The following is a 72,089-nucleotide window of genomic DNA, read 5'->3' as shown; positions in this document are numbered from 1 at the left end:
ATGGCTTTTTGCTCAAAGTTCTGTATTGATGAAGATTCTGAGGGCTCTATTTATAGAGAGCTGTGAGGCTTCTGGTTATTTCGAATTTCTAAATAACCGTTGGAGGGAAACGGCTACAGGTCGTTTTCACTCAGTATGTCAGCAGTTCTCTTAGCTAATCATGTTTCAGTATCTTCTGTTCTTCGGTCAGTGTGGCAGTATGTTCCTCCATTTAAGGTAATGTCAACTGAACAGCTTCCTGCGTCTTCTGTTCATTACCGCAAGAGGAAATACTTTGTCTGGAAGTTGTCTTGTATTCAGCGGCTGTCTTGTACGTTTTGTCTAGACAGCTCAGCAGCTTCTAACCGAAGTTGTCTATGTGGATCTTCTGGATCCTTCTTAGCTCAGCATGCGTTTCATTACTTCAACGACAGCGTTTTGAAATACACGGGCTGAGTGGTCTTGGGCTTGTTTGACGTGGGCCTTGATTTCCATATAGGGCTTGGGCCTTATGATCTTTTATGTCTTATAATAAATTATCAACTCAACATTGAACAAACACATTAGTAACACTAAATCAAAGCATTTAAACTTAGTGTGTTGTAGAATATTTAATTGCACTTAATTAATTTTGTCAAATCAAAATCCTGTGGAAAGGTGTTTCAACAAACTCCCCCATTTTGATGTTGGCAAAACTAATCAGCAAGGAACTCAGCGTTGAGCTCCCCCATGATAGTTGACCTTTTTAAGTAATTGAACTCCCCCGTCAGGGCTGAGCTACTGACTTAGTTTTATTCTAAACATTCTAAGGTTTAATTGAATAAGTCTAAGATCAGTTTTCAGGTATAGGTCAGCTTATGGGACATATTCTATTTTTACTCAGTTTTAGCAGAAGATTTTCTCTGTTAGAGAGCGCTGAGTAATCAATTTGTTCAATGTTCATTTTAGACAAGGTCAAACATACGCAGCATGCATTCAGCAGGTAATACTTAGCATTTGAAAGATGAATAACGCGAGTTAAGATATAGAAATGCAAAGTATTCAGATTTAGGAAAATAGGCATATTGAATTACTAAATTACTAGAGAGATTAGAGAAATAAAGACACATACTAATGAAGACAGGCATACATTTAACTTCTAAACATTCTTTTAATCTATCCTTTTTTCTATTCTTTTCTTTTAGTTCCTCCTTGATTTCCATTTTTCTCCCCCGTTTTGCCAGCATCAGCAGTAGGCAAATGGGTTGCAGGATAAATGGACTTGGTTAGCTCTTGCAGCAGATGAAGTTGACCCTCGAGAGAGTTCAGGTGATGGACCATAGTCAGCATTAATTCAATCACTTTGGTCATTTGAACTTGGTTCGGTTGTTGCGCCTCAACCGAGGAGAGGTGGTTGATCATGTCTTTGAGGCTATGAATTTCACTCAGGATTTGTTGAGTAATAGGTGGAGTAGAGGACTGAGCTTGAGTGGAGTTGTTTTGGTTTGGTGGTGAAGGATGAACTTGTTCCTTAAGTAGAGTGTGGGCTGAGGCAATGACACGCCGTCCTGATTCAGTAGCACATAGATGTGCGAATTTTGTAGGAGTGGGCTCGCACTGAGTGCCTTGAGTGGCAACAGGACTATGGGGTGCATTAGCTTCAGGTGCTGAGTTGCGCTGGTATTGAGTTGGAGGTGGAATTTGAGCTCCTTTTGGACTAGCAGGGTTTTTGGCTTGTTTCTCATTGTGAGGAACAGAGGCTTGTTTTTGTGAAGAATCCTCTTGAGTGATGTTGGGCTCAAGGACAGTTTCTTTGACAGTTTCTTCTTCTTTATCACTGTCTTCTACTGTTCTCATTTTCTTTTAAGCTGACTCAGCTATGTCCTGATCAGCTTTCTTTTTGTTTCTTTGTATTAGCCTCACTTTTCGTGGAACAGAATGAATATCTTTCTTCTCCTTTTCAGCTTTGGCAATGTCAGATGGCACATTAGAAGTGTAGTCAGTTTCTAGTTCTGTATCCCCATCAGATTGAGCGTTGTCAGCAGACTGGTTCAGATTCGTTGGATTTTCCATTTCTTCCATTTCTTCAATAGGTTGCTCATTCTCAGTCTCACTATCTTCATCGTACCCTTTCAAGGGTTGACTATGTGATAAACCATTCAGTAAACCTGCAGTGATAACACTTCCTGATGAACTTATTTCTCCTACAGTCTCTATATTCTTGTCCTGTATTATCTTTGTGATGAGGGAGCCCAACCGGAGCTTCCTTCCACTTCGTTGAAGAGCTCCAACTAGAAAGACAGGAAGATTGAATGGCGTGCTGGTCAGCATATGCCAGATGAAGCATTGCTCAAAGTTGGAAGCTGATGAGGGTGAACTGAGTTTAGGAAAGATGAAGTTGGTCAGTATGTGGTGGACCATCTTTTGATTTTTTCCCATGCAGGTGCTGGGTACTTCCCCTTTGTAACCCTTGGGTTTACAAAACCCCTTCATCTTTTCTGCGACGGCTTTTGGTATTTGTTCCTTTGTTGTCCTGAACTAGATGCCTGTGTTTGGTATATCTAGCAGTGTTGCAAGATAATCAGGAGTGATCACTATCTTTTGACCTTTGACAGTGGTCTCAAGGTAGTCGGAGTCGTCTGCATCAACTTGCAGGTTTGAGTAGAATTCTCTTACTAACATGGGATAGGTTAGTCCGGACAGCGAGAAGAGGCCTTTCCATTTGTTCCTTTTAATCCATTCACAGAATGGTTTTTCAGAAGAGACAAAATCAGACGAAAAATAGCGACTCCTCAGTACTTCTAAACTTTTAACCCACGAGTGTACCTTGATCATCCTTCTCACCATGCTGGTTGAAGGACCAGCCTGGTTAGTGAGAGCTGGAGTGATGGTACATTTGCTGGAGGACATGTTTGATGAAATTTTTGACGTTCCTAGAGGGATTTTCTGGGATTTAAGTTCTTAAGGAATTTTCTGAAGCTTTTGAAAATTTTAATAAGCGTAGAGAACAGGTTGTGAGGAAATGTCCACTATTTATGGATTTTGCAATTTAGGGTTGGCGTTAATTTTAAGTCGGTTTTGCCCTTGGGTTGTCCAATCGGCAGAAATCCCTGGCATTTATGACACTTTATGACATTTTCGGCGCATACATCATCCAGGTGTCATTACGCGTGCATTAGCATTAATTGCTAATTATTACTTTTACTCATCGTTTGTTGTGACAAACGTTTCGTATTCTGAGTAGTCAGTTTTGTTCAACGGATAGTTATTTGAGATTAGTTACTCGGCATGAGATAACGTACTCAGTGTGCATTAAATACTGGGTATGTGATTTAAAACAAAGCCTTTAATCACTCAGCATGATATCACTCAGCATGCATTAATCACATTTATGCTAAGGAATTTACGACAATGGATTAAACATACCAATGGCTTCTCTCAGTGTGTTGAATTGTTCTCGTGCTAGAGGCTTTGTGAAGATATCAGCAAGCTGCTCATCTGTTGGTACATAGGTCAGCTTGAGTTCTTCCTTGAGTACATGATCTCTGATGAAGTGATGTCTTATGCTGACATGCTTCATCCTGCTGTGCTGGATTGGGTTCTTTGAGAGGTCAATTGCACTCTTGTTGTCGCATTTGACTTCAATGGTCTTTGTTTGAACACCATAATCGTCAAGCTGTTGCTTAATCTATAGGACTTGAGCAACACAGCTTCCAGCAGTAATGTACTCAGCTTCAGTGGTAGACAGTGCTACTGACGCCTGTTTCTTGCTGAACCAAGATACAAGACAGCTTCCTAGGAAATGGCATCCTCCAGAGGTGCTTTTTCTTTCCAGCTTGTCTCGTCCATAGTCAGCGTCAGTGTATCCAATGAGTGTGAAATCATGAGTGTTTGGATACCACAAGCCTGCATTCACTGAGCTTTGCAAATATCTAAGGATCCTTTTTACAGCTATGTAATGGGATTCCTTAGGGTTAGCTTGATATCTAGCACAGTAACATACTGAGAACTGAATGTCAGGTCTACTTGCTGTTAAGTAAAGTAAAGAGCCAATCATACCTTGGTACAAGTTGCTGTCTACTGACTTACCATTCTCATCAGCACATAGGACAGTGTCAGTGCCCATAGGAGTAGATATTGGTTTACAATGTTCTAGTTCATATTTCTTCAATATCTCATTGGCATATTTAGTTTGACTGATGAAGATGCCATTCTTTCCTTGTTTGATTTGAAGTCCAAGAAAGAAGTTGAGTTCTCCCATCATTGACATCTCGAACTCAGTCTGCATCTGCTTACTAAATTCCTTGCACATAGATTCATTAGTGGCACCAAATATAATGTCATCTACATATATTTGAGCCAGCAGGGTATCTTTACCCTTCCTCTTAATGAATAAGGTTGTATCAGCTTGACCCCTGGCGTAATTTCTAGTCAGTAAGAAGTGGGTCAGCCTCTCATACCAAGCACGTGGTGCTTGTTTGAGGCCATACAGAGCCTTTTTGAGTTTATAAACATGGTTTGGGAACTTAGGATCCTCAAACCCTGGAGGCTGATTAACATAGACTTCCTCGTTTATAACTCCATTAAGGAATGCACTCTTAACATCCATTTGAAATAATTTAAAGTTCATGTAAGATGCATATGCACATAAAATCCTAATTGCTTCTAGCCTTGCCACTAGGGCAAAGGTCTCACCGTAGTCAATACCTTCTTGTTGACTGTAGCCCTGAGCTACAAGTCTTGCTTTGTTTCTGACCACGTTTCCTTGTTCATCCAGCTTGTTCCTGAAGACCCATCTTGTTCCAATGGTCTTCTGGCTCCTTGGATGTGGTACTAGTTCCCATACATCATTCCTCCTGAATTGGTCGAGTTCCTCTTGCATGGCATTCATCCAGAATTCGTCATGCTCAGCTTCAGCAAAGTTCCTCGGCTCTTGTACTGAGACGAAGGCTACATTGCTGAGGTACTTCCTGAGTTGACTTCTTGTCATCACTGTATTTCCAACTGAGTCAAGAATTGCATTTTCTGAATGCCCTCTTGGGACTCTTATCTCCTTAGGTAGATTCATGTCTTGTTCTATCTGTGTTTCAACATTCTCTGCAGAAGTAGATGGGTTAGTGAAAACAATTTTAGGTACACTCTTGCTCTTGGTCAGCCGTTTAGTGAAGGACTCAGTAACTGGTTCTTGATCAGCGGGTACTGAGCTTGGTTCATCTTCCGTCAGCGGCAGGTATCTTCCTGCAGGGTTAGTTTCATCGAATTGCACATGTATAGATTCTTCTAGAACTTGAGTTCTCTTATTAAAAACTCTGTATGCTTTGCTATTTGTTGAGTAGCCTAGAAAGATAGCCTCATCAGCTTTTGGATCAAACTTAGCTAAGCTATCTTTGGTATTTAAAATGAAACATCTACAGCCAAAGGCACGAAAGTATCCAATATTAGGCTTTCGTCCTTTCCAAAGTTCATAGGGGGTTTTCTTAAGTATAGGTCTAACTAAAGCCCTATTAAGAATGTAGCATGCTGTGTTAACAGCTTCTCCCCAAAAATACTTTGGAAGCCTATGCTCATCCAGTATTGTCCTGGCAATCTCAACCAACGTTCTGTTCTTCCTTTCAACAACCCCATTTTGCTGAGGTGTTCTAGGAGCAGAGAAGTTATGGTCAATGCCGCTGGCTTCACAGAATTCGACAAACTTTTGGTTTTTGAATTCTCCACCATTATCGCTACGGATGTGAGCTAATTTTAGGTCTTTTTCATTTTCTATTTTTCTAACCAAATTTGAAAATATCTCAAAGGTCTCATCCTTGCTGGTCAGCAGGATAACCCACGTGTACCGAGAGAAATCATCTACAATGACCAAGGAAAACCTTCTTCCACCCAGACTCAGCGGCTGGACTGGACCAAAGAGATCCAAGTGTAGCACTTCTAACGGACGCTTAGTTGAGACAATGTTTTTACTGTGAAAAGATTGTTTGGTTTGTTTTCCAGCTTGGCAAGCATGACATAGTTGATCTTTTTGAAATTTAAGTTCAGGCAGTCCCTCAACTAATTGCTTTCTTGCTAATTTGGCCAGGAGGTCCATGCTTACATGACCAAGTCTCCTGTGCCATAGCCAGGAATCTTCTTCCTTAGTAACTAAGCATACAGTTTTTGAAAACTTTTTCTCTAAGTTCAACATAAAGACATTATCTATGCGAGGGGCAGTTAAAATCAACTCATTTGTTTTTCCCTCGTAGATTTTACATCCAGTATCATCAAATATAACTTTTCTCCTATTGTCACATAGCTGAGCTACGCTGAGTAAGTTATACTTGAGTCCACTGACTAGGGAGACAGATTCAATAATAGGATTACCTCCAATGGTGCCTGACCCTACTATCTTACCCTTTTTGTTGTCTCCAAAACTTACGCTTCCTCCTCGTTTACGCTCAAATGTGATGAATTGAGTTTCATCACCAGTCATGTGTCTTGAGCATGCGCTGTCAATATACCACATCTTTGACTTTTCAGCACACCTCAGGCTCACCTGCCTTTTGATCAGTTTCTTTTAGGTACCCAATTCTTTTTGGGTCCTGGCTTGTTAGGTTCAACAGGTAAAGCATCATGTTTTATCTTATGGCGACATACTTGTGAAGTATGGCCATTTTTCCCACAGAAGTCACAACTGATCTTCTGTTTGGGTTGTCTTACTGACTTGTCAGCACCCCAGTGCTGAGCATGCCAGCACACCTTAGTGGTGTGACACTTCTTTCCGCAGAAGTCATATTGGACTTTCCGATGGGGATTCAAACTCTGCTGAGTACCTCGGTGCTGAGTCCTCAGCGGAGTGGTTCTTTTAATTGGAACCTTTAATTGATTCTGGATGACTGTGACGTCCTTTCTCAGTTTCTTAGAAACTGACTGAACTTCAGAGACACACTCATATATGATTTTCATATTATCATGCAAGGTTGAGTTGTCCTGTAGAAGGAATCTGAGATCACTTAGTTTGACCTCTTCCACTTCGTCACAGCGCCTGCTGATTGTTTTAATCTTCTTATTACACTTTTTGACAAGTGTATAGAGATCACTCAGGGCATTACCCATTTCATTTCTGAGTTGAGAAAGTCAGATTACCTCATTAGATTGCTCTTCATTGTTTGACTCATCAGAATGGTCAGTATGCTCAGAAATGCATGGCTCAGCAAGTTCGTCAGCCATAAAGCATATCTTGCTGACTCTGTGGCTTCAGCTTCAGTTGATGAAGACTCATCACTATCACTCCACGTTGCCACCATTGCCTTCTTGCCATTCTTCTTATCTCTCCTCAGCATTGGGCAGCTTGACTTGATGTGGCCAGTTTGATGGCACTCAAAGCATGTGATGGGCTTTGAGGTGTCCTTTTTGTATTTGCTGTCACTTGAGTCAGCTTTATACTTATCAAACTTCTTGTAAGGCTTCTTGGAGTATTTGTCATTTCTTTTGAACAGCCTTTTCATTTTTCTTGTGAACATGGCCATCTCCTCATCGTTCGTTGAGCCATCATCAGTTGAGTCAGCTTTCATGACAAGTGACTTCTGCTTCTTGTCTTCGGATTTTTCTTTCACCTCAAAGTTCTTCATGGATATCTCATGGGTCAGCAGCGAGCCAATGAGTTCATCATACTTGTAGGTGGTTAAATCCTGAGCTTCCTCAACAGCTGTCTTCTTGGCTTGCCAGTCCTTAGAAACACTTCTGAGTATCTTTTTGACTTGTTCTTCCTCAGTGAAGATTTTCCCAAGTCTCCTGAGCTCATTTATGATGTTGGTGAATCTTGCATTCATTTCAAAAATGCCCTCATCATTGTTCATTTCGAACAGCTCGTACAATCTCATCTGCTGGTTCACCTTGGACTCCTTCACCTTGTTGGTTCCTTCGTAGGTGACCTCCAGCTTCTTCCAGATCTCTTGTGCTGACTCACAACATGAGATTTTATTATATTCTGCAGCATCCAGCGCACAGTGAAGCATATTTATAGCCGAAGCATTATTTTGTAGCTTCTTGAGATCATCCTCTGTCCATTCAGCCTCATCTTTCAAAACTTGTTGGCCAAACACAGTTTTCTCAGGTACAAACGGTCCTTTGACTATTGCTAGCCAGGCACTCATGTTTGTAGCCTGAATGAAATTTTTCATCCTATTCTTCCAAAAGGTATAGTTTGACCCGAAGAATAGGGGAGGCCTAGTAACGGACAGCCCCTCAGGTAATATCTGAGTTGTTTGGTTTCCAGGGAGAAACCGAGTGCTGTTTTCGCCCATGGTAGGGATCAGCTCAAGGTTGTTAAACCTTTAGCAGTGAGCTTTTAGGCTCTGATACCACTTGTTGGTCCCTTATATGATTGCAAGTATAGTTCCAAGGGGGGGGGGGGGTTAGGAACTATTTTAACTTTTTAAACTTTAGGGCATAATTCTTTTCTTTGGGAAAAGATCAATAACAGCTGTGCTGAGTGATCAGCAAGATACTGGCTTAGTCAACTGGTGACTAGGTCAGTTTCTTAGCTTGAGTCAGTAAATAGCACTTAGAGTCTATTCCTGAACTCAGACTTTTACAGCACACAACTCAGCTTGACCTCTATTACTTGGTCAGTTTTAGGTTGTATTAAGCAAGCAATATAAATAGGAGGTAAAGGTTTAGAAATACGTTACTCAGCAGATTTATCCAGGTTCGGCTTCTTCTAAGCCTACTCCTGTCCTCGGGACTCCGAGATTTTGAATTCTCTACTGAGCTCTTTAAAGGTAGAGCACCAAACCTTTTACAAATCAGAAGCTGAGTATAACAAGAGTACCTTCCTCTATACCTCTACTCACTTCTATTCTAATTCACTAAGTACTAAAAACCGAGTACTCAGCTTCTCCTTTCTATTTCTAGAAATGATAAAGATTTGTCCTAAACAACAATTGCTAGAACACCTTAGATGATTGAGGATCAATCACTCTAGATTTTTACACAGATATGAAATTATAGTGTAAGATTTGCTTTGCTTTTCTTGGTGCAGAACTTTTGCTTGCGTTTGATCAGCGTAATGGCTTTTTGCTCAAAGTTCTGTATTGATGAAGATTCTGAGGGCTCTATTTATAGAGAGCTGTGAGGCTTCTGGTTATTTCGAATTTCTAAATAACCATTGGAGGGAAACGGCTACAGGTCGTTTTCACTCAGTCTGTCAGCAGTTCTCTTAGCCAATCATGTTTCAGTATCTTCTGTTCTTCGGTCAGTGTGGCAGTATGTTCCTCCATTTAAGGTAATGTCAACTGAACAGCTTCCTGCGTCTTCTGTTCATTATCGCAAGAGGAAATACTTTGTCTGGAAGTTGTCTTGTATTCAGCGGCTATCTTGTACGTTTTGTCTAGACAGCTCAGCAGCTTCTAACCGAAGTTGTCTATGTGGATCTTCTGGATCCTTCTTAGCTCAGCATGTGTTTCATTACTTCAACGACAGCGTTTTGAAATACACGGGCTGAGTGGTCTTGGGCTTGTTTGACTTGGGCCTTGATTTCCACATAGGGCTTGGGCCTTATGATCTTTTATGTCTTATAATAAATTATCAACTCAACATTGAACAAACACATTAGTAACACTAAATCAAAGCATTTAAACTTAGTGTGTTGTAGAATATTTAATTGCACTTAATTAATTTTGTCAAATCAAAATCCTGTGGAAAGGTGTTTCAACAACCTTTGCCCCAGTGGCAAGGCTAGAAGCAATTAGGATTTTATGTGCATATGTGATGCGCCTAAGCTGAACGCTCAAAAACTATGATGCGTCTCTACGAAGACTCACTAAGGGATAAGTGTACCCCGTCGTTATCAAGTAATAAATTTCTAGTTTAAGTCCAGGTTATCGTCCACAGGATTTATTTCTGCAAGTACCGAGCTACTCGATCTCGGATGTTATCTAGGCTTAGGGGGGTTTGAGTTGGTTTGTTTATATTAAACTACTCCTAAGTTGAATTATACTAATCCTAGCTAATTTATCAAGTGCTAACTAAGTTATTCTACGCCTAACTAAGTTACTCTACCCCTAATTGATCTTTCATTAATGAATTTATCCGAAGGTTCATGGTATGAACGATAATAATAAAGATAGATAATTAGGTCTAATGAATGAAAACCTAATCTTAGTCACTTGTATTCAAGGCGATTAACCCTACTTACCCTCCTGAAGTTCTTAGCGCGTGATTCCCTAAGGCCGAAACTAGGTCTAAAGCTCAGTAAATTGGCGCTTAATCAACTAAGAGGTCGTCAATCTCCTAGGCTCTGACGAGGTCAGATTCAGCTCGCAATATGTGCCTACTAGATTTTGGGGCTTTTGAATGAGTTAAACCAATTGAATAAAGCGTAAGACAGAGATTAGACAAACAATCATAGAACAAAATAAGAGCTAAATTATCATTAAAGGCGAAGATAAATTGTCACAGGATACAATAAGACAAGTTCGGCAACTGTATCAAAGAGTACAAACGAAGAAAGATGAAAGAAGATACAAAAATCCCTTTCAGGGAACCTGTTTACTCTGCAGCCGGTGACTTGATCTTAAGGACGGACCTCGATGATTCCTCGAGAAAAGCTTTGAAGGAGCTTCAATGGAAGTCGAAGGAGATGGAGGAGATGGAGAGGAATTACAAGGGGGAAGCTAAGATAAATTACAAAAACGAAAGATATCTAATTACAATTGGGAAAATCTATTTATACTTGTCGTTTTGGCCCATTTTTCTAACCTATTTCGTATCTGTATGCAGGTAGGAAGTCGTGGGATCCGTCGTGACATCGTGGGGGCGGAATTGGTCTTTTTGACCAATTCCCGCAGGTCTGCTCGCCGAGCAGAATGGCCTGCTCGGCGAGCAGGCCAAGCCTGCTCGGCGAGCAGGCCTCTGAGGGCCTGCTCGGTGAGCAAGCCTATAGAGGCCAGCTCGCCGCGAGCTGGCCGCACCAGCTCGCCGCGAGCTGGCCGCACCAGCTCGCCCGTGCATGCCCCTGAGGGCCTGCTCGGCGAGCTGGCCTAAAATAGGCCCGTTCGTCGAGCATTCTTGCCCAATGCGCCTCGCGCGTTTTCTCGATGCCGAGCACTTGTCTTTTTGCCCGAACTTACTCCTGCGTATGCACAAAAACTCCGGAAAACATTAGTCCAAAGGCCAAATTGACCCGTCAATCGCTCATTTTGAGCAAACGCTCCGTTTAGTGCTACTTTTGATGAGTCAATTTAGCCATAAAAGATTACGGAATTATAACATGCATACCATTTTGGCCAAATTTGCCTAATTGGATCATAAAATTAGCCTAAACGACGAAAAGTGAATAAAGCATTCCCAATTTCTAACTAACTCACGCAAAAGCATTAAAATGCGAGAATTGCTCGCTTATTAACTAAATAACTCTAAAAACCATCCTAAAACCGTACCCAAAGATAGGGGTTTTTGACCCCTATCAAACCTCCTCGCACTTAAAACTTTACTTGTCCCCAAGTAAACTAAAAAAAACTAAACCCGCAATCGCAAGCAAGCTATAAAACCTCCCGGTTTGACTAGGTGCTTGACACAATTTCGAGCATCTGTAATAACATGCATTCGGAAATACGAAGTAGAGACACGATGTCCAAAAGCCGCATTTCAATTATCAAAGGTTATAGATTTAAGCAAAGGGATACATGTTTAATTAAACGAGCTTGAGGGGATCGCTAAGTACAACACCTCACCATAGGTAGTTCACTCATTTCACACAATTTTTGGTGGTTAAAGTGTTTACTCTCGGCTTATGTTCTTGCTTAGGATTACATTGATTTTGCACGTTCATCCGAGTTCCTCTACTATGCTATATGACTCCGATAATATCAAAAACAGCCTCGAATTGGGGTTGTAATGCGGTTAGAGGGTTAAAGGTACAACAAGGGTTAATAGCTCTAGCGCTACAAAGACAAAGTTTAAATGGCTTTAGCAAAAATGAAGTGACTGAGCTTTTTATTCATCCCTTATTTTATTTTTTTATTTTTGGGATGTTTTCTTGAGACGTTTTTTATTTTTAAGAACTGGGGAATGAAGTTCTTCCCTTTTGTTCGTCTCTTTTCTTTTCTTTTTCTGTTTTTCTCTTTTTCTTTTTGGGATAGTGATACTCATTCACTTCTTAGCCTTTTGGCTTGCTACTGTAATGCCATAAACAAAGATAAAGCGCTAGAAGAAAACAAAGGCTCAAGTTGAGCTTTACAAAAACTTGGGTTAGGTAACAAACTAAGTGATAGTTTGCAAAAATAAGGGTTAGAACGAAAGAAAAATCTATAAACTACAAAAATGTAGGTTCAAAGGGGCTTCCTAGAGTGGATGAAAAAGAGAAAATAAGGTAAAGAAAAGGGTTAATTCTAATGAGGCTGATTTCATCGTTTATCATCTCAAATCATCGCATGTAGGTTCAACACAGTATTAGGTGCAAATTCTGTAATCTTCCACAAGTCAAAGCATTCACACAAAAATATCAAGGAAAAGAGCTTTTTGATGTTCGCTCTTAGGCTCAAATTCAGCTCACAATTCTTTGGGTTCAATTTTTGTGTTTACTAGTTTTCCCCAAACTCAGGTTTAACATCACATGCCTTCAATTCTTAAGTTATCTACCTAAGTAATGATTTTAGCATTTCTTCAAAAGTAGGGTCTAAATGCAAACTTTAGCTCATGCTCTTACAGATACAGGGATTGTGTCCTACACCTAAACTAGTTGTCATGCAATCTTAGATTCGGTTCTCAGCCCTTAAAGACAAATAACGAAGTTTAGATTCCAAGGAGGTTCACGGTTTTAGGTCCTAAACATGCAAAACATAAACAAAAACCCAAAAACGCAAAACTACACTAGACACGACGCAACAAAAATTTAAAAATTTATACAAAATTTTTTAGTAAGTTTGTCTACCCCTCCTCCTCACACAAAAATATGCAATAAGTTCCATCATTGCATTAAAAACCATAAAGAACAAGTGTAAAAGAGTTAGGGTGGAGAAGACAACTTACTGATCGGCCGGGGGAGGTGGCCACTGCATGTTGTAGCGCTCACAGTAGTTCGCCGCTACATATTCAAGGCCCGTGAGCCTCCGGTCCATATTCTGCTCAAAGTTAGTGAACCTTTGGTCCATTTGTTGGACAGTGTTGAATGTCCGGAGGTTCATGTCTCGCATTTCTGCCATCATGGTGTTGATGGCTTGGAATTGGGCCTCCGTCCCCGGTGCTTGGTATTCCGTTTGGTCTTCTGCAGCTTCTGCAGCTTCTTCATCCTCCCTCTGTTGTGGTGGGTTTCTTGCCCGTTTCTTTGCCCTCCCACTTGAGCTTGCTTCTCCAGATGGGTCTCTGTTCAAAACTGCATTGAAAGTAGATTTTCCCAGGAACGCGGAGGTAATCACGGTGGGGTGGAAACCATCTTCCTTGATTTCCAAATCCTTGAATTGGTTGTCAAGGAAGGCGGTAACCAGATGTCCAAGGCCAATGGACCCGCGTTTTTTACTTGTTTGGCTTGAAAAGCCTTCCAAGATGGCCTTGATGTTATCAACGGGTCTCTGATTGGCCACACACCATAGTATGAGCAATTCTATCGTTGAGACTTTATTGCTCTCAGATTTTCCTAGCAAGTTGTGAGCAACAAATTTATGGACAAGGTTTAACAGTGGGTCCTGAAGCTGAATGGGGCTAGCGGTGCGGGAGCAAAATTCTGACACGCCTGTCAATTGCTCCCAGGCCTTATCTTTTGTCATGGGTGCTTCAAATTTAGACACCGCCTCTGGATGGTTATAGACTCCCATCAAGGCTGCAAGCATAGTGTCACGGACACGATAAGGCACACCATTTAGCCTAAAAGAGTATTTGCCACACCCCACAGGTAGCTCTTTTTTCAGGGTGGACAGAAATTCTACAGTAAAGTTATAGTATACGAGGGTCTTTCTCGTGGTCAGTCTATGCCAACCTTGGAATTTCAGGACTTCGTTGAAGTCCTTTTCTAGACCCTTAGAGGCGAGATACCTCTGATCGATAATGACGGAAGGGGCAAGTTCTTGCCTAGAGAACCATTGGTACATTAGCCCCTCCCGCTCATCTATTAATCCAAAGGGAGGTTGATACTTAGCTTGTAGTGCATCGTTGAATTCGACGTCCGAGTCGGCCTCGTTGTCAACTGTCACCTTGGTTTTTGACCCGTCACCCGCTACTTTAGCTTTACCTTTCCTTCCCATCGTTCCTGAGAGATAAACCAAAACGTACTAGTTAGAACATATTTACAAATTGAACATAAACCCCCAAATAAACCATTCATAGGCATAAACTATAGTTTAGGAACCTAGGGACTAAAAGCATAAGCATTTGGTCCCTAAGTGTTTTACTCTCAATTCACAAATTCATACAAAATTGAAGATGCCCAATGGCCAAAACATGGTAAGGATGCAATTCATAACTCTATTGGCACATTTTTGACTATAAATTGAATAGTTAAAATTTTGAGCTAAAATGGAGATTTCCCCTAAATTGAGCAAATTGTCCAAATATTCACAAATTAAGAGTAGAAATCACATCCAAACCATAAATTAATCATAATGTCAACATATATTGAAATGAAATCAAGAATCAAAAGCAAATAAGAGACTAATTTGAGAAAAGGGAGAAAACCCAAAACCTAGGTTTACTCAAATCTCAAAAATTAATATCCTAAACAAAAATCTAAGCCTAGAGATATGTTAGAAATCAAAAATAGGTAAAGATTCATACCTTATTTGTTGAATCCGAGTTGGTATGGTGGATTTGGGGGATTGGGTTCTTGAAGGGAAAAGGAGAAGGAAGGGAAGAAAGAAAGAATGGAAATAAGGGAAAGAAGGGAAGAGAGAAGAGAAGAAGGAAGTGGGGAAGGGGATGATGAGTCATCCCCCCACTTTCTTTATTCTTTTTCTTTCTTTTTCTTTTCTTTCTTTTTCTCTCTTTTCTTCTTTTTTTTTGGTTCGGGATTACTAAAATCCCGAACAGCCCGTGCCGGTCGAGCTGCCTGGCTCGGCCGACCAGCCCCGGCGAGCTAGGCAGTGCCTAACTCGCCCGGGTTGGGAGAAACTCGGGGTTTTTTTTTAAACAGAGAGAGTATGGGGTGCAAAACTTGATAATTCGGTAAAACGAAACAAATACGAATTAAAGGAAAATAACAACCAAATTCAGCAAAAATAGAAGAAAGGAAATTGCAAAAAGAAAATAATTGATCAAGTTTTGAATTTAAACCGAGGAGAACTCGATTTCTCCCCCTTACTCAATCCTTTCTCAGGATCTTTGGATTCTTCTCCGTTGTGCTTGGGAGAGAACCCTGAGGCCTTTCCTGCCTGTCCCTATTGATCTGAGCTACCTGATTGCTCAAATCCTTGCAGAAGGCTTCATTGTTAGCAAGCCTAGCCGAGATCTCCTTTAGGAGGGTTACCACCTCGTCAGATTCCTTGGAAGGTTGCATTGGCCCTTGGTTGTTCTGCTAGTACGGGGGCATGCCAAGCCCCTATTCTCTATGCTCCTGGACAAAGCCGGTGGGAGGTCGGAGCACGTTCTGATTCGAATTCCCGTATGATAGGTTCGGGTGCTGAGGCCTCCTATAGTTGTTGTTGTTGTTGTAGGAGTTGTAGTTGTTGTGGGGATTGTAGTTGTTGTAGTTCTGGTTGTACCTTGGTTGTCCCCCAACATAATTAGCCGATTCCATCCCGTCTCCAGCGAAAGGACTATTTGCTTGACAATCCTTTCCGTGGTGGTTGCCGCCACAATGCACACAAGTGGGGGCCTGACCAAAATTGGCCAGCAGGACGTCCATCTTCCTACTGAGCTCCGCAACAACTAGGCTTTGCTCCTATTCTTCTACATCAAACACCCGCTGCCTTGAGGGGCCAGCGAGTTTCTCCTCTTGCCACTACACACTCTTCCTTGCCAGCTTATTGATCATGTCATATGCCTCTGTCGCGGTCTTCCTAAACAAATCTCCACCCGCGGCGGAGTCCACAGTAGCTCTGTTGGTTGGCGTCAAACCGTGATAGAAAACGCTCACCAACTGATGCTTGGGAATGTCATGATGAGGACACATACGCAGCATCTTCCTGAATCGGGTCCAAGCCGCGTGAAGCGCTTCATGCTCAGGTTGGTGGAACGAGGTGATCTCACCCCTCAGCATCACTGTCTTCGAAGGAGGAAAGTAATATGACAGGAACTCCTTCTCTAACCCCGCCCACGTGGTGATTGACCCAGGCTCCAGTGTTCTCAGCCATTCCAAAGCTTGCCCGGTAACGAGAATGGGAATAGCTTCAATCTGACAGCATCCTGGGGAACCCCATTGGTTCTTACAGTGTCTGCACACATCAAAAACCGATCCAGATGATCATTCGGGCTCTCGTGCACTTCCCCTCCAAACAGTCCAGTTTGTTGAATTAGGTGGATGATTTCAGACTTGATCTCATAGGAGTTGGCTGAAATGTTTGGAGCGACGATCCCGGCTAAGTGCTGGTGTCTGTGCGGTGCTAAGATTTTGCTCATCGAGCGAGTGTCAGGCCTTGGTCCCACGTTCTCATCATCCTCTCGATCGCCCATCTTAATCGGCTCGGTGATCTCTTCTAGCTTGATGGCCCTGTTTTGCCTAATCCTGCGAAGAGTACGTTCAAGTTCAAGGTTAAGAGGGGCACACGAAATTTCCGCTGATCAAGTATGCATGCGCTGAAAAGAAACGAAACATGTATAAACAAATAAGGAAAAAGAAGGTTCACGATCTACACAGCTACATAATACAGTTTTATCATACAGTGTTACATGATCTTACTTCAATATTCTCCACGTTTTTGGCGAAATAACCAATACAAATTCTTGCAAGACAGCATGCCACGTTCGTGTGAAATATAAGCAGAGATTACAAGGGTATAATCTATTATATTCATGTATAAACGCAAGTGTGAACAAGTATAAACAAATATAGATGATATAAACAAATGATAACAATATACAAATGAATGCCTAAATTAACAATTCGACCTTTGGTTCAATATTGCAGAAGAAATAAATCCCCGGCAACGGCGCCAAAAACTTGATGCGCCTAAGCTGAACGCTCAAAAACTATGATGCGTCTCTGCGAAGACTCACTAAGGGATAAGTGTACCCCGTCGTTATCAAGTAATAAATTTCTGGTTTAAGTCCAGGTTATCGTCCACAGGATTTATTTCTGCAAGTACCGAGCTACTCGATCTCGGATGTTATCTAGGCTTAGGGGGGTTTGAGTTGGTTTGTTTATATTAAACTACTCCTAAGTTGAATTATACTAATCCTAGCTAATTTATCCAGTGCTAACTAAGTTATTCTACGCCTAACTAAGTTACTCTACCCCTAATTGATCTTTCATTAATGAATTTATCCGAAGGAACATGGTATGAACGATAATAATAAAGATAGATAATTAGGTCTAATGAATGAAAACCTAATCTTAGTCACTTGTATTCAAGGCGATTAACCCTACTTACCCTCCTGAAGTTCTTAGCGCGTGATTCCCTAAGGCCGAAACTAGGTCTAAGGCTCAGTAAATTGGCGCTTAATCAACTAAGAGGCCGTCAATCTCCTAGGCTCTGACGAGGTCAGATTCAGCTCGCAATATGTGCCTACTAGATTTTGGGGCTTTTGAATGAGTTAAACCAATTGAATAAAGCGTAAGACAGAGATTAGACAAACAATCATAGAACAAAACAAGAGCTAAATTATCATTAAAGGCGAAGATAAATTGTCACATGATACAATAAGACAAGTTCGGCAACTGTATCAAAGAGTACAAATGAAGAAAGATGAAAGAAGATACAAAAATCCCTTTCAGGGAACCTGTTTACTCTGCAGCAGGCGACTTGATCTTAAGGACGGACCTTGATGATTCCTCGAGAAAAGCTTTGAAGGAGCTTCAATGGAAGTCGAAGGAGATGGAGGAGATGGAGAGGAATTACAAGGGGGAAGCTAAGATAAATTACAAAAACGAAAGATATCTAATTACAATTGGGAAAATCTATTTATACTTGTCGTTTTGGCCCATTTTTCTAACCTATTTCGTATCTGTATGCAGGTAGGAAGTCGTGGGGTCCGTCGTGACATCGTGGGGGCGGAATTGGTCTTTTTGACCAATTCCCGCAGGTCTGCTCGCCGAGCAGAATGGCCTGCTCGGCGAGCAGGCCTATAGAGGCCGGCTCGCCGCGAGCTGGTCGTGCCAGCTCGCCCGTGCAGGCCCCTGAGGGCCTGCTCGGCAAGCTGGCACAGTCAGCTCGGCGAGCCGGCCTAAAATAGGCCCGTTCGTCGAGCATTCTTGCCCAATGCGCCCCGCACGTTTTCTCGATGCCGAGCACTTGTCTTTTCGCCCGAACTTACTCCTGCGTATGCACAAAAACTCCGGAAAACATTAGTCCAAAGGCCAAATTGACCCGTCAATCGCTCATTTTGAGCAAACGCTCCGTTTAGTGCGACTTTTGATGAGTCAATTTAGCCATAAAAGATTATGAAATTATAACATGCATACCATTTCGGCCAAATTTGCCTAATTTGATCATAAAATTAGCCTAAACGACGAAAAGTGAATAAAGCATTCCCAATTTCTAATTAACTCACGCAAAAGCATTAAAATGCGAGAATTGCTCGCTTATTAACTAAATAACTCTAAAAACCATCCTAAAACCGTACCCAAAGATAGGGGTTTTTGACCCCTATCAATATGCATCGTATATGAATTTCAAATTATTTCAAATGGATGTTAAGAGTGCATTTCTTAATGGAGTTATAAACGAGGAAGTCTATGTTAATCAGCCTCCAGGGTTTGAGGATCCTAAGTTCCCAAACCACGTTTATAAACTCAAAAAGGCCCTGTATGGTCTCAAACAAGCACCACGTGCTTGGTATGAGAGGCTGACCAACTTCTGACTAGAAACTATGTCAGAGGTCAAGCTGATACAACCTTATTCATTAAGAGAAAGGGTAAAGACACCCTGCTGGCTCAAATATATGTAGATGACATTATATTTGGTGCTACTAATGAATCTATGTGCAAGGAATTTAGTAAGCAAATACAGACTGAGTTCGAAATGTCAATGATGGGAGAACTTAACTTCTTCCTTGGACTTCAAATCAAACAAGGAAAGAATGGCATCTTCATCAGTCAAACTAAATATGCCAAGGAGCTATTGAAGAAATATGAACTAGAACATTGCAAGCCAATATCCACTCCTATAGGCACTGATACTGTCCTCTGCGCTGACGAGAATGGTAAGTTAGTAGACAGCAAGTTGTACCGAGGTATGATTGGCTCTTTACTTTACTTAACAGTGAATAGGCCGGACATTCAGTTCTCAGTATGTTATTGTGCTAGATATCAGGCTAACCCTAAGGAATCCCATTACACAGCTGTAAAAGGATCCTTAGATATTTGCAAAGCTCAGTAAATGCAGGCTTATGGTATCCAAATACTCATGATTTTACACTCATCGGATACACTGACGCTGACTATGGACGGGACAAGCTGGAAAGAAAAATAACCTCTGGAGGATGCCATTTCCTAGGAAGCTGTCTTGTATCTTGGTTCAGCAAGAAGCAGGCGTCAGTAGCATTGTCCACCACTGAAGCTGAGTACATTGCTGCTGGAAGCTGTGTTGCTCAAGTCCTATGGATTAAGCAACAGCTTGAAGATTATGGTGTTCAAACAAAGACAATTGAAGTCAAATGCGACAATAAAAGTGCAATTGACCTCTCAAAGAACCCAATCCAGCACAGCAGGATGAAGCATGTCAGCATAAGACATCACTTCATCAGAGATCATGTACTCAAGGAAGAGATCAAGCTGACCTATGTACCAACAGATGAGCAGCTTGCTGATATCTTCACAAAGCCTCTAGCACGAGAGCAATTCAACACACTGAGAGAAGCCATTGGTATGTTTAATCCACTGTCATAAATTCCTAAGTATAAATGTGATAAATGCATGATGAGTGATAACGTGCTAAGAGTTTAATTTCAAATCACATGCTCACTAAGTGTACCTGGACACTGATTAAATTAGGTCTAGACTGAACTTAGACAAACATCCAAAATTCAACTCTGTCCACTCAGTACATCAAATGCTTGATATTCCGAATACTGAGTAATTGATCCGTTAGCATTAAATGCAAAGCACACGTATAGCCGAGGATGATGTATTCGCCGTAATGTGTCATAAATGCCAGGATCATTGTCGGTACATGATCCCAAGGCAAAACTGACACATGGATCTGTTAAGATCCACACCGTTCATTTCGTCTATAAATTATGGGTAATTCCCCATCTTTTCCTCTTTACGCTTAACAAATTCCAAAGGCAAGAAATTACCTTGAAATTTTTTTTCTCTCAAATCCCTCTAATTCCTCCATCTTCAAGAATGACTAAGCTTTCCTTCAACGTCTCCGGTGCCGGTCACCAAAAACCCAGCACCGATGAACCCTCACAAAGCAAGGGCAAAACCGGACAATCCTCTGGACAGCAGAAACCTGTGAAGATCAGGACCTATTCCAAAGTTTTCGACAACATAAGCGAATGGAAGGTTGAGTCCTCAAGATGGGTTTCTGAACACTTTGTACAACACGAACAACCTTTTGCTGAGTGGATCTCTAAGAATGAATGGACCGGAGTGTTCTCTATCAGAGATGAGACCTATCCTGACCTAGTTAAGGAATTTTACCGCAACCTCAAGGTTGCCAGTGACTCTGTTGACTATCTGAGCACTGAGGTAAAAGGGTAAACCATTTTCATCAACCCCCTATACATAGGAAATCTCCTCGATCTCAAAACTGAGGGAGTAAGACTGAGGAAGTCAGGAGTGAAGGAAATTAGGGCTAAGGTAAAGCAGCGGAAATATAAAATTTTAGCCTATTTCCTTTTTAACCATAGAATCTGTTAACCGTTATTTCATATAAAGAGGGATAAGAAGAATTACCTTTCGATGAACAATCTACCGTTGTTAAAGAAGTTCCCACAAATCTTCTCCGAGATTCCAACCACAAAGTTTTAACACGGTGAGGTTAAAACAAAATCAACTCTTATGAGATGCAACCAAAATAGATTGCCTCTAATTAACCAACACAAGATCAAGGAGAAAGGGGGATGAATTAGATTAATCAATCGATGGAATGCCGAAAGAATTATTGTTCACGAACTTGGGAACATAATTCTTTTTCTCTCTCTAACTTAGCAATTTCGAAAATCACATGTAGGGGGAGAGAATGGCTTAGTCGAAATTCACACTAGGGAGGGGGTATATATATTAGCTTGTATCTAATCCCTAGTTAGATAGGAATAGGTTACTTAATAGGAATCCAATTCGGAAAAGGATTCCTAATTATTATCTCACTATATATCTAATATATTTAGGATAATAATAAATAACCTAATTGGATAATAATAGGAGAATATTAATCTAATTAAAACTCCTAATTTAATTATCTCTTAATTAATTTAATTCATAATCCTAATCAAATTAGGATTAATTGAATAAAATCAATTCCTTACCAACATATATAAATTTCGGCCACCTCCCTATATTTGGGCCTTACTGGGCTCAATTGGGCTTCCATCTATTAATCACATCCATCTCTCTTTTTGGTTCCAAGTCTTATGTGTGATCCATTAGGTCCTTACTACTTCTAGCCGTATGCAACTATTAAATTAATTTCTTCAAGAATTATATTTAATCCTTGCATAACGGAATGATGTACAGAACATGTTATTGGCAAGTCCGTAATCATTCCCCCAGAGTCCGTTAAGAAGACAGGTTGATTCTGTCGTTAACCCTTCCGTATTAGTTACAGTATAATTCGATCCTTTATCAACTATATCCTTGAACTGAATGTTATGACTGTGGGTGATGTCAAGTCACATATAGCGAGACGTTCATTTTACTTGTCTAGGCCGAGTCAACTCAAATAGATAGGTTAAGTGAAATCTGTATTTCTACTCTTAAGCTATCACCTTGCAAGGATTTAGAGTTGAGTCTTCCACAAGCGATCCATGGATATATCTCACATTAATCGGGAGTGATAAATGCTCAATCCAATGTATAACTACCCTGACATTACCTCTTGTGACACCCAACCTTTGCAGTTCACACCCCAGAGTCATCTCTGTTAAGGATCGTGGGACCACGCGATCAAAGTCTCACATTCAGTAATTCAGGATGACCAATTAACATTCCTTTGAGTCTGAGGATTAGTTATACCTATTAATACCAATGAGATGAACAGGTGACAAGGATGAATCTACCCATCCTGTTATCTCAAGTCGGATCCCCAATCCTAATGACAACGTTTCACCGGATCTATGTAACTGTCCAGATATCTATATATGTTAAGCTTGTGAGATCAGCTTTCTGTCGGACAGAAGACATTGTTACATACAAGTCTCAACAGCGATATGTCAATCCTAAACACATCACTTGAGTTGGGATAGTTTTAAGTTTATTAGTTTATTATAAAGTTTTGTCTCACTTCATGCTTGTATGAACACTTTATAATCACTTTAAACAAACTTACGGATTTCCTTTTATCAGACTGTATTTAGTGCTTAAAAGGGATTGCCTTTATATAGTTATAAAACATATATCTCATTAAATCAAATGATATAAAGAACAATTCATTTACAATAAGTTCGTATCCTGCAACAATTGACTATAGGACACAAAACCCCAACATACTCCCACTTGGACTAAAGCCAATTGTTTCTAAAACTTATCCTAGTAGAAGTTAAATGACGATCATGTACTTTCAGGGCTAATGGCTTTGTCAACGGATCTGCAACGTTGTCCTCGGTAGGTACTCTTTCTATTCTCACATCTCCTCTAGCCACAATCTCTCTTATGATGTGGTATCGCTTTAGGCAGTGCTTGGATGCATTATGAGACCGTGGTTCCTTTGCTTGCGCAATGGCTCCATTGTTATCACAGTACAGAGTAATGGGATTGACAATGTCAGGCACCACACCTAGTTCTGTAATGAACTTTCTAATCCAAACTGCTTCCTTTGCTGCTTCCGCAGCAGCGATGTACTCTGACTCGGCCGCAGAGAAAGCTACGCTTCCCTGCTTGGAACTCTTCCAACTGACCGCGCCCCCATTTAGGATAAACAGGTATCCTGATTGGGATTTAAAATCATTCTCATCTGTGAGATGACTAGCGTCTGAAAATCCTTGTATTTTCAGATCTCCTTCTCCGTACACTAGAAACATATCTTTAGTTCTTCTCAAGTACTTAAGAATGTTTTTTTATGGCAGTCCAATGCTCGTCTCCCGGATTCCCTTGGTAACGACTCGTTACAGATAACGCGAACGCTACATCGGGTCTAGTGCATAGCATAGCATACATAATCGAACCGATCGCGCTGGCGTACGGGACTACAGCCATGCGTCGTTTGTCATCATCAGTTTTAGGACATTGATGATTGTTTAACTTTACTCCATGTACCATGGGTAAGTTACCTCGTTTCGATTCAAGCATGCTAAACCGATTTAGCACCTTTTCAATGTATGTAGCCTGTGAAGACCAAGCAGTCTATGCGATCTATCTCTGTAGATCTTTATACCAAGTATATAGGCTGCTTCACCAAGGTCTTTCATTTAGGAAAGCTATTTTCACATCCATTTGCCAAATCTCATAATCAAAATGAGCGGAAATTGCAAGCATGATTCTGATTGATTTGGACATAGCAACGGGAGAGAAGGTTTCGTCATAATCAACACCTTGTTTTTGACGATATCCTTTCGCTACCAACCTAGCCTTGTAGGTGCTAACCTTTCCATCCATGTCAGTCTTCTTTTTGAAGATCCATCTGCACCCAATGGGTTTTATCCCTTCGGGTGGATCAACCAAAGTCCAAACTTGGTTAGTATACATGGAATCCATTTCAGAATCCATGGCCTCAAGCAATGCTTCAGAATCTGGACTAGTAAGAGCCTCTTCGTAGTTTTCGGGTTCGTCGTCTAACACGGGAACCTCATCATCTCCCACTAGAAAACCATATCTAACTGGGAGTTCACGAACTCTTTGTGATCTACGAATAGGTGCCACTGGAGTCTCATCTAATGGGACTTCTCCGGGTACCTCAACCGCTTCAGTTGTTTCAGTCGGTGTCTCTTCCTCTTGAACTTCGTCGAGTTCAATCATGCTTCCCTTTTGTGTTTATTCGAGAAACTCTTTCTCTAAGAAGGTTGCATGTTTGGATACGATTACTTTCTGATCATCTGGATGATAGAAGTAATATCCCATAGTTTCCTTAGGGTATCCAATGAAGAAACATTTATCAGATTTAGAATCTAATTTGTCGGACGCAACGCGTTTGACATATGCTGAACAACCCCATATTCTCATGAAAGAGAACACATGTTTCCTACCAACGAACAATTCATACGGTGTGGAACTAGCGGATTTAGTTGGTACTCGATTTAGGGTGAAGAGGGCAGTTTCTAAGGCATAGCCCCAGAACGTCTTTGGAAGTAAGGCCATGCTCATCATGGATCGCACCATATCTAATAGGGTACGGTTTCTCCTCTCGGATACACCATTGTGTTGTGGTGTATAGGGAGGTGTCCATTGTGAGCATATCCCACATTCGGTTAGATAATTCAGAAACTCATCAGAAAGATATTCGCCACCTCGATCAGATCGAAGTGTCTTTATTTTCTTTCCTAATTGATTTTCCACTTCATTCTTGAAACATTTGAACTTGTCAAAAGCTTCTGATTTGTGCCTCATCAAGTAGATATAACCATAGCGAGTATGATCATCTATGAAGCTAATGAAGTATCTGAATCCTCCTCTTGCTTGAACTGACATAGGACCACATACATCCGAATGAATGAGTCCTAGAGTGTCTGATACACGCTCACCTTTATTGCTAAAGGGTGTCTTTGTCATTTTACCTTTTAAACATGATTCGCATGTTTCCAATGATTCAGAATCGATTGGATCTATAAGCCCATCTGAATGTAGCTTTAGCATGCGTCTCTTGTTTATATGGCCTAAACGACAATGCCACAAGTAAGTTGAATTATCTAGCTTATGTCTTTTGGTATCAATTGCAAAAACAGGAGTTTTATCATCTAACACATAAATCCCATTTTGTGATATTCCTGAAAAATAAAAGATCGAATCTTTATAAAAATTGCAACTATTGTTCTTTATTGAAATGTGAAAACCGTCGTCAACGAGACGGCTAATAGAAATAATGTTACGAGACATCTCAGGAACGTATAAACAATTCCTTAATTCTATTACAAGCCCAGAGGGCAAAAGTAAAACATAATCTCCAATTGCGAGGGCGGCAACTCTTGCTCCATTTCCCACTCGCAAGTTTATGCTTCCTTTCTTTAGTTCCTTAGTCTGTTTTAGCTCCTGCATATTTGTACAAATATGAGATCCACATCCAGTATCAAGTACCCAAGATTCAGACAAAGAAATTGTATTTATTTCAATATAGAACATACCAGATGTAGAAGCACCGCCTTTTCCCTTCTTGAGGGTGGCTAGATACTCCTTGTAGTTTCTCTTCCAATGCCCGTCTTTACCACAGAAGTGGCATTCTCCTTTGGGCTTCTTAACTTCCTTCCCCTTGGACACATGTTTCTTACCTTTCTTGGGATGTTTAGGATTGGGAAACTTCCCTTTCCTTTTCTTCGATCCCTCGATTACAAGAGCCGGTATGGCCTTGTCTTTCTTCATATTGGGCTCAACTGATTTGAGCATGTTTGCAAGCTCTTCAAGAGAGGTTTGCAAGTCATTCATTTGGTAGTTCATGGTGAACTGTGAATAACTTTCTGGGAGGGACTCAAGAACCAAGTCGATACTTAATTCGTTGTCCATCACAAATCCAATACTAGAAAGTTTGGTAATGTAGCCTATCATCTTGACACAATGTGTCATGACAGATGTGCCCTCTTGCATCCTGCAACGATATAACAATTTTGATATCTCGTAGCGTTCGCACCTGGTTTGTTTCCCAAACAATTCCTTTAGGTGCATGATGATGGAATAGGCATTCATCTCCTCATGTTGCCTTTGTAATTCCGATGTCATCGATGCAAGTATGATGCAAGCGGCATGATCATCATCATCCTTGTGCTTCTGATAAGCATCAATTTCCTCGATGGGAGCATCATCTTCAGGGACAGGGGGTATCGATGTATCAAGTACATACCCAATTTTCTCGAACTTCAAAACAATTTTGAGGTTACGAAACCAGTCGGTGAAGTTTGAACCATTCAATTTGTTATCGGTAAGAATGTTTTGCAGATTGGTTTTAGTCATGATTTTAAGAGTGTGTGTTTAAACAAAACCTGAGAGTGAGAAAGAGTAAACGTATGTCATTCATTTGTTCTAAAGTATTACAATCTAAAATTATAGGCCTTTAATTTATTTCAGATTGCTCCCACTATTTTTCCAAATTAATAACCCTCCATATTAATTCGAAGAATTTCACAAATCCTTTAGCGAGCTAGGATCCTAACTCCTGAGATTTCGCCTTGAGTTTACTCAACAAACTAGTCTCATTCATTAGGTAGATTCATGTAATCAATCACATCTCTAATGTGATTCCTAGGTTATTGGGTTACTAACCACATTAGTAACTAATATGTTATTCATATTAATCCCAACCATCTTGCCCATTAGTTTATGACAACATGAGTTTACTCATCAATTATCATAATCTAATTTAAGTATTACCCCATATTCATGAAAAATGATTTTCGATAATTCAGGTGTTACCATAAGACTCCGAGCTTGAGTTTACTCAACAACCCAAAGGCCCCCAGTACTGCCGGCTGAATTATAATATTAGGGAGGGGCAATCGATTTTAATAACTTATTTACTTAACTTTTAATGAGGAATTTTTATTTAAGTCTCATAATCTAACTTAGTCTTGATTTCCTTTAGCATACATCAGACATACATTCACATATACATTGGCGTTATGGACATATCATCTAAATTATTCCGTCGAGCCAGAGACGGAATAAAAGGCCAAACCTAAGGAAATACTAACTATTACATATTTCTCTTTAGGTCCTCCGTCTTCTCCATGGCGCCTTGAAATTACATATTAATTTCTATACTACTACAAGAAAACTTCAATTGAATTGAAGGGAATCAGATGAGAGGAGAAATTACAATAGATAGTAGAAAGGCAGAACGCGCAGGCCCTATTTCAAAAATACCAAAAGACTAAAAGAGGGTCCAAATATGTCCATAACTCCAAACATGCATAGACTCAATTAAATAAATTTAATTGGTTGATTACATAACCAGCTTATGTAATATTTAGGTTAATCACATTAACTCGTCAAATTAACATTCATCCATTTTACTTCTAATCGTTTTGTATCTTTATATTAACCCTTAGATTAATATAACCATATAAAACGTTGATTATGCTCGTCCCATTTATTTTGATTTTAATTCATTCAACATTTTGATTCACATATTGGTAAAACAAACATTTAAACGAATTATTCATTCGATAATCAAAACAGAAAACTATTAATTTCTGAAACACATATATATATATATATATATATATATTTAATACAAACGATTTTAAACACATTTAAAATCAAGTGGGTATCGGGTCGGGCCCGAGGGCGGGCTGCTGCCGATTGGCAGCAGCCCTTAGGCCACGCGGGGCGCCACCGCAGTGGCGCCCTGCGTCACACGCGGACGCTGCCGCGAGACAGCGGCCAGTCGCGCCGTGAGGCGCGACTCGGGCTGCTGTCATATTTTTTTAAAACGATTTCCGTTTTATCATTTAGAATTAATAAAACTAATTTTATCAACCTAACTATAAAACTAATAGATTTTGTTATAATGATTATCAATCGAAATAACTAGGAACATAAGCATAATCAGTTTTAATTAACAATTAATCAAAACTTTATTTATCCTTAGAATTAATCAATCAATTCTATTTGTCAATTAATTCTAACCATAAATATTTTATTCAATCCTATTGAAACTTCTATATTTTCATATATGAAATAACGGATTTAACGATGGCTCTGATACCAATGAAGGAAATTAGGGCTAAGGTAAAGCAGCGGAAATATAAAATTTTAGCCTATTTCCTTTTTAACCACAGAATCCGTTAACCGTTATTTCATATAAAGAGGGATAAGAAGAATTACCTTTCGATGAACAATCTACCGTTGTTAAAGAAGCGCCCACAAATCTTCTCCGAGATTCCAACCACAAAGTTTTAACACGGTGAGGTTAAAACAAAATCAACCCTTATGAGATGCAACCAAAATAGATTGCCTCTAATTAACCAACACAAGATCAAGGAGAAAGAGGGATGAATTAGATTAATCAATCGATGGAATGCCGAAAGAATTATTGTTCACGAACTTGGGAACGGAATTCTTTTTCTCTCTCTAACTTAACAATTTCGAAAATCACATGTAGGGGGAGGGAATGGCTTAGTCGAAATTCACACTAGGAAGGGGGTATATATATTAGCTTGTATCTAAACCCTAGTTAGATAGGAATAGGTTACTTAATAGGAATCCAATTCGGAAAAGGATTCCTAATTATTATCTCACTATATATCTAATATATTTAGGATAATAATAAATAACCTAATTGGATAATAATAGGAGAATATTAATCTAATTAAAACTCCTAATTTAATTATCTCTTAATTAATTTAATTCATAATCCTAATCAAATTAGGATTAATTGAATAAAATCAATTCCTTACCAACATATATAAATTTCGGCCACCTCCCTATATTTGGGCCTTACTGGGCTCAATTGGGCTTCTATCTATTAATCACATCCATCTCTCTTTTTGGTTCCAAGTCTTATGTGTGATCCATTAGGTCCTTACTACTTCTAGCCGTATGCAACTATTAAATTAATTTCTTCAAGAATTATATTTAATCCTTGCATAACGGAATGATGTACAGAACATGTTATTGGCAAGTCCGTAATCATTCCCCCAGAGTCCGTTAAGAAGACAGGTTGATTCTGTCGTTAACCCTTCCGTATTAGTTACAGTATAATTCGATCCTTTATCAACTATATCCTTGAACTGAATCTTATGACTATGGGTGATGTCAAGTCACATATAGCGAGACGTTCATTTTACTTGTCTAGGCCGAGTCAACTCAAATAGATAGGTTAAGTGAAATCTGTATTTCTACTCTTAAGCTATCACCTTGCAAGGATTTAGAGTTGAGTCTTCCACAAGCGATCCATGGATATATCTCACATTAATCGGGAGTGATAAATGCTCAATCCAATGTATAACTACCCTGACATTACCTCTTGTGACACCCAACCTTTGCAGTTCACACCCCAGAGTCATCTCTGTTAAGGATCGTGGGACCACGCGATCAAAGTCTCACATTCAGTAATTCAGGATGACCAATTAACATTCCTTTGAGTCTGAGGATTAGTTATACCTATTAATACCAATGAGATGAACAGGTGACAAGGATGAATCTACCCATCCTGTTATCTCAAGTCGGATCCCCAATCCTAATGAACAACGTTTCACCGGATCTATGTAACTGTCCATATATCTATATATGTGAAGCTTGTGAGATCAGCTTTCTGTCGGACAGAAGACATTGTTACATACAAGTCTCAACAGCGATATGTAAATCCTAAACACATCGCTTGACTTGGGGTAGTTTTAAGTTTATTAGTTTATTATAAAGTTTTGTCTCACTTCATGCTTGTATGAACACTTTATAATCACTTTAAACAAACTTACGGATTTCCTTTTATCAGACTGTATTTAGTGCTTAAAAGGGATTGCCTTTATATAGTTATAAAACATATATCTCATTAAATCAAATGATATAAAGAACAATTCATTTACAATAAGTTCGTATCCTGCAACAATTGACTATAGGATACAAAACCCCAACAAGGAGATCAAGATAAGGTGAAGTATGTCTAGAGCTTCTGCAAACCTGAGGGCTACTCAGGAGAAGTCTCAGCATCCTCAATGGGTCAGCACCAAAAGATGGCTCACTATCTGCTGACCAACTTCATCTACCCTAATATTAGTTGCACAACATCAGCAACCAACTTTGAACAGTGCTTCATATGGCACATGTTGACCTACACCCCCATCAACCTGCCAGTTTTCCTAGTTGTTGGATTCCTACGCAGCACGAACACTCTAAGGCTTGGGTCACTCATCACTCGTATCCTTCTTGACCACAAGATTGACCTCGAAGGAGAGGAATCCTTCAAAGGATCAGAGATCACAGCAGCTTCACTGAGGGCACTGAAATTTGGGCAGCCCTTGAAGAAAGGAAAAGCTGCTGCTGCTGCTGGGAAGGATGGCCAAGCTGAGGAAATAGTTGTTGAGCCTAAAAGAAGGAGAAGAACTAAGGCTCCAGCTTCTCGAAAGAGAAAGACCACTGAGTCACCATCCACTGAGTCTCCTGCAAAGAGGCAGAGATCAGCTGGGAAGTCAGTCGAAAAGAGAAGCAGGCAAGATGAGCCTGATACTGAGGACGCTACAGAGCTGCCTCAGAAGAAGCCAAAGACATCAACACTGGTACCGTTGGATGTCATGCCCACCGATTTTATTGTACCAGGAAGTTCTCACTTCACACAGTGTCAGGGAACTGGTGCTGAGGAACCTGGAATCCAGTTAGATGACCAATTTATCTCCCAAGTTGAAGAAGAACTTGATGGAGACAGTACTAAGGAGGATGAAGAAGGAGAAGAAGAAGAAGCCAGTGATCAGAATAACGCTGAGGATTCAGCGAAATCTGACAGCGAAGTTGAAGCTGACACTAAGCCAGCTGGTGATGCTGTGCAGACTGACACTGAGTTAGTTGCTGGAGTTGAGCAACTCGAGCAAGTTGTCCAAACTGATCAGACCCATACTGAGGACAATGAACCTCTTCCCACTCACTCTGATGATCCTCCTACTGGCACTCCACCTCGCAGAAGAAGAAAATTGGTTAAGGCCAGTGAGAAGCTGGTCAGTGAACCTCACATCGATCCACCATCTATTCCTGAACTCTTCCTCACAAAGCCAACCAAGGATCCTTCTGCTGTCAAATTGACATTTTTCAAACGGCAATCCACTTCCACATCCTCAGCGCCGTTAGAAAAACAAGCCTCTGTTTCTTCTCAACCGGAACATGCCGACTACCATACATCAACCACCTCAACCAGTCAGGTTGAACCGATCACTGCTCATGCTATCTCTTCAAGCATGGTGCTGACTCCTCATCATTCCGACGTCAGCACAGACAGTATTCGGGTAAATACTTCCACAGTCAATCTATCTGCTGATCAACCAACAATTCCTTCTACTCAAGTGCAGATTAAGCCATCTCATCCAGTCACTGACCAGGGTACTTCTTTTACTCCATCTTCTTCTGGTCATACTGACATACATCGGGATGCCACTGAGTCCGGTAAAAAGCTTATCGACTCAGTGCAAGCTCTAATTCAAGACCTTCAACATCCCATTTCACCTGACGCTGGACCATCAATCCCCGAGACAACTCAGTTCTCTCAGGTCTCTCTTATTCTCAACGAAGTAAAGAGACACACGGACCTGCTGAATGCTGTCTTATCTTTCCAGGCCCAGCAAGCTAAGCAGGATTCCATTGCCAAATTGGCAGAAATACAGCTATCCACAATTCAACATCTGAACTCTATCCATCAGCAAGTTCAGAAGTTATCTGCTGTGAACACTAACTACGCCACTTCCTCAGAACTCAAAACGCTCTTTGCACAGCTTCATACTGAGCAATTGAAGACCAATGAGCAGATGGTGTCCTATAGTCAGTGCTCAGTTGAGCAAATCAGCGAAGCCGTCAGAATACTTAACTTAAACAAGCAAGAAATGGAGACTGACGCGTTGAAGCAGAATGAATTACTGACCCTTACACAACAATCCTTCAATCACATTCGTCACAATAATCTCCAACGTCATTACTATGACTCAGCTCTATTAAAGACATTCCACCAAGTCTACGCTGGTCTCTCTGAAGCTCTGATCTGGCAAGTTAAAGCTCAAGCGTTCAGCATCAATATGCTCAGTGCCGCTGAACTTGGCATACCAGTCCAAGTATCAGCTGATGGAGTTGCCATATTTGATGGTGTCAATGCAAGTGCTAACAAGCTAAAAGAAATTTCAAAAGAACTGACTCGCGCTGTCTTAACTGACGCGTTTAAGCTTCCTGGCGTTGACAAAATGGGGGAGAAAGGTCAAGCTGCCAGAGAACGCCCGTATGAGCGAAGTCAAAGTCAGTCACAGAGCAAGAAAAAGAAATAGATAGACTAGCACATTTATTATGTCACAACTTTGTAATCTATATTCTTGCTGACTTACTTCAATATATATCGTACTTAACTTTCTGATACTGAGTAATGATATATGATTCTAAGTTTTTAAGTACTGAGTTATTATGTATCTTCATCAACAATGATTAATACTTATAATATTTATTGACTAAATATGCTGATAACATGTTTGACATCAACCTATGATCTTATAAAACATTCTAATAAATAAACATTGAACAATTAATTACTCAGTGCTTTGTAACCATACAAATCTTCCGCTGAAACTGAGTAAGATAGAATATGTGATATAGCTGACCTATACCTAAAAACTGACCTTAGACTTACTCACTTAGCTTCTTGAATGTTTCAAGAAAAACTAAGTCAGTGCTGCAACCCTTGCGGGGGAGCTTGCTGAATGATATTAGGTCAACTATCATGGGGGAGCTCATATTGAGTTCCTTGCTGAATAGTTTTGCCAACATCAAAATGGGGGAGTTTGTTGAAACACCTTTCCACATAATTTTGATTTGACAAAATTGTTTAAGTATAAAAATACATATTCTAAAGACACTAAGTTTAAATGCTTTGATTTAATTCTACTAATATGTTTGTTCAATGTTGAGTTAAAATATTATAAGACATAAAGATCAAGAGGCCTAAGCCCATTTTGAAGGCCAAGGCCCAAGTCAAACAACTCAGTGCACTCGGCCTGCATATGTCAAGACGTTGCCGTTTTGTTCAAAACGCAACTCAGTATTCAGAAGGATCTAGAAGATCTTCGGGAACAACTTCAAGACGAAGCTGCTGAGGAGTCTCGACAATGTGTACAAGACAGCAGCTGGCAAAGGAAAACTTCCAGACAAAGTGTTTCCTCTTTTAGTAAAGTTCAGACGATAAAAGGCGAGACCATCTGCTGAGCTGACCAAAGACAGAAGATACACAATTGTGATTGGCCAAGAGTTCTGCACAAGTCAGGATGACAACGACACATAGCCGTTTCCCTCCAACGGTTATTTCGAAATTCGAAATAGCCACAGACCCAGATGTCTCTATAAATAGTGCCATCACAAGCTTCATCAACACAGAACTTTTACCAAGCCATTACACTGACCAAATTTCTACAAAGTTCTGCAAGCAAAAGAAGCAAAGCAAAGCTCTTACACTACAAGTTTATCATCTGTGTAAAAGTCTAGAGTGATAGAAAAATCATCTAAAGTGTCTTAGCACATTTTTGTATTAGGACAAAATACTTATCATTTCTAAAGATAGAAAGGAGAGGCTGAGTACTCGGTATTAGTACTCAGTGGAGAGATTAGGATTGAGTAGAAGTATAGAGGAGGGTACTCTTGTCATACTCAATTGCTGATATTGTAAAAGGTTTGAGGCTCTACCTTTAAAGAGCTCAGTAGAGAATTTGAAATCTCGGAGTCCCGGGGACAGGAGTAGGCTTAGAAGAAGCCGAACCTGGATAAATCTACTGAGTGAAGTTTTCCTAAACCTTTAACTCCGTATTTGTATTACTTGCTTAAATAATTGAAAAACTGACCAAGTAAAGAGGTCAAACTGAGTTAAGTGCATCAAACGTAAGAGCTCATGGATAGTCTCCTAGTGCTATCTCCTGACTCAAGTCAAGAAACTGACCTAGTCACCTGTTGACTAAGCCAGTATCTTGCTGATCACTCAGCACTGCTGTTAAAATCTTTTTCTCTAGAAAAAGAAGTCTGCCTAAATTGCGAAAAAGTTTAAATAGTTCCTAACCCCCCCCCCTTGGAACTATACTTGCAACTTAATAAGGGACCAACAAGTGGTATCAGAGCCTAAAAGCTCACTGCTAAAGGTTTAACAACCTTGAGCTGATCCCTAGCATGGGCGAAAACAGCACTCGGTTTCCCCCTGGAAACCAGACAACTCAGATATTACCTGAGGGGCTGTCCATTACTAGGCCTCCCCTATTCTTCGGGTCAAACTATACCTTTTGGAAGAATAGGATGAAGAACTTCATTCAGGCTACGAACATGAGTGCCTGGCTATCTATAGTCCAAGGACCTTTTGTACCTGTGAAAGTTGTGGCTGGCCAAATAGTTTTAAAAGCTGAGGTCGAATGGACAGAGGATGATCTCAAGAAGCTACAAAATCATGCTTCGGCTATAAACATGCTTCACTGTGCGCTGGATGCTGCAGAATACAATAAAATCTCAGGTTGTGAGTCAGCACAAGAGATCTGGAAGAAGCTGGAGGCCACCTACGAAGGAACCAACAAGGTGAAGGAGTCCAAGGTGAACCAGCATATGAGATTGTACGAGCTGTTCGAAATGAACAATGATGAGGGCATTTCTGAAATTAATGCAAGATTCACCAACATCATAAATGAGCTCAAGAGACTTGGAAAAATCTTCACTGAGGAAGAACAAGTCAAAAAGATACTCAGAAGTGTTTCTAAGGACTGGCAAGCCAAGAAGACAGCTGTTGAGGAAGCTCAGGATTTAACCACCTACAAATACGACGAACTCATTGGCTCACTGCTGACCCATGAGATATCAATGAAGAATTTCGAGGTGAAGGAAAAATCCGAAGACAAGAAGCAGAAGTCACTTGTCATGAAAGCTGACTCAACTAATGATGGCTCAACTGACGATGAGGAGATGGCCATGTTCACAAGAAAAATGAAAAGGCTGTTCAAAAGAAATGACAGATATTCCAAAAAGCCTTATAGGAAGTTTGATAAGTATAAGGTTGACTCAAGCGACATCAAATACAAAAAGGACAGCTCAAAGCCCATTACATGCTTTGAGTGCCATCAAACAGGCCACATCAAGTCAAGCTGCCCAACGCTGAGGAAAGACAAAAAGAATGGCAAGAAGGGCAATGGTGGCAACATGGAGTGACAGTGATGATTCTTCATCAACTGAAGCTGAGGCCACAGAGTCAGCGAAGATATGTTTCATGGCTGATGAACTTGCTGAGCCGTGCGTCTCTGAGCATGCTGACCCATCCATCGCATCTGATGATGAAGAACAAGCAAATGAGGTAATTTCTCTTCCCCAGCTCAGAAACGATATGGTTAATGCCCTGAGTGATATCTACGCACTTGTCAAGAAATGTAACAAGAAAGTTAGAGCACTCAGCAGGCGCTGTGACGAAGTAGAAGAGATCAAACTGAGTGACCTCAGACACCTTCTTCAGGACAATTCAACTCTGCATGAAAATATGAAAATCATACATGAGTCTATCTCTGAAGTCCAGTCAGTTTCAATCAAACTGAGAAAGGACGTCACAACCATCCAGAACAAATTAAAAGTTCCAATCAAAAATAATTTTCCTCTGAGAACTCAGTACCAAGGTACTCAGCAGAGACGTAATCCCCAGAAAAGAGTCCAATGTGACTTTTGTGGGAAGTTAGGACACACCACTAAGGTGTGCTAGCACGCTCAGCACTGGGGTGCTGACAAGTCAGTAAAAAATCCTAAGCAGAAGGTCAGTTGTGACTTCTGTGGAAAAAATGGCCATACCTTACAAGTATGTCACCATAAGATGAAATATGATGCTTTATCTGTAGAACCTAACAAGTCAGGACCCAAAAAGAATTGGGTACCTAAAAGAAACTGATCACAATGCAGGTAAGCCTGAGGTGTGCTGAGAAGTCAAAGATGTGGTATATTGACAGTGCATGCTCAAGGCACATGACTGGTGATGAAACTCAATTCATCACATTTGAGCGTAAACGAGGAGGAAGCGTAAGTTTTGGAGACAACAAAAAGGGTAAGATAGTAGGGTCAGGCACCATTGGAGGTAATCCTACTATTGAATCTGTCTCCTAGTCAGCGGACTCAAATATAACTTACTCAGCGTAGCTCAGCTATGTGACAATGGGAGAAAAGTTATATTTGATGATACTGGATGTAAAATATACGAGGGAAAAGCAAATGAGTTGATTTTAACTGCCCCTCGGATAGATAATGTCTTTATGCTGAACTTAGAGAAAAAAATTTCAAAAACTGTATGCTTAGTTTCTAAGGAAGAAAATTCCTGGCTATGGCACAGGAGACTTGGTCATGTAAGCATGGACCTCCTGACCAAATTAGCAAGAAAGCAATTGGTTGAGGGACTGCCAGAACTTAAATTTCAAAAAGATCAATTATGTCATGCTTGCCAAGCTAGAAAACAAACCAAACAATCTTTTCATAGTAAAAACATTGTCTCAACTAAGCGTCCGTTAGAAATGCTACACTTGGATCTCTTCGGTCCAGTCCAGCCGCTGAGTCTGGGTGGAAGAAGATTTTCCTTGGTCATTGTAGATGATTTCTCTCGGTACACATGGGTTATCCTGCTGACCAGTAAGGATGAGACCTTTGAGACATTTTCAAATTTGGTTAGAAAAATTGAAAATGAGAAAGACCTAAAATTAGCTCACATCCGTAGTGATAATGGTGGAGAATTCAAGAACCAAAAGTTTGTTGAATTCTGTGAAGCCAGCGGCATTGACCATAACTTCTCTGCTCCTAGAACACCTCAGCAAAATGGGGTTGTTGAAAGGAAGAACAGAACTTTGGTTGAAATTTCCAGGACAATACTGGATGAGCATAGGCTTCCAAAATACTTTTGGGGAGAAGTTGTTAACACAGCATGTTACATTCTTAATAGGGCTTTAGTTAGACCTATACTTAAGAAAACCCCCTATGAACTTTGGAAAGGACGAAAGCCTAATATTGGATACTTTCGTGCCTTTGGCTGTAGATGTTTCATTTTAAATACCAAAGATAGTGTAGACACCGAGTCGGAGGACCTATGACGAAAACCTGAAACGAGACGGTCGAAGCGATTGATTCCGGAAGTTTTGAAAAATATATAAAGAATAATAAGCGGAGGAAAATTAACGGCACGGCGCGGGCGCGCAACGGCATCCCGCACGCGGACGACGATGGTCGAACGCCCGCTCGACGACTCGAGACGTGCGCGCGGCGTCCGTCGGACGCACCGCGAGTGGCACGCTCTCGATGTCCGAGCGATGCCTGGGACCGCTGGCGGTGCGCGCCCTCGTGGGCCGTTGGGCGCACGTGCCTGGCAGCACGGGGCGCGCGTTCGGCGGCCGCGACGTGCGAGCGTCTGGCAGCGCGGAACGCGTGCTCGGCGGCCACGGAGTGCACGCGTCCGACGGCGCAGGGCACGCCCCGAGGGTCGTCGGGCGGGCGTCCAATCACGTCGGGCGAACGCCCAATACGTCGGGCGAACGCCCGACGAGGATTGGGCGCGGGCGCCCAACCTCGCGTTGGGCGCTCGCCCAACGCCGTTGGGCGATCGCCCAACGCCGTTGGGCGATCGCCCAACATGGTTGGGCGGCCGCCCAACAAGGTTGGGCGGTAGCCCAACGCTTGGTTGGGCGACCGCCCAACCACAATGGGCGACGCCCAAATTTTTTTGGGCGTCGCCCATTGTTCCGGGATCCGTGGGCCTATAAAAGGCACGGATCCCAAGGTGAAAGGGGGGCTTTTTGGAGGGATTTTTGGATAAACTTTCTCACTCTAAACATTTTTAGAGAGAGAGTAAATTTTTTTTTTGAGCAAAATATTTTTTTTTCTCAAAAATTCCAAATTTCCTAGGTTCAATTTTTACTAAATTTTCATTAAAAACGGGAGCTCGCGGTTCGTGGAATCAATCGGCTTCGACTGTCAGATACCGAATTAAAGGTATTATCCGAGGACTAGACTCTTTATTTTATTTAATTTATTCTCTCCTTCTATTTATTTTTTTATGCTATAGTTTTTATTCATTTAGTCATTTATTTATTTTGTCACATTTTATTTAATTAGTGTATTTATTTAATTTTCGTTTCGTGTTAAATAAAATTCGGTTTTGTTTTAAAATAAAAACCTCGTTTTGATATCCCAATACGAACCGTGATCCGATAAAAAGGTAGTTCGGGTGTCGAAAACGTTGTAATTATAAGTTTTTTAATTTAAAATATATTTCCAAATAACGTTTTAAAATAAAAACATTGTTTTAGGAACTTCCGTTTTCGACTATGATCCATTTTTGGTAGTTCGGAAGTCCAAAACGATTGAATTAGATTTAATTTAAAGCTTTTGAATAAATCTGGAAAATATTGGAGTGCTGCTGTAATTTGTCAATTCTGTCACTAAATGCTGTTTACCGACGGATTTTCCGTCGGTAAATCTGCCAAAATGTAAAAAATGCCATTTCGGTCCCCTTTTCTTAACTTTTAGACTTTTAATCCTTAGTATATATACATATAATTATGTGATACATGTTTTTCAACTTATTTTAGAACTTTAGTATATATATTTATTTTAGAATATTTGTATATCTCTTTTTATTCTATTTTGTAATATAAGTATAAATATATATATATATATATATATGTATTTCCTTTTTTTATTAACTTAGGTTATATTTAAATATTAGTTACTTGATATTTTGAGAAATAATGAATAGACATTAGCATATGGTATTTTTGATATTTAAACTATATTAATTATGCATATATATGTATAGTTTTTTGGAATATTTGGGTTATTTTAGTGATTATTGAATTAAATTATTTTTAGATAAGTATTACTTTCTTAGTTATAGGATTTACTCATTATTTTCACATTTCAAAGTATAAGGTATATTGTGTTTATTATCTTCATATACATATAGTGATTTTTGGTTAAAATCTTATTTTCTTATCTTCCTTTTTGATTTAAATGTATACATATATATATATGGTCTAAAACCATTTTCTTTATTCTTTTGGCCCATTCATGGGCCCATGTTTCAAAAGGGCTTCATTTGAGTGTAAATGCTAATTTATTGTAATTATAATAGTTAGAGGGTCCATTAAATAAGTGGGGAAAGTAAATCACAAAAAAGAGAGTTTTCAATTAAATTATTTAAGCTAATGAATTTTCTTAAGATTTCTAATGTAGATAAATAGAGTCATTTTTGTTTATATTTCAAATCGTCTTCAAAGCACCACGTTTTAAAAACCTTAATCCGTTCCAAAGGCGGATTAAAGGATCATTGTAATTAAAATCATTTTCTTCATGAATAATAGAGACTTTGAGTCGTTTCCTTAAAGGATTTGTACAAAATAAAATTGACTTGTATGTTTAACCACGTTTTCTTATTAAAAGGCTTTTACCTTAACGTTTTCAAATACTCGAGTCGTTCCAACGGCGATTCGGGTAAACTTCATCAAACGGGGTTTTAAAACGCACCTAAATCGTTCCAACGACGATTAAGGTGCGAACCATGTAAATAAATCCGTTTTGGGGAATGAGTTAGTGTAGAATCAACACATAACATAACGTTTAAATACGGTTGTAAATAAATCACTTCTTCCTTCCCCCTCTCTGTGTATGAATGAACATAAATGGGTGATTCTTTACTGATGTGGCTTTTCAATAATATATGCTCAAAACGGTTTCTAAAAAGAGAAAGAAAAGGGTTTCAAATGAATTTTAAACTTAAAGAAGTATACGATTAGTCCGTTATCGCCTAACATGCTGAGTAGGAGGCCGGTGGTTCATGACCGGGCGATGTCGGGGTGCCTAGTAGCCTTTCTCCGGAAAGGAGCTAGCCTTCTCGGCTCGTACCTAAGTTTCCCGAACCCACACCGGTCTCCCGCAAGGGATCGGTGTTCATTTTCCCATTCGTGGGTGGCGACTCTTCCATATCTCCGAGCTCCGGTCCTGCCGAGCAGCTTGATTCCACGATTGGTTGCTTTCGGCGCCAATCACCGCTTACTTCGCCATGAGGTTGTCCACCCCCCGGTCCACCCGGGAGATTAGGCCGCGGCACCTCGTCTAACAAGTGGCGACTCTGCTGGGGAAGCGAGAAATTTGATTCCGAAAGGCGTGTATTAAGCCCTTAACGGGGACGGATCGTTTTACTTCTTTTCGTATGCATTCATGTGCATTATTGCAAACCCTTTGGGTAATTTCCGCGAAACCTCTAGCGAGAGTCCATTCGTCGCTCGAAAGAGGCTAGGGTAAGTTCCCCCTTACAGTAAGGCGCCAGAGGGTCCCCATCCATTCGTTAGGGGCGAATCTGTGCGGTCCTGTGAGGTCCCGCGGTCAGCCGTGTCAGCATATAGTAGCCTTAGAAGTTTCCATAGGATTACCCGTTACTATTTTTGATGTGATAAATGAATCAGTTCGTGTTTTCAAACCGCCATGATACGTATCTAATCCTAAAGTATGTAAAGAAAATGGGACGATGTGTTAATATATACTTATGAATCCACATACTAATTACCCTAAAAAACATCGAAACGATTTGAACTAAAGACGACTTAGTCATCTCATATGAATGAACATGTGCGACCCGCCTTGTCCCTTTCGATGTCCCGACGAAGGCACGTGTTCAGGAAATGCGTTATGACGTGAGCACGTATTAGTATGAATCGGTTCGGTGTTAAGGATAATTACATTTCGATACAAAAGACTATATTAACAATAGCCGTTATTCACATTCTTTAAATAAATTGGGATAAAACGAGATCAAGACGAAACGAAAACGAAGAACATTTCTGTCCTGAACGACCCTGTCATAACGCGAAAAGTTTCGCACAAGTAGCCCGTCCCTTCCGAATGAAAGACGAGCTTTTACGTTATGCCTCGTGTCGTTCTTAAGAGAAATGGATGTGTCCGTACAGATGACTAAGAAAATAAAGAAGAGAAAAATGAACTAAACAACCAAAATCATTCCGAATCTACGATATATATCAATACCGAGAGTAGTTAAAGAAAATAAACCAATGTCGTTGAATACGTGCCTCGGACGAGTGTATACCCCGTTTAAAATCTCAAAGCCGAATTAAGCCAAACCATATAATTGCGCCATATGGACGAGACTGCGGATTTTGACTAACGACTCGATCATTTCGACCGTTACTAAAACTGCAAGAAATATGGCCCGATGTACGTGTTTGCTTAAATCGTGCCTAAAGGAAAGAGAACAGTGATGTCCTCGCTTTGAATAAGCATGCGATTCAACAAAACGTTGATTTTCTATAACCACACTAAGATGATATATCCCGTGGATTGGGAAGAACAACGAACGGTTGCTAGCCGAAAGGTTACCGTGCGCTCAAAATAAGACTCGCCATCTTTTTCACGTAGTTAAAATGAGCAAACGGATCCTCGACGCTAAGAACAAACGTGTTACGCGATGAGTCCGTTCCCTAAAATAAAATCCAAAAGTGATTCCATCACTAAATAAACATGTGGTTACGTCTCTCGATAGATCCAAAAGATCCCGCTGTAATCCAAAATCGAGACACGAACCCACGCGAACAAAAGGGAACGAGTCATCGACAATAACGAACGATTGAACTAGAAGAATAACTCGAACCACATCTAAAAAAACTGAGATGCGCTCAAAGGGAGTCAAAACCCGAATTAATGCGTCTCGCGAAAGGACAAAAGACGAGTTATTCCGAAAAGACAATCCAACTTGGTCGATTTCTTAGTCACTGAATGTTGATACGTCAAAACGAATTGTATTGTCTGATGGATGATTTACTTTCCCGCAATAATCGACGGCATCACACGTCCCCTGGACCGCAATGTGAGCCCCAAACCAAAATCCTAGGGAAGAGACCTGGACCAACGAGTGTGTGGAGGAATAAGGGTGGAAGAGAGATGTTGTGATACGTGTAATTAGAACTAACGTTTGTTCTTCTTATCTTATAATCGTAAATAAATAAACGCACACACCACGAATCATGCATATAAAATCATGCATACATACTAATGGATACTGTTCGCGCAGACGTCATCATTAAGCGGTTGTGGTTTCGCGAGAGTAATCGGCTTGTCAGACAGTTTGATTAGTTGCGAGTAGACAGTTCTGAATCAGTAGTTGTGGCTTCTGAATCACCTTCATCTGGGTATACTCAGTCTTCCGTCAGTATGTCTGCAACCGACGAGAAGGTGGCTGAATTGGAGAATTCTGTGAATAATATCAACGACCAGCTGGCCGCGATCTTGGCCCAGCTAGCTGAGTTAGCACTGAAGGACAATAAGAGTGGTAGTAAGCATGCTGAGAACGAGATGAACGATGGCCCTCGCTTTGGGAATGAGGAGGATTATCAGGATTATGTCCGAAAACAGTTAGAGAAGGAGAAAGCGAAGGAAGAGGAGTGGAAGCAACATATCACACAGGAAGTGCAAGACTTGCACGGAGGAAGCTCCGGAAGTCAGGATTTCTATAACCTGAAGAACTGTTTGTCGGCAACAGCGTTGCCTCTGAAATTCCGGCTCCCTGACATGAAAAAGTTCGATGGAACTGGAGATCCCACCGCTCACATGAATCAGTATGTTGCAGTGATGAAGCACACGATCCTGACTGAGGATCAAGTCTTGGGGCTGTTTAACACCTACCTGGAGGGGGCTGCCCTCACGTGGTTCCATGCACTGCCAATGGTGACAAAGAAGGATTGGAAGGAGTTAGCGAAGTCATTCATCGCTCAGTATAGTTTTAACACCATGTTGGAAGTCACTTTGAAAGAGTTAGAGAGCACTAAGCAGCAGGCTGGGGAATCCCTTTCAGATTTCGTGAAAAGATGGAGGGCTAAGGCCGCGGTCATGAAACAGAAGCTGCTTGAGCAAGATCAGATCGAATGGTGATTGGTAATACGTTGCCGTATATTAAGAATGAGTTGAGATATATGCCGTTCACGGATTTCAATCAGATGTATAGTTGTGCCTTGACTGTTGAAGGCGATGGAGAGCCGAAGAAAGCTTATACCAAGTGGACGAAGTCTGGATATGGTGCCGGAGGGCCTAGCGCGAGTACAGAATCCGCAGCAGTGAAAGTGGTTGATCTTAATGCTATTGAAAAGAGGCGGTTCGCCAAGTTTGATCAAACCTATGCTAAAGTTTTCGAGCGTCTGCAGAAGAAGGGATTGTTGAAAGCCCTTACCCCGTATAACAAAGCTCAACCTACTCCGCAGATTCAGGCTAGAGGGTATTGTGAGTTCCACATCAGTTATGGACATACGATTGAGAATTGCGAGAGGCTGAAACACGAAATCCAAGATTTGATTGAGGAGAAGAAGATAGTTGATCCTTCATCAGCAAACCCTTTCGTTAGGCGCAATCCATTTCCTAATCATAGGGTGAGCGTGATCGGAGCTAGTTTGACGGAAACTGTGGTGATGGAATCTTTTGAGGAAGATGTAGAGGAGTTGTTGGACTCCGTCGAAAGAAGCAATGTGGGAAATGGTTTGTATGTGTCCTTCTTGGGTGAGGAACAAGCGGACGAACCAATGGAGGAAGGATCAGATGGTGGAGCACCATATGACGAGGATAGTGCCTAAGAGACCGGAGAGGGGTCGTCTCGGACTATCGTGCCAAATTTGGGTTTGTTTAGTGGAGGAAGGGATCCCGAGGTGCACTTGCATGGATATATGCACAACATGTTTATTGAATCCTTCGGAGTAGATGAGATTGCTCAGTGGTTTCATCATTCGCTGGTAGGCAAGCCTTTGGAATGGTTCCACTCATTACCCGACTCTTGCAAGCATGATTGGGATCAATTATCAGATTTATTCTTAGAAAAGTACCAAAGAGCCGAGGACAGGGCCGCAGAGCGCTTCGCAATGCAGATTGGACCTATCAAGCGTCCGCTACCGAGGGTTAGCAAGTATAACGACAATAAGGACCCTATGGAGCACCTTCACTTTTACTTGTCGGCTATGGCAGCCTTGGATTTTAAAGAGGAAGAGATCACTAGCTTGTTTTGTAATTCGTTGATGGGTGAACCATTGATGTGGTATATGTCACTTCCGATGTATGTTAAGACCGATTGGGCGGCAATGATGAAAAGATTTATCAAGGAGTATACAGTATGGATGCTGGCAGAGCAAACCCCTGACTCCCCGTCTTACCAAACACCTGATGCGGTGTTAGCAATGCCTAGGTATGGTGGATACCAAGATCCTGTGGAGCATACGAGGATATTTCGCAATCATATGTATGACGCCGGATTTCCGCAGTGTGAGTTGCATGAACATTTTCCAGAAACCTTGATGGGTGAAGCCTTATTGTGGCATCAGGGTCTATTAGAGGAGGAGATGGGTCATTGGATACTGCTCCGAAATGCCTTTGTGGCAAGATATGAAATGTACATTCCATGGACGGGATCCCTGGATGATCTGGACAGGATTAGGCAATTCCTCGAGGAACATTTTGTGGATTATGCTAGAAGGTGGAGGCACCGTTATGAGCAGTGTAATGAGACAATGAGCGATAAGGTGCAGCTTATGTGCATACAACGAGGTGCTATTCCGTTGGCCGCAAGGAGGATGAGTCGGGTGTCCCTCCGTGACTATGATGAGTTGATAGGTTGGGCTTTGTACGGATCAGCGAATCCCTTTTTCCTGAATCCGAGTGTTCCTCACGTCATGGATTTAATGGTCGTAGACATTTGGGCGAGTTCCTCGGACGAGGAGGATGCCAATCGAAGGGTTCCTATTAACATTTGGGACGAATCGGATGATGAGCCGGAAATTGCGGTAATGACGAGATCAGGTCGTGTGGCCGAGGGAAAGGCACCAATGGTAGAGACTGAGATTGGAGAAGGGTCGGCTCCTAAGCCCGATGACCAAGTTCTTGAACAGTTGAAGAAGACGCAAGCTAAGTCTACGGTCTGGGAAGTTTTATGCCATTCTAAGTACCATCGTGAGAACCTGATGAAGGAGTTGCAGAATTTGGTTATTTCCACCGATACTGAGCCGGCAGCGCTAGTAGGGGCAATTATGGCCCGAAAGAAGACTGAGATCACATTTACTGACGAGGATCTCCCAGAAGAGGGGAAGGCTCATAATAAGCCATTGTATATCCGAGCGGAAATTAACGGGAAGAAGACTAGCTGTGTGATGGTCGATGATGGATCGACCATTAATGTTTGTCCGTTGAAACTCTTGTCGAAGTTGGGAGTGGAGAAAGGAGACCTGACAGCCTCTGAAACTGTGATTAGAGCATATGATGACAGCCGTAGGCACATTGAAGGAGTCTTCAAGGCCAAGTTGAAAGTGGGGCCGCACGAGGAAGAAACTGAGTTCACGGTGTTGGATATCCCGGTAACTTTTGCTGTGCTGTTGGGACGCCCTTGGTTCCATAAGTTAGGAGGTGTGCCCTCCATGCTCCACCAAATGATTAAGTTCCCCTTCGGGGAGGAGATAGTAACAATTAGAGCTGAGAAATTGAGCTCGGTGGCAGCACTGGGAATTGAGCCTCAACTTTTCTCCGGATTCCAAGTCTCAGGGATTTACGAGTCGAGCATGACCACTGATGTGGTGAAAATGATGAAGGGAAGTTTCATTCCGGGAATGGGTTTAGGAGCATACCATCAGGGGCTGCCAGAGTTTCCGGACTTTAAGAGTCAGAAAACCCGGAGAGGTTTGGGATATGAGCCGGGGAGTCCGTCCAATGCGAGTACTGAAGGAAAAGTAGGCTTGAGGAAGTATTTTGTGAGCGAGGGGCATGGGAAGGCATATTCAGGAACCCCCGAGGCATGGACTAGCACGGAAGGGAAGATTCTGCCAGGGTTCGAAATCTTCAATGATGTTGCCGACTGGGGCAAAGGAAAGGCGAGCTGCTTTGTCGAGGAGATCATGATGCTGGATTTAAATGCCGAGGAGCAGGTCATCACCATCGAAGCGACTGCGGGAGCGGTGGACGAGCCCAGTACCTCCAAGGTTCATGAGGAGCCCGAGAACTCTGATGATGAAAATTGTATTACTGCTTTGTTTGAATCAGATGATGTAATCACCCATGCTATCAATGAAATGAATTCTACTTGCTTGATGTCGATCATGATCATTCCATGCATTCTCATTCATATAACATGCCTACATTTGAAATCAATACGATAGAAATGTCAACTTTCAATCTTGGTACGGATGAAAATCCTAAACTTATACAAATTGCTCAAGAATTAACTATTGAAGAGAGAAAAAAATTTGAGAGAATAATTAAAAAATACGAAATTGTATTCGCTTGGACATACGAAGACATGCCTGGAATTGATCAATCAATCGTAACTCACCGTATTCCAACATATCCCGAGGCGAGGCCCGTAAAGCAGAAGCTCCAACGTATGAGACCCGAATGGGCAGATAAGATCAGAGAGGAGGTGAAGAAGCAGTTAGAAGCAGGATTCATCGAAGTGATCGACTATCCCCCTTGGGTCGCAAATGTGGTGCCAATTGCGAAAAAGGACGGCAAAGTGAGGATGTGCGTCGATTACAGAGATCTTAACAAGGCATGCCCCAAGGATGAGTTTGCATTGCCTCATATTGACATATTGATCGACAGTGCAGCGTCAAGCGTCTTACACACGAATGTGGATGGTTTCATGGGCTACATGCAAGGTCAGATGGCCGAAAAGCACAAAGCAAAAACCTCGTTCACAACTGAGTGGGGGACATACTGTTACAGGGTAATGCCGTTTGGTTTGAAAAACGCCGGGGCAACTTACCAGAGAATGGCCACATCACTGTTCCATGATATGATACACAAGGAGGTAGCAGTCTACGTGGATGATATGATGGTCAAATCAGAGACAAGAGAAGGGCATTTTGCCGCGCTCGAGAAGTTTTTGGCCCGAATTGCAGAATTCAAGCTAAGGTTAAACCCGAAGAAGTGCTTTTTCGGCGTTTCGTCAGGGAAAATCTTAGGCTATGTAATCGGAAATAAGGGAATCGAGGTAGATCCTGATAAAGTAAAGGCTATACAAGAGATGCCGGCGCCGAGAAATGAGAAGGAAGTGAGAGGGTTTCTGGGGCAGGTTCAGTATATCAGTCGGTTCATAGCAAGACTCACCGCAATCTGCGAGCCAATCTTTATGTTGCTAAGGAAAGACCAACCCGCTGTTTGGAATGATAAGTGTCAGCAAGCTTTGGAGAGCGTCCGGAGCTATTTGTCTAATCCGCCAGTGCTGAGACCGCCTAAACTAGGAAAGCCGCTTCTCCTCTATGTAGCGATTGAGGAGCGATCTATTGGGGCAATGTTGGCTCAAGAGGGAGACACCGGTGTGGAGCACGCGGTGTATTATTTAAGTAAGAAGTTCCTGGAGTACGAGCTCAAGTACAACATGATCGAAAAGACATGTGTGGCAGTGGTGTGGTTGACAAAGAAACTGCGGCACTATTTCCAATCGTATAAAGTGATCATTATTTCTCGGATGGACCCCGTGAAGTATCTATACCGAACTCCATCCTTGACGGGGAAGTTAGCCGGATGGTTGTTGCTTTTATCTGAGTTTGACATTGAATATGTGACGAAGAAGGTTATCAAAGGAAGGGCCGTGGCAGAGTTTCTGGCTAACCAACCCCTGAATGCAGAAGAGGAAGAAGTAAGCTATGACTTCCCCGATGAGCACTTGAACGCAATCGAAGTTATACCGTGGAAAATGTTCTTCGACGGAGCAGTTAATTCGAATGGAGCCGGAGTAGGAGTACTACTTACCTCACCGGAAGGAGAAAGGATCCCGATGGCCAAGAAGTTATCCTTCCCTCTCACTAATAATATGGCCGAATATGAAGCGTGCATTTATGGTTTAGAGTCATTAGCGACACTGGGAGCATCATATGTCGAAATTTGGGGTGACTCCAAGTTGATCATCGAACAGGCACAAGGAAACTGGGAAGTGAGAGAAGAAAGGCTACGTCCATATCTAGATCAGCTAGAAGGGTTGGCACAAAGATTCAAGGAATGTCGTTTCTATCATATTCCTCGAGCACAGAACCAGGCGGCGGATGCCTTGGCTACTTTGGTGTCAGTTTGGGACAACCCCCGGAACCTTGCTTCGAAGCCGTTGGTATTGAGAAGATCTCACAAACCATGTTACGAGGACGTAATGCTGTTAGGGACAGATGAAAAACCATGGTATTTCGATATCGTGAACTTCATGAAAGATGGGACATATCCGGCAGAGTCAGAACCTAGGGATCAAGCTGTGATTAGAAGGCTAGCTCGTCGGTTCGTCATCCACAACGACTTGCTTTACAAAAGGCACGTTGATGGATTACAACTCAGATGCTTGGATACGGGGGAAGCCCGCGAGGCGATGGAATCAGTACATTCGGGAATTTGTGGAGCCCATATGGGAGGAGCAGTACTAGCTAAGAAAATTATCAGACAAGGCTTCTATTGGCTCACCATGGAAAAAGATTGTAACGAGTATGCAAAGGAATGCCATGATTGTCAAATCCACGGCGATTGCAGTCATCTTCCGGCCATGGAACTACATGTGCTAGCACCTATTTGGCCATTCGCTGCTTGGGGCATTGACATCATCGGCGAAGTAAGGCCTAACGCTTCAAATGGACATAAGTTTATTGCTGTCGCCATCGATTATTTCACCAAGTGGGTAGAAGCAGAGTCGTTTAGCAAACTGGGATCCAAGCAGATGAGAAAGTTCCTTGAAAAACACTTGATCACCAGGTTCGGAGTGCCTCATCACATGATCACGGATAACGGAGTCCAGTTTCAGGGGGAAGTAAGGAATCTTTTCCGAGAATATGGCATTGAACATCACAGGTCTTCTCCGTACCGTCCACAAGCTAATGGGGCAGTAGAAGCAGCTAATAAGAACCTTAAAAGGATTCTCGTAAAGACGGTGGAATCACATCGGAACTGGCATGAGCACCTCCCACTCGCGTTGTGGGCTTATCGCATGACAGTCAGAACCTCGACTGGGGCAACGCCATTCTCCTTGGTATACGGAACAGAAGCAGTCCTGCCGATTGAGATTGAAAAGCGATCGTTGAGAATCGCAGTGGAAGCAGAAATCCCCGAGACGGAATGGGTGAAGAGGCGATGTGAGCAGTTGGCTTTAGTTGATGAGAAAAGGATGGAAGCCCTTTACCATGTACAGTTATATCAAAGAAGGATGGCTCGGGCTTTCAATAAAAAATTCAAGACCAGCCCTATCAAAGAAGGAGATTTGGTGCTGAAACAGATCCGTGTGACGCACACCGACCCGAGGGGGAAGTTCAGGCCTAACTGGGAAGGACCATTCGTCGTAAAGAAGATACTAAGCAAAGGAGCGGTGAAGTTAACCACAATGGACGGCATGGAATTCTCCGAACCTACCAACCTGGATAGGCTTAAGAAATACTTTTCGTAAAAAAAAAAAGAAAAATAAAGAAAAATTCCCGATGGGTTGAAAACCCGTAAAGGGCGACCCATGCAACAATAAGGGAAATCCCAATGGGTGAAAACCCGAAAGGGCACTCATTTAAAAATTCCGGGATAGTAAAAGGGGAGGAGAAAAATCGCCGGGATCCGAAAACCGAAAGGCGGGTCCTGGTAACAATAGTTATAACTTGAGCAATTACAAAAACAATGTATAAGAGACTAAGTATTTCTGTTGGTTGTAAATAAATAAAGGCATGAATATATTTGACGAGAATGATTGGAATCATTATAATCTACCGAATGCATGGTAATATGAATCACGGGTTATACATTTCCTATCCTACTTTTCACAAAAAGCCTACCTACTATCCACCCCACTCCCTATACATCAGCTATACATCGAGGAAACTCTAATAAAAGCTACAAAGAAATAATGAAAGCTACAAGGCAATACATAACGAGCCTAATACGGAGGGAAGTCCCAATAGTTCTCAAAATCTCTCAGGTGTGATGCCCGCTCCGCAGATAGTGCCTCCTCGGCAGCACGCGCTCTCTCATTAGAAACTCACGCTCTCTCATCAGAAACTCGTGCTCTCTCATCAGCAGCTCGTGCTCTCTCCTCTGCAGCAAGGCGTCTGATCGACTCATCGCGCACCCTCTCCTCAACGGCAAGGCGACCCTCAGTCTCCCATCGCATCATCCCCGACCAGTGGTCGTTCCTCTCTTGATACACATGACCAACTCGGGCATCAGCTTCCCGCACTAGCTCGCTCTGTCTCCGCTCGTGGGCATGCAGATCACTCTACAGAAAAAGAAAAAAGAACAGATAAAAGGCAGCATAGGCAAAAACATAAATCATACATACATGCATGCATTTCACTACACTAAAGTACAGTAATGATACATACCAGGTGATCGGTGCAGCGCAAGCTGAGGCGGTCTCGGAGATAACCAGACAGCCCCACGTAATCCGTACAAGTCTCTCTCGTGGTCAGAGAAGCGTCCGAGGGATCAAACGGGACCCTCGAGGAGAAGATAGGAGGAGCCGCCTCAAATCCCGCATAAGGGGCCCCGGACTCATCATAGCGGATCGTAGCGTAATCCCTCCCGTAGCCGGGTATAGGCACGCCTGTGGACGACCTCTCCGATCGAGCTGCACTAGAGGACTCGCCGACAAAATAGGGCTGCTCGCACACCGGTGTTTGAGCCCGCGTACCGTCGAAAAAATCAGATAGGTGGGCACTCCGCCAGGATCCCTCCTGCAAAAAAGAAAAAAAAAACACACAATAAAACCTCCGAGCATATCATGAATAAAATGAAAAGAGGGTGGAATCACTTACCGGAACCTCCGCCTGACCAAAGACGGCCTCGACCGCTTCTCTCGAAAACACGTCCGCCACCGGATCTACCTCCATCGCTGCCGCCGGGGCATCCCTCGCGCTCAGTAAAGTGGACAAATAAGGCTCGCGGCCCCTGGTGTGAATCCAGACCACTCTACCGACAAAATGACGGGTCAGATCTCGACGAATGGTCGATAATGGCAGAGTCCGCACAGCAAACATAGAAACGGGAATCTCCCCCGGCGTCCAGTGAACATCACTCACTCCGGTGATGCCTCGATCTCCCAAATACCACGCCCGCACGCAAGGGCCGGTGAGCACGCACTGCTGCTCCTGGATCATCGATGTGTATGCATACTCGGGACCGAAGTCAAGGTCGTCCCACCTGAACTTAATCTAAAAATATGCACAAAGAAAAGGTCAGAAAGGCTCAAGCCAAAGTCTAGCGAGACTAAGCGAAATCTACCTGTGTGAGGACCAATGAGTCAATCCGATCTAGGAGCCATGGCACTGTCCGCCTCCTCTCGACGCTCAGATCAAAATCTCTCCATCGAACCATAAAAGGTGGCCTCGATGCTCTCAATCGAGGTCGAGACCGACTGGGAAGGATGCGTCTCTCGTACGCCCACACCTGCGGTATAAACAAGGACTAGAAGTGTGAGAAAGAAAAAAGCAAAGACCGGCGAATCAAAAAGGCATCACGTACCAGCAGAGCAAAGGTGTAACCACCGAAATCCTTGCGCTTCCGGCAAGTCAGGTCTAGAAACTTGTAGAGAAAAGCTAAGCCTGCCCCCGCCCAATCGTAGGAAGCTGCGGCATCTAAATCACTAAGGGCCTGGATGAGACCCGCATGTACCTTTCCGCCCTTCGTGCGGAAAATCGTCTCACTCAGAGCATATACAAGGAAGCTACGAACCGCCAGATCAGTAGCATCAGTCTCACAGAAGTCCCGTCTACTCAAGAGGCTAGCAGTCGAAATAAACTTCGCTGGGGTAGATTTGGCGCATAGAGGAACTCCTGGTCCTATCAAGGCGACAAGCCTAGCAGGGTCGACCCGTGGTCGCATCATGCCATAATGGAAGGGGACGGGAGTGTTGCTCCCTCGTAATCCGGTCAATAATGAAAAATCTCGGGGCGAGATGGTCATCTCCCCGAAGGAAAGGTGGAAGGTGTGGGTCGAGTCAACCCACCGCTCACACAGGGCCCGTAGGCCAAAGGGATCACACACCCCGTTGGTGCGGGGCAGCGCTGCAATGAAGGGTCCGAAGCCCAAATCCTGCACGCGGGCTCTCGCCGCGGCGCTCAGCCTATCATACCATGAAAGAACCTCGGCAGTGGTCCCGGAAATCTCGATGAGCTAAAGAGGAACAAGATAAGAAAATTTAAATACAACTCCTAAGGCAAGCGAGTGATAAGAACGCGTTAAAACTAGGTATTCGTTCATCCGGTCAATTAGGGCCAATTTTCTGTAAAAATCTCTCCCGTAGGATCATTCATGTAAGGTTTAGTCAATTCTTTTATCCACCCTCGTCTACAGGTGACGAGGAGCGTAGATTAGGTTTTACTATTCACATACGTTAACGTGCATTTGGTAAGTTTTTACTATTCACGTTGGTTTTACTATTCATGTGCATTAGGTAAGTCTTTACTATTCACGTGCATTAGTTAAGTTTTTATTATTCACGTTTTTTACTATTCACGTGCATTAGCTAAGTTTTTACTATTCACGTGCATTAGCTAAGTCTCTACTATTCACGTGTACTATTCACGTTTTTACTATTCACGTCGTTTTTACTGTTAACATGCATTAATTCGTAGTGTCACTATTCACATGCATATAGCGCGCATTCTTGCAAAAATAAACCGATGTTACGTGTAAATAAAGGAATTCACGTTTTCTAGCTAAAGTCCTCTAAGGCAGTCTAAGAGTTAGCATGCAAATCATGTTCGTATAGGAGTGCTAAAGCCTAGAGTTCGAATCAAATAAAAGTGAGAAACCACTTACCTCATTGCAGCGTGTCCTGCTCAAGTGTGTCGTAGGGTCGTGGAAGGTATCCACTCTATCCAGGTTTACGTAAACCTCGTCCATGCCTCTAGTGCCGTCCCATTCGTCTAAATTCATCCCGAGAATAATCCAAATCGAAGTCTAGTGAGAGAAAGAGGAGAGAGAAGGTGTGGGGTTGGAATGAAACCCCACCACCTTATATAGGAAAAGGGAATGGCATTCCCGTAAATAGTGAAAAAGTACGATTTGACATAAAGGTAAAAAGTAAATAATTAATTACCAGGTGCACAGACCTCCGATTTGCAGTCCGTTTCAGCCTGCGATTCTCCCAGACAGTGACCAACATTGTCAAGATATGAACTCCAGATAACAGTCAAATTTTACAGAACAGTGACACCAGCCAAAATACAGACGACAGTCAATAGAAAAACAATCATCAGTCTATATCATTTCAGACTAAGACATGTGCCCATCGAATCTTCAAGATGATAGCTCTAGTGAGAAAATACAGACAATAGTGTGGTAAGAAAATCCAAAAACAGCCCCCGCTTTTTAGCCATTTGACTCACGGTCGCAGACCGGAGTTGCTTCTTAGCCATTTGACTCACGGTCGCAGACCGGAGTTGCTTTTTAGCCATTTGACTCACGGTCGCAGATCGGAGTTGCTTTTTAGCCATTTGACTCACGGTCGCAGACCGGAGTTGCTTTTTAGCCATTTGACTCACGGTCGCAGATCGGAGTTGCTTTTTAGCCATTTGACTCACGGTCGCAGACCGGAGTTGCTTTTTAGCCATTTGACTCTCGGTCGCAGACCGAAGTTGCTTTTGAGCCATTTGACTTACGGTCGCAGACCGGAGTTGCTTTTTAGCCATCTGACTCGTGGTCGCTGACCGGAGTTGCTTTTTAGCCATATTCCCCGCAATCTTGAAATAGGGTAGCTGTTTAGCCATTATCCCCGCGGTCGTAAATCAGGGTAGCTATTTAGCCATTATCCCCGCAATCTTAAAATAGGGTAGCTGTTTAGCCATTATCCCCGCAGTCGTAAATCAGGGTAGCTATTTAGCCATTATCCCCGCAATCTCAAAATAGGGTAGTTATTTAGCCATTATCCCCGCAATCTTAAAATAGGGTAGCTGTTTAGCCATTATCCCCGCAATCACAAACTAGGGTAGCTATTTAGCCATTATCCCAGCAGTCGTAAATCAAGGTAGCTATTTAGCCATTATCCCCGCAATCTTAAAATAGGGTAGCTGTTTAGTCATTATCCCCGCAATCACAAACTAGGGTAGCTATTTAGCCATTATCCCAGCAGTCGTAAATCAGGGTAGCTATTTAGCCATTATCCCCGCAATCTTAAAATAGGGTAGCTATTTAGCCATTATCCCCGCAATCTCAAAATAGGGTAGCTATTTAGCCATTATCCCCGCAATCTCAAAATAGGGTAGCTATTTAGCCATTATCCCCGCAATCTTAAAATAGGGTAGCTGTTTAGCCATTATCCCAGCAGTCGTAAGTCAGGGTAGCTATTTAGCCGTTATCCCCGCAATCACAAAATAGGGTAGCTGTTTAGCCATTATCCCCGCAATCACGAACAGGGGTAGCCATTTAGCCATTATCCCCGCAGTCGTACACCAGGGTAGTTGTTTAGCCATCATCCCCGCAGTCATAAACTAGGGTAGCTATTTAGCCATTATCCCCGCAGTCGTGAACTAGGGTGCAACCCCAAAGCAGAGTCTGAAGAAGCCAGAAAACAACGCCGGAGCGTGCAGCGCAAAGGTCAGGTACGTTCCCTCCTACTCTTTACGTGTCTTTACTTTTATATGTTTTACATTGCATGTGTTACGTTAGCAAAAAACGTTTTCGAACCACACACATCACTGTCAAAATAGAAAAGTAGGGGCAACTGTAGACACCGAGTCGGAGGACCTGTGACGAAAACCTGAAACGAGACGGTCGAAGCGATTGGTTCCGGAAGTTTTGAAAAATATATAAAGAATAATAAGTGGAGGAAAATTAACGGCACGGCGCGGGCGCGCAACGGCATCCCGCACGCGGACGACGATGGTCGAACGCCCGCTCGACGACTCGAGACGTGCGCACGGCGTCCGTCGGACGCACCGCGAGTGGCACGCTCTCGACGTCCGAGCGATGCCTGGGACCGCTGGCGGTGCGCGCCCTCGTGGGCCGTTGGGTGCACGTGCCTGGCAGCGCGGGGCGCGCGTTCGGCGGCCGCGACGTGTGAGCGTCTGGCAGCGCGGAACGCGCGCTCGGCGGCCACGGAGTGCACGCGTCCGACGGCGCAGGGCACGTCCCGAGGGTCGTCGGGCGGGCGCCCAATCACGTCGGGCGAACGCCCAACGCGTCGGGCGAATGCCCAACGCGTCGGGCGAACGCCCGATGAGGATTGGGCGCGGGCGCCCAACCTCGCGTTGGGCGGCCGCCCAACAAGGTTGGGCGGTAGCCCAACGCTTGGTTGGGCGGCCGCCCAACCACAATGGGCGACGCCCAAATTTTTTTGGGCGTCGCCCATTGTTCCGGGATCCGTGGGCCTATAAAAGGCACGGATCCCAAGGTGAAAGGGGGGCTTTTTGGAGGGATTTTTGGATAAACTTTCTCACTCTAAACATTTTTAGAGAGAGAGTGAATTTTTTTTTTGAGAAAAATATTTTTTTTCCTAAAAAATTCCAAATTTCCTAAGTTCAATTTTTACTAAATTTTCATTAAAAACGGGAGCTCGCGGTTCGTGGAATCAATCGGCTTCGACTGTCAGATACCGAATTAAAGGTATTATCCGAGGACTAGACTCTTTATTTTATTTAATTTATTCTCTCCTTCTATTTATTTTTTTATGCTATAGTTTTTATTCATTTAGTCATTTATTTATTTTGTCACATTTTATTTAATTAGTGTATTTATTTAATTTTCGTTTCGTGCTAAATAAAATTCGGTTTTGTTTTAAAATAAAAACCTCGTTTTGATATCCCAATACGAACCGTGATCCGATAAAAAGGTAGTTCGGGTGTCGAAAACGTTGTAATTATAAGTTTTTTAATTTAAAAGATATTTCCAAATAACGTTTTAAAATAAAAACATTGTTTTAGGAACTTCCGTTTTCGACTATGATCCATTTTTGGTAGTTCGGAAGTCCAAAACGATTGAATTAGATTTAATTTAAAGCTTTTGAATAAATCTGGAAAATATTGGAGTGCTGCTGTAATTTGTCAATTCTGTCACTAAATGCTGTTTACCGACGGATTTTCCGTCGGTAAATCTGCCAAAATGTAAAAAATGCCATTTCGGTCCCCTTTTCTTAACTTTTAGACTTTTAATCCTTAGTATATATACATATAATTATGTGATACATGTTTTTCAACTTATTTTAGAACTTTAGTATATATATTTATTTTAGAATATTTGTATATCTCTTTTTATTCTATTTTGTAATATAAGTATAAATATATATATATATATATATATGTATTTCCTTTTTTTATTAACTTAGGTTATATTTAAATATTAGTTACTTGATATTTTGAGAAATAATGAATAGACATTAGCATATGGTATTTTTGATATTTAAACTATATTAATTATGCATATATATGTATAGTTTTTTGGAATATTTGGGTTATTTTAGTGATTATTGAATTAAATTATTTTTAGATAAGTATTACTTTCTTAGTTATAGGATTTACTCATTATTTTCACATTTCAAAGTATAAGGTATATTGTGTTTATTATCTTCATATACATATAGTGATTTTTGGTTAAAATCTTATTTTCTTATCTTCCTTTTTGATTTAAATGTATACATATATATATATGGTCTAAAACCATTTTCTTTATTCTTTTGGCTCATTCATGGGCCCATGTTCCAAAAGGGCTTCATTTGAGTGTAAATGCTAATTTATTGTAATTATAATAGTTAGAGGGTCCATTAAATAAGTGGGGAAAGTAAATCACAAAAAAGAGAGTTTTCAATTAAATTATTTAAGCTAATGAATTTTCTTAAGATTTCTAATGTAGATAAATAGAGTCATTTTTGTTTATATTTCAAATCGTCTTCAAAGCACCACGTTTTAAAAACCTTAATCCGTTCCAAAGGCGGATTAAAGGATCATTGTAATTAAAATCGTTTTCTTCATGAATAATAGAGACTTTGAGTCGTTTCCTTAAAGGATTTGTACAAAATAAAATTGACTTGTATGTTTAACCACGTTTTCTTATTAAAAGGCTTTTACCTTAACGTTTTCAAATACTCGAGTCGTTCCAACGGCGATTCGGGTAAACTTCATCAAACGGGGTTTTAAAACGCACCTAAATCGTTCCAACGACGATTAAGGTGCGAACCATGTAAATAAATCCGTTTTGGGGAATGAGTTAGTGTAGAATCAACACATAACATAACGTTTAAATACGGTTGTAAATAAATCACTTCTTCCTTCCCCCTCTCTGTGTATGAATGAACATAAATGGGTGATTCTTTACTGATGTGGCTTTTCAATAATATATGCTCAAAACGGTTTCTAAAAAGAGAAAGAAAAGGGTTTCAAATGAATTTTAAACTTAAAGAAGTATACGATTAGTCCGTTATCGCCTAACATGCTGAGTAGGAGGCCGGTGGTTCATGACCGGGCGATGTCGGGGTGCCTAGTAGCCTTTCTCCGGAAAGGAGCTAGCCTTCTCGGCTCGTACCTAAGTTTCCCGAACCCACACCGGTCTCCCGCAAGGGATCGGTGTTCATTTTCCCATTCGTGGGTGGCGACTCTTCCATATCTCCGAGCTCCGGTCCTACCGAGCAGCTTGATTCCACGATTGGTTGCTTTCGGCGCCAATCACCGCTTACGTCGCCATGAGGTTGTCCACCCCCCGGTCCGCCCGGGAGATTAGGCCGCGGCACCTCGTCTAACAGATAGCTTAGCCAAATTTGATTCAAAAGCTGATGAGGCTATCTTCTTAGGCTACTCAACAAACAGCAAAGCATACAGAGTTTTTAATAAGAGAACTCAAGCTCTGGAAGAATCTATACATGTGCAATTCGATGAAACTAATCCTGCAGGAAGATACCAGTCGCTGATGGAAGATGAACCAAACTCAGCACCTGCTGATCAAGAACCAGCCACTGAGTCCTTCACAAAACGGCTGACCAAGAGTAAGAGTGAACCTAAGATTGTTTTCACTGACCTATCCACTTCTGCAGAGAATGTTGAAACACAGATAGAACAAGACACAAATCTACCCAAGGAGATAAGAGTCCCAAGAGGGCATTCAGAAAATGCAATTCTTGACTCAGCTGGAAATACCCTGATGATAAGAAGTCAACTCAGGAAGTACCTCAGCAATGTGGCCTTCGTCTCAGTTCAGGAGCCAAAGAACTTTGCTGAAGTTGAGCATGACGAATTCTGGATGAATGCCATGCAAGAGGAGCTCGACCAATTCAGGAGGAATAACGTATGGGAGCTAGTGCCACATCCAAGAAGCCATAAGACCATTGGAACAAGATGGGTCTTCAGGAACAAGCTGGATGAACAAGGAAACGTGGTCAGAAACAAAGCAAGACTTGTAGCTCAGGGCTACAGTCAGCAAGAAGGTATTGACTACGATGAGACCTTTGCCCCAGTGGCAAGGCTAGAAGCAATTAGGATTTTATGTGCATATGCATCGTATATGAATTTCAAATTATTTCAAATGGATGTTAAGAGTGCATTTCTTAATGGAGTTATAAACGAGGAAGTCTATGTTAATCAGCCTCCAGGGTTTGAGGATCCTAAGTTCCCAAACCACGTTTATAAACTCAAAAAGGCTCTGTATGGTCTCAAACAAGCACCATGTGCTTGGTATGAGAGGCTGACCAACTTCTTACTGACTAGAAACTATGTCAGAGGTCAAGCTGATACAACCTTATTCATTAAGAGAAAGGGTAAAGACACCCTGCTGGCTCAAATATATGTAGATGACATTATATTTGGTGCTACTAATGAATCTATGTGCAAGGAATTTAGTAAGCAAATGCAGACTGAGTTCGAAATGTCAATGATGGGAGAACTCAACTTCTTCCTTGGACTTCAAATCAAACAAGGAAAGAATGGCATCTTCATCAATCAAACTAAATATGCCAAAGAGATATTGAAGAAATATGAACTAGAACATTGCAAGCCAATATCCACTCCTATGGGCACTGATACTGTCCTCTGCACTGACGATAATGGTAAGTCAGTAGACAGCAAGTTGTACCGAGGTATGATTGGCTCTTTACTTTACTTAACAGCGAGTAGGCCGGACATTCAGTTCTCAGTATGTTATTGTGCTAGATATCAGGCTAACCCTAAGGAATCCCATAACACAGCGGTAAAAAGGATCCTTAGATATTTGCAAAGCTCAGTAAATGCAGGCTTATGGTATCCAAATACTCATGATTTTACACTCATCGGATACACTGACGCTGACTATGGACGGGACAAGCTGGAAAGAAAAAGCACCTCTAGAGGATGCCATTTCCTAGGAAGCTGTCTTGTATCTTGGTTCAACAAGAAGCAGGCGTCAGTAGCACTGTCCACCACTGAAGCTGAGTACATTGCTGCTGGAAGCTGTGTTGCTCAAGTCCTATGGATTAAGCAGCAGCTTGAAGATTATGGTGTTCAAACAAAGACAATTGAAGTCAAATGCGACAATAAAAGTGCAATTGACCTCTCAAAGAACCCAATCCAGCACAACAGGATGAAGCATGTCAGCATAAGACATCACTTCATCAGAGATCATGTACTCAAGGAAGAGATCAAGCTGACCTATGTACCAACAGATGAGCAGCTTGCTGATATCTTCACAAAGCCTCTAGCACAAGAGCAATTCAACACACTGAGAGAAGCCATTGGTATGTTTAATCCACTGTCATAAATTCCTAAGTATAAATGTGATAAATGCATGCTGAGTGATAACTGTTGAAACACCTTTCCACAGGATTTTGATTTGAAAAAATTAATTAAGTGCAACAAAACATTCTACAACACACTAAGTTTAAATGCTTTGATTTTTTGTTACTAATGTGTTTGTTCAATGTTGAGTTTATAATTGTTATAAGACATAAAGATCATAAGGCCCAAGCCCTATATGGAAATCAAGGCCCAAGTCAAACAAGTCCAAGTCCACTCAGCTCGCATACTTTAAAACGTTGTCATTGAGTGATGAAACGCTGCTGAGCAAAGAAGGATCCAGAAGATCCACGTAGTTAACTTCGGCAAGAAGCTGCTGAGCTGTCTCGACAAATGGTACAAGACAGCCGCTGAGCACATGGCAACTTCCAGACAAAGTATTTCCTCATTTAGTAAAGAACAGAAGACACAACAAGCTGTCTGGTTGACATTACCTAAAATGGAGGAACATACTGTCACACTGACCGAAGAACAGAAGATGCTGGAATCTGATTGGCTGAGAGAACTGCTGACAGACTGAGTGAAAACGACTTGTAGCCGTTTCCCTCCAACGGTTATTTCGAAATTCGAAATAACCAGATGCCTTCACAGCTCTCTATAAATAGTGCCTTCAGAATCCTCATGCAACACAGAACTTTGAGAAAAGCCGTTACGCTGACCAAACGCAAACAAAAGTTCTGCAAAAAGAAGAGCAAAGCAAATCTTACACTACATTTTTATATCTGTGTAAAAGTCTAGAGTGATTGATCCTCAATCATCTAAGGTGTTCTAGCAATTGTTGTTTAGGACAAATCTTAATCATTTCTAGAGTTAGAAAGGAGAAGATGAGTACTCGGTTTTAGTACTTAGGGAATTAGAATAGAAGTGAGTAGAGGTATAGAGGAATGTACTCTTGTTATACTCAGCTTCTGAATTGTAAAAGGTTTTGAGGCTCTACCTTTAAAGAGCTCAGTAGAGAATTCAAAATCTCGGAGTCCCGAGGACAGGAGTAGGCTTAGAAGAAGCCGAACCTGGATAAATCTGCTGAGTGAAGTATTTCTAAATCTTAACTCCTTATATATATTGCTTGCTTAATATAACCTGAAACTGACCAAGTAAAAGAGGTCAAGCTGAGTTGTGTGCTGTAAAAGTCTGAGTTCAGGAATAAACTCCAAGTGCTATTTCCTGACTCAAGCTAAGAAACTGACCCAGTCACCAGTTGACTAAGCCAGTGTCTTGCTGATCACTTAGCGTAGCTGTTGTAAACCTTTTCTTTATGAAAAGAAGTCTGCCCTAGATTTAAAAAGGTCAAATAGTTCCTAACCCCCCCTTGGAACTATACTTGCAACCTTACAAGGGACTAACAATAACGTGCTAAGAGTTTAATTTCAAATCACATGCTGACTAAGTGTACCTGGACACTGATTAAATTAGGTCTAGACTGAACTTAGACAAACATCCAAAATTCAACTCTGTCCACTCAGTACATCAAACGTTTAATATTCCAAATACTGAGTAATTGATCCGTTAGCATTAAATGCAAAGCAGGCGTATAGCCAAGGATGACGTATTCGCCGTAATGTGTCATAGACGCCAGGATCATTGTCGGTACATGATCCCAATGCAAAACTGACACATGGATCTGTTAAGATCCACACCGTTCATTTCGTCTATAAATTATGGGTAATTCCCCATCTTTTACTCTTTACGCTTAACAAATTCCAAAGGCAAGAAATTACCTTGAAATTCTTTTCTCTCAAATCCCTCTAATTCCTCCATCTTCAAGAATGACTAAGCTTTCCTTCAACGTCTCCGGTGCCGGTCACCAAAAACCCAGCACCGATGAACCCTCACAAAGCAAGGGCAAAACCGGACAATCCTCTGGACATCAGAAACCTGTGAAGATCAGGACATATTCCAAAGTTTTCGACAACATAAGCGAATGGAAGGTTGAACCCTCAAGATGGGTTTCTGAACACTTTGTACAACACGAACAACCTTTTGCTGAGTGGATCTCTAAGAACGAATGGACCGGACTGTTCTCTATCAGAGATGAGACCTATCCTGGCCTAGTTAGGGAATTTTACCGCAACCTCAAGGTTGCCAGTGACTCTGTTGACTATCTGAGCACTGAGGTAAAAGGGAAAACCATTTTCATCAACCCCCTATACATAGGAAATATCCTCGATCTCAAAACTGAGGGAATAAGACTGAGGAAGTCAGGAGATCAAGATAAGGTGAAGTATGTCCAGAGCTTCTGTAAACCTGAGGGCTACTCAGGAGAAGTCTCAGCATCCTCAATGGGTCAGCACCAAAAGATGGCTCACTATCTGCTGACCAACTTCATCTACCCCAAGATTAACTGCACAACATCAGCAACCAACTTTGAACAGTGCTTCATATGGCACATGTTGACCTACACCCCCATCAACCTGCCAGTTTTCCTAGTTGCTGGATTCCTACGCAGCACGAACACACTAAGGCTTGGGTCACTCATCACTCGTATCCTTCTTGACCACAAGATTGACCTCGAAGGAGAGGAATCCTTCAAAGGATCAGAGATCACAGCAGCTTCGCTGAGGGCACTGAAATTTGGGCAACCCTTGAAGAAAGGAAAAGCTGCTGCTGCTGTTGGGAAGGATGGCCAAGCTGAGGAAACGGTTGCTGAGTCTAAAAGAAGGAGAAGAACTAAGGCTCCAGCTTCTCGAAAGAGAAAGACCACTGAGTCACCATCCACTAAGTCTCCTGCAAAGAGGCAGAGATCAGCTGGGAAGTCAGTCGAAAAGAGAAGCAGGCAAGATGAGCCTGATACTGAGGACGCTACAGAGCTTCCTCAGAAGAAGCCAAAGACATCAACACTGGTACCGTTGGATGTCATGCCCACCGATTTTATTGTACCAGGAAGTTCTCACTTCACAGAGTGTCAGGGAACTGGTGCTGAGGAACCTGAAATCCAGTTAGATGACCAATTTATCTCCCAAGTTGAAGAAGAACTTGATGGAGACAGTACTGAGGAGGATGAAGAAGGAGAAGAAGAAGAAGAAGAAGCCAGTGATCAGAATAACGCTGAGGAGTCAGCGAAATCTGACAGCGAAGTTGAAGCTGACACTGAGCCAGCTGGTGATGTTGTGCAGACTGACACTGAGTTAGCTGCTGGAGTTGAGCAACTCAAGCAAGTTGTCCAAACTGATCAGACCCATACTGAGGACAATGAACCTCTTCCCACTCACTCCGATGATCCTCCTACTGGCACTCCACCTCGCAGAAGAAGAAAATTGGTTAAGGCCAGTGAGAAGCTGGTCAGTGAACCTCACATCGATCCACCATCTATTCCTGAACTCTTCCTCACAAAGCCAACCAAGGATCCTTCTGCTGTCAAATTGACATTTTTCAAACGGCAATCCACTTCCACATCCTCAGCGCCATTAGAAAAACAAACCTCTGTTTCTTCTCAATCGGAACATGCCGACTACCATACATCAACCACCTCAACCAGTCAGGTTGAACCGATCACTACTCATGCTATCTCTTCAAGCATGGTGCTGACTCCTCATCATTCCGCCGTCAGCACAGACAGTATTCGCGTAAATACTTCCACAGTCAATCTATCTGCTGATCAACCAACAATTCCTTCTACCCAAGTGCAGATTAAGCCATCTCATCCAGTCACTGACCATGGTACTTCTTTTACTCCATCTTCTTCTAGTCATACTGACATACATCGGGATGCCACTGAGTCCGGCAAAAAGCTTATCGACTCAGTGCAAGCTCTAATTCAAGACCTTCAACATCCCGTTTCACCTGCCGCTGGACCATCAATCCCCGAGACAACTCAGTTCTCTCAGGTCTCTCTTCTTCTCAACGAAGTAAAGAGACACACGGACCTGCTGAATGCTGTCTTATCTTTCCAGGCCCAGCAAGCTAAGCAGGATTCCATTGCCAAATTGGCAGAAATACAGCTATCCACAATTCAACATCTGAACTCTCTCCATCAGCAAGTTCAGAAGTTATCTGCTGTGAACACTAACTACGCCACTTCCTCAGAACTCAAAACGCTCTTTGCACAGCTTCATACTGAGCAATTGAAGACCAATGAGCAGATGGTGTCCTATAGTCAGTGCTCAGTTGAGCAAATCAGCGAAGCCGTCAGAATACTTAACTTAAACAAGCAAGAAATGGAGACTGACGCGTTGAAGCAGAATGAATTACTGACCCTTACACAACAATCCTTCAATCACATTCGTCACAATAATCTCCAACGTCATTACTATGACTCAGCTCTATTAAAGACATTCCACCAAGTCTTCGCTGGTCTCTCTGAAGCTCTGATCTGGCAAGCTAAAGCTCAAGCGTTCAGCATCAATATGCTCAGTGCCGCTGAACTTGGCATACCAGTCCAAGTATCAGCTGATGGAGTTGCCATATTTGATGGTGTCAATGCAAGTGCTAACAAGCTAAAAGAAATTTCAAAAGAACTGACTCGCGCTGTCTTAATTGACGCGTTTAAGCTTCCTGGCGTTGACAAAACGGGGGAGAAAGGTCAAGCTGCCAGAGAACGCCCGTATGAGCGAAGTCAAAGTCAGTCACAGAGCAAGAAAAAGAAATAGATAGACTAGCACATTTATTATGTCACAACTTTGTAATCTATATTCTTGCTGACTTACTTCAATATATATCGTACTTAACTTTCTGAAACTGAGTAATGATATATGATTCTAAGTTTTTAAGTACTGAGTTATTATGTATTTTCATCAGCAATGATTAATACTTATAATATTTAGGGAAAAGTACGAAAAAAATGCTTGTGGTTTGCTCAATTTGCAAACAGAGGTATGTGATTTAAAAGTTTACAAATAAAAGTCTGTGGTATATTTTATTTACAAAACAAGGTATCACAATTACAAAATCAAGTTCTGATTACAACCAAAGACATTTTTATTTTTAAAAAAAAATTATTCTTACATATCGACAAAACACAATCCCCGAAAAAACAACTTTCTAAATCGAAACAATAAATAATACGGTGGAATATTACATTTTTTACTAATCTGATAGTTTATGAACTAATATGATATTAAAGTTTATTTTATACAGTTGTAATTTGATTTTGGGATCCGTGTTTTGTCAATATATAAATGTAATTGAAAAAAAAAATTAAAAAATGCTCTTATTGTCATCAATTACTTAAAAGTTTAATTTTAGATACCTTGTTTTGTAAAAAAAGCATACCACATACCTCTATTTGCAAACTTTTAAATCACAACCCTCTATTTGCAAATAAGACAAACCACGAGCATTTTTTTCGTACTTTGCCCTAATATTTATTGACTAAATATGCTGATAACATGTTTGACATCAACCTATGATCTTATAAAACATTCTAATAAATAAACATTGAACAATTAATTACTCAGTGCTTTGCAACCATACAAATCTTCCGCTGAAACTGAGTAAGATAGAATATGTGATATAGCTGACCTATACCTAAAAACTGACCTTAGACTTACTCACTTAGATTCTTGAATGTTTCAAGAAAAACTAAGTCAGTGCTGCAACCCTTGCGGGGGAGCTTGCTGAATGATATTAGGTCAACTATCATGGGGGAGCTCATACTGAGTTCCTTGCTGAATAGTTTTGCTAACATCAAAATGGGGGAGTTTGTTGAAACACCTTTCCACATAATTTTGATTTGACAAAATTGTTTAAGTATAAAAATACATATTCTAAAGACACTAAGTTTAAATGCTTTGATTTAATGCTACTAATGTGTTTGTTCAATGTTGAGTTAAAATATTATAAGACATAAAGATCAAGAGGCCTAAGCCCATTTTGAAGGCCAAGGCCCAAGTCAAACAACTCAGTGCACTCGGCCCGCATATGTCAAGACGTTGCCGTTTTGTTCAAAACGCAACTCAGCATTCAGAAGGATCTAGAAGATCTTCGGGAACAACTTCAAGACGAAGCTGCTGAGGAGTCTCGATAATGTGTACAAGACAGCAGCTGGCAAAGGAAAACTTCCAGACAAAGTGTTTCCTCTTTTAGTAAAGTTCAGATGACACAGTATGCTGTCCAGTTGACTTTACTATAAAAGGCGAGACCATCTGCTGAGCTGACTAAAGACAGAAGATACACGATTGTGATTGGCCAAGAGTTCTGCACAAGTCAGGATGACAACGACACATAGCCGTTTCCCTCCAACGGTTATTTCGAAATTCGAAATAGCCACAGACCCAGATGTCTCTATAAATAGTGCCATCACAAGCTTCATCAACACATAACTTTTACCAAGCCATTACGCTGACCAAATCTCTACAAAGTTCTGCAAGCAAAAGAAGCAAAGCAAAGCTCTTACACTATAAGTTTATCATCTGTGTAAAAGTCTAGAGTGATAGAAAAATCATCTAAAGTGTCTTAGCACATTTTTGTATTAGGACAAAATACTTATTATTTCTAGAGATAGAAAGGAGAGGCTGAGTACTCGGTATTAGTACTCAGTGGAGAGATTAGGATTGAGTAGAAGTATAGAGGAGGGTACTCTTGTCATACTCAATTGCTGATATTGTAAAAGGTTTGAGGCTCTACCTTTAAAGAGCTCAGTAGAGAATTTGAAATCTCGGAGTCCCGGGGACAGGAGTAGGCTTAGAAGAAGCCGAACCTAGATAAATCTACTGAGTGAAGTTTTCCTAAACCTTTAACTCCGTATTTGTATTGCTTGCTTAAATAATTGAAAAACTGACCAAGTAAAGAGGTCAAGCTGAGTTAAGTGCATCAAACGTAAGAGCTCAGGGATAGTCTCCTAGTGCTATCTCCTGACTCAAGTCAAGAAACTGACCTAGTCACTTGTTGACTAAGCCAGTATCTTGCTGATCACTCAGCACTGCTGTTAAAATCTTTTTCTCTAGAAAAAGAAGTCTGCCTAAATTGCGAAAAAGTTTAAATAGTTCCTAACCCCCGCTTGGAACTATACTTGCAACTTAATAAGGGACCAACAAACATCACCGCCACTTTCTTTCCTTCTTTTCTTCCCTCACAAATTAGACCCACTCACATCACCTCACCAACTCAATTCTCCTTCACTTTCAATTTCATATTCGAACTCACCTCTCTTCACATCACCATATTTCATCAACTTCCACTTCCTTTAATTATTTATTTATTTATTTGATTTTTTTTCCTTTCCTTCAATTTCTCACTTTAATTTTTCCCCTTCAAATTCTAACACACAACTCCACTATAGCCTCAGGTTACAACGGTTTTACTCAATCGCAATCAGTTTTCATACCGCAACCAGTGATGGTCGCAACTTCTATGGACACATGGTCGTTGATACCGCCTAAGTCACCACATGATGGAGGCAACCACCCTGTTGATGTAGCGGTTCCTACAAGGCACCGAACAACATCACCACCAACAGGACTATCGAGGTCCCCTCCCCTAAAAAGAGCAGTAAGCTTCTCAATCACTCGTTTATATTTTATCTTTTCATTTAATTGGTTGTTGAGGTTGCTGCCCTTGCCCCTAATTGATTAATTCCACACCGAGGATGGTGCGAGGAGAAAAGAAGGGGAGGGATGATGTATTAGAAGTGCTTTCATGTGAATATGGGTGTTGCATTTTGATAGATGTTTTGCTGTCCATTTTAGTATTTTTGTACATGTTTAACACACTCTTTAGGCTAGAAATCTGTGAAACTATTGGCATAATTTTAGAATAGTGTGAGGTAGTCGTCTCAAGAATGTGTTTGAACTAGTGTGAGGTGGCTGCCTTTTGGTTTGTTTCGTTGAGATTTTACCATTGCTAACTCATTATCTTCCAAATGCTTGACAAAGTTACTTGTTGTTGTAGTACTGAGCCCCCTAAGTGTTATCGAGTCTTGCGAGTACCTTTCTGAACAGTCGGAGTCAAGTAAATGCTTTGCCTACACGCTGACAAACTAAATTGTTTCCAACATTGCATGAAAATCTGTTTTAATAAGTTGACTTAGAAGCAGCAGCACCACTTTACACCCCATTTATGGTAAGCATTTGAGCCTAATGGAAAGAGCAAACACATTACGCATTTGCTCTATTTTCTTTTTTGAGTGCGTCCGCATAGTTTGTTAGTTCTAGAACTTGCCATGATATACATTCCAAGACCCGATTGATGAATTCGAACTGTTAAAATGATAAAGGCATTAGGTTTCTTTTGCTGTTAACCTTTCCATGCTTTTGAACCCTGAAAAAGAAAAAAATTATCAAAAATTTAACCAGCCTTTAGATTGCCAATTTGAGCCCTTTCCCCATTCTTGATACCTTGTTTACTCCTTTGGCCAAGGATAAGCTTTAAGCCTTCAGAGTCCAGTTGAAGTTTGTACAAAGTGTTGGGTCGTTGATTTTGTGTTTCGTGTCACATTTTGAACCACAAGTTCTTTAAAGAAGAGAGAACAAAACTATTGTGCTCTATAATTACTTATTATGGTCATTTGTCAAAAAAAAAAGAAAAAAAAAAAGAAAAAAGAAAAAAAAAAGAAAATAGAGGCAGAAAAAAAGAGAAAAGAAAAAAAGAGAAAGAGAAAAAAATAAATAGGTTGCCTGTTTTAGTCTCTTTTGTTTATGTTCTCAATAGTTTTCATGATTGTCTCGAATTTTTTTCTAGATATTCATGTAAGACTAATGAGTTTGTCGTCTTGTAAGTATGCAATTTTACTCTGGTTTTGGCCTAGCTTGGAGTAGTTCGTACCATTTTACTACTCTCGGATCCCCGAATTTTTTCTCCCCTCTCTCTTTTCCAACCCATGAGCCTAACCTATGTTAGGCCCTTGTTAAGTCCTTTTGATTTTCTGTTTGAATTCATACTATGTGGTGGAGGTTCGATTGATTGGCAAGCCTATGGTAACTACATTCTATGATTGTGACTTGAGTGAATCCTCTAAAATGAATTATAAGCCTAAACACAAGAGTGCATAGAGTGATCACGTGAGGGTGTTGTTGCTTCTAGTTTCTTGTTTTACACATTACATGCAGTGTTGTTGAGACGTTTTTAGGGAGTTAGAAGTGTTCTAAAAATCGAAAGATTCTTGATTTGGATGATTGGTAGTCAATGTCTTTATAACGCTTGGGAGAATTAGGAACGAATGACAAGACAACCTAAGAGTATGCGGAGTTAATGCCATGATCTGGTATGCTTGAGGGCAAGCATTGGGCAAGTGTGAGGTGTTTGATAAGTACATAATTCGATAATAAATAACCCCGCTTTTGTGCTTTATAATTGTCATGTTTTGTTATTTTTGTGGGTTTTATTGTTTGTTTTTGGTATTTTCATCTCTATAGGCCAATGATGACTAAAGGTAGATAAATTGGGCTTAATCTGGGCCAAGCTGATGTCGAGACGTGATCCAGAGCTGATTGGGCAGATATTGGTCTGAGTCAGAGTTAGTCTTGTACAAGACTAAGGCAGTTACGGGCTAGCAGTTTCCTGTTTCGAATAGGATTGCTTTCCTGATCCGAATTGCACGATTTGGGGAACAAGACTTTCAGCTAAGTACGAATTAGTAGGAGACTAATGAGGAGGCAATTAATTTCAAATTTGAAGAAGTATTCCAAAGCTAATTTGAAGGGATTTAGTTCCTTACATTTAGGGATTGTGAGAGACTTAAGAACGACAGAAGTTCCAAGTTTGGAGATCAATTTTTACATTTTATTTTTCCAGCAGAAAACACATATGTTCCATGGCTATTGATATCTAACTTCTTTAATTTCGGTTAAGGGATAATTCAAAGGAGATTTTCTCCGTTATCGTGAGACTGTCGTGTTACCTTTTTCTTAGTTTATTAAGCCGTTTATTTGTTCATCGTGTTTAGAGAATTACTCTCAATTGATTGTTTGTTCTATGAATGATAACTGCAGGTTGTTTGTCGAATTGAATAATCATATGGCTGATTTGGTTTATTAGAGTTTCACCTAAGATAGCCAAACAAAGTAGCTATTGACTTTTTAAATCAAGCTAGCTTCGTGTTTGGAAGAACGGACTCAAGTTTGACAGGCCTGAGTTTGTATTTCGCGTGACATTAACACGAATCAAGATGGGTTTATCTGAGTCAAATGAACAGATAAGTTAGTTTATAATCGCCGACGCTGAGAGACGATTAACTAAGATTAGGTTCTTTTATTTCTTAAGCTGTTGGTAAATTAAATCTTAGGCTCTGAGATAGGGTTGTTTATTGATTAGGAACAAGTTATTTACCGTGCTTAGCTAGTTCATTATTAAGGAAGAACACGTCAATCTGACCCGACGAAAACATGAGAATATAATCTTATCTGTCAATGATCGTTAACGTATGAATTATCCTGTGATTCCCCTTTCACAATCCATCTTTAATTTCTATTTTGTTTTTGTTATGATCTTTTACTTATTGCATTTAAATTTAACAAGCTTCACAATTCTAAACCCCCCATTTAATTACTTGGTTAGGTCGTAAGAGATTTGAGTCAATATTATTTCCTTGGGTTCGACCTCTACTTGCTCTATTACAATTTATTCGTTTAGGGAAAGTTGAGATTATTTTTGGTGGATTCCGCACCCATCAAAGATCGATTACCGTGGAGTCTTGCACATCGCTAGGAGGTTGAGAACTTTGTTCCTTGGTCATTGGGGAATTGGCCCAATCCTTGCTCCCTAAACTCATTATGGAATCCGGATGGGGGCTTCAACACCTTTTGATTGTTGTCATAAGACAAACTCAAGTGTTGGTGTTAAGGCCTCCATCCGTTACTATTATTATCACGGTGGCGATAGGCATTCGAGTTATGGTAGGAGTTGTGATTAGAATTATACCTCGGTCGTCCCCCTACATAACATACATTCTCGGCGTCGCCGGAAAAAGGGCTTCCGGCTTGACAATCCTTACCATGGTGGTCACCACTGCAATGTGAGCACGATAGGACTTGTGCTGAATTCTGGAGGCTCAATTGTGCCATTAAGGCGTCCAACTTTTTACTCATCTCACTCATAGAGATCTTAGGAGCCTCGTCTTCTACAGCAAAAGTTTGATACCACGAGGGCCCGGCAAGCCGATCTTCTTGCCATTGGACGCCTTTCCTAGATAACTCGTGAATGAGCTCGTAGGCCTCGCTTGCCGATTTTCGAAACAAATCCCCACCTGCAGCAGAATCAACAATCGCACGATTAGTAGGAGTTAAACCATGGTAGAAGGTACTTACCAAATCGTGCTTGGGGATGTCGTGGTGGGGGCAGTTTCGGAGCAACTTTCGGAACCTAGCCCAAGCTGAATGGAGGGCATCGTATTCAAGTTGCCTAAAAGATGTGATATCATTCCTCAACTTAACCGTTTTGGAAGGCGGAAAGTAATATGAAAGGAACTCCTTCTCGAGTTCTTCCCATTATGTGATCGATCCTGCCTCCAATGAATGCAACCATTCCAACGCTTGTCCTGTCAAGGAAAAAGGAAATAATTTTAATCGGATGGCTTCAACCGGAACACCATTTTGCCGCGAAGTTTCGACACACATAAGAAATTTGTCAAGGTGTTCGTTAGGATTTTCATGGGGTTCCCCTCAGAATTGATCAAGTTGTTGGATTAATTGGATCATGCTAGTCTTTATTTCATGTGTGTCGGCCGGAATGGTGGGGGCAATGATTCCATTGCGGTTTTGAGGTCGGTGCGGAGCAAGGATCTCCATCATTGAGCGCATATCATTGCCTCCACCATTGCGGTTGTTATTCACGGGTTGCACCGGCAACCTTTGGTTGCCCTCGGGCTGGTTAGCTTCATTGTTGAGGTTTGCCATTTTATCTCTCCGAATCCTGAAAAGAGTACGTTCAATTTCGAGATCAATAGGAATGAGAGAATCACTTCATGATCGGGTGTGCATAAAATGGATGATTATAAACAGTAAAGAATGTTGTTAGTGAGAAATATATATAACAAGTGTTTATAAACAATTTATACAAAAATAATGCCTAGACTAACAATAAAACGTTTTTGTGTAATATTACGGGAAAATATAAATCCCCGACAACGATGCCAAAAACTTGATGCGCGCGGCACCTAGGTTAGAGCTTTTCTTACGATGATAAATGTATATTACGATGGATGTGCTACGGCTACGGATGTAATCTTTATTAACGCTCTAACTTTCCTAGACACTACTACGTAGGGGCAAGTGTACCCCGTCGTATTAAGTAATAATCCGGTTAGACCGGGTATCGAATCCACGGGATTTATATTCATAAGTACTAAACGACTCGGTTTTATTTGCTATCTAAGCGGTGAATACTTTAGGGGGTTTTGGTGACAACTACCAACTACTCCTAAACTATTGGTGAGACAGATTTTATACAACAAAGACTCCACGAAGTGCAATAGCGATGATAAGTTATAAATATGACAAACAAAGACTCCG

The sequence above is a fragment of the Euphorbia lathyris genome, chromosome 6 (assembly GCF_963576675.1).
Source record: "Euphorbia lathyris chromosome 6, ddEupLath1.1, whole genome shotgun sequence".
Lineage (NCBI taxonomy): Eukaryota > Viridiplantae > Streptophyta > Magnoliopsida > Malpighiales > Euphorbiaceae > Euphorbia > Euphorbia lathyris.
This window is presented reverse-complemented; position numbering follows the sequence as displayed.